Below are 60,948 nucleotides of genomic sequence, written 5' to 3'. Positions count from 1 at the left end.
TGATGGTGGGGTCTGATTTATGAGATGCCCTACCAATTATGAGAATGATGTGGATGCAGCATGGGTGTAGTGCAGCATCATTTTCGCAGTTCTTCCACTGCACAATGGTCACCAGACATCCAGCTGCACAGGGAACAGCAACAGCACTGCACAGCTGGATGGCCAAGAGTGTGGTTGCTTGGGGAAAAACTCAATAGCTGTTTTAGGACTACATTAGTGCTGCGTCCCATTCATACTCATGATGGGACGGGGTCACAAAGGTTAGATCCCAATGAATTACAGAATGTTTTGTAATCCTAGCCATATGTCATCACTGTGAGGTGGGTATACCACATTAAAGGGAATCTGTCAGCACCCAGGCCCTACCTGAGGTGCTGACTGTAGCTGGCAGTCCCCTTGTCAGCATGGTACCTTTTGGTGATTTGTTAGTGCAGTGGATTGTGTACAATCTCAGGTCTCCTACTGTAATGTAAAGTCAAAGAGGAGTTGTGGCTCAGTGTTTGTGTTGCACTATGGCACACCTTACCACTCCTTCCTCCTCACTCATTCTTTATGAATAATCTCTGCTGCCCATTTTAAAAAGAATAGGAAAAAGACAATCTGCAACTTGCCCACAGGATAGGGGACAAGTATGAGATTGTGAGGGGTGTGGGACAGAGGTAATACTGGTATGGGGGCATTTGGAGTACTAGAAGTGATGAGTATGCGGGGGTTTTTTGACACATGATTAAATAAGGGGTTTTGAGGGTTGTAAAGGGGAGTGGTTTAAGGGTTTAAAAGCCGGGGTAATGTAGGAATAAAGGTCTACAGCCTAGGGAAATAAAGATGGTGCCAGGGTCAAGGGTGAGCATTAAGGCAAGTGCACTGGAGTAAAACTCAAACCCACGTAGGGGTCTGTGGCTTCTGAACTGCAATCATTTTGTAGGTAAGGGGGCTGTAGGGGGGTTGTGATTGTGGCAGCCTTGAAGAACCCATGGATTTTAGTGGGAGCTTCATAACCACATGAAAAAGAAATGATGTTACTTCCTTTTCCCACCTCTCATTGTAGTCAGTGGGAGCAGGATATCTGACAGAGTCATGACTCTTGAGAAAGGAACCGGAGCGGTTCCGAAACGCGTTGAGTCTTTTAATAAATTTTATATTTTCTAGTTCTATTTTTTTGTTGGACCTGCGTCCTCACACCCGTGTGTTTGTGGTTGGAGGAATCGTTACTATAGATTATTGATCATTAGCCACACATGATCCCCTGTAAACAGGGGATGAGCTGATGACAAAAATATAAGTGAACGGCTGCCTGGACAAACCAGTAATTGCTTGTGCAGCTGTTTGCATTTGACAACTGTTCTTTTTTGTTGTTGTTGTTAAAGGAAATATAACTTAGGGCTTATTCCCACATCCTGTAAATTACGGGTGCTATGGACAGGGAAGCCCTTTAATGGAGTGTTTCCCCACCCAGCATGATGTATAAATATGTCGGGAGTAGGGAAACTTTTTGAATCTTTGGGGCACTGTAGTGCGGCTCTGTCACTTGTAGTTGTAGGATTTGTCTATAGATAATGCTGCAATTGTTCATCTATCCAGTCAGGTCAGACCAGAGCCTTATGTAGTGACCAGGTCCCTACACCTCTATTGCACCTGCGTGCGGTCACTCCTTCAGGTTAACACAAGTGGGATGAAGTATCCACATCAGTTAGTTTATTTCAGACTAGGTGTCACTAAAAGCACTTGTTCTTCCTATGTTTTGAGTCACATGCTGTTCCTTACCCACACCAGGTGCGGGTGCTTTCCCTCCTTGTCCTGTCCTATCCTCTGAGCCCCACCAAACACAGGCAGGGTTAGTTGGATCCCTGTAGGAAGGATCAGGAGTCTGCTTAGCTCGGATTACAAGGCCTGGGGTTCATACTACCCTGACAGGACCAGTAGCCCGCAACTGTAGGGCAGAAGGCGGTGAGACTACAGTCTATAGGATGAGTGTCCTCTATGTATCTCTTTTACACACCTCTAACTGTTTCAGGCAGAGTACACTTCTACATTGGACAAGGCCCTTTGGGCACCTCCTCTCCTCTACTGCAAAGCTCCCTCTTAAGGGTAGCTTCACACACACCGTATTGTAGTGGATTTTCTGCTGATTTTATCTAAATAACTGAACACAGCATCAAATCTGATGCGGATCTGCTGCAGATCTGGTGTGTGTGAAGGCACCCTAAAGGGGTTATCCAGCGCTAAAAAACTGTGTCTCTAGTCTACCTCACCGGTAAGTACCTGAGTAACTGCAAGATTGTTCTTTTGTATTGCACTGAACTGTATTCCTATCAACGTACTGTTGTATTGCAACAGTAAACCATTCTATTTTTTATTCCAAGTATTGGACTGTGGCCTGTTCTTGCGTAACCACACCCACACACCTGTACACTTGGGTTAATCTCTTTTTCATGCTAGTGAGGCACCAGACTGTCCGGGGTGGGTCCTACACCACTCCAGGCAACCCTGACAAGTGCCCAAGTGACCCTAGACCCACTCCGCTATCACACCTTTGTACTAGCTGACCCGGCATGGAGAACACCAAAACCTCCCCTGCGCCTCAAGGCATTTGAAAGTGGTGTCACAAACTGGATATGCACTGTTGCTGCCTTAACCTTTAGAGGACCGGGCCAATTAAAATTTTTGCGTTTTCGTTTTTTCCTCCTTGTGCTTAACCCTTTCCCGCACAAGGACGTAACTGTATGCCCTTGCACGAGTGGGGACGTTCGGAGCGGGGCTGCGCGGCGACCCCGCTCTGAACCGCCGCAGTCCCGGGTGCCGCATGTAACCCAGGGCCGCGGTTATTAGCGGGCACGGTCCAATCGCCGTGCCCGCTAATTAAGTCTTCAGATGCAGCTGTCAAAGTTGACAGCTGCATCTGAAGACTTTAAAACAGCTCTTCCCTGGTGTCTAGAGGGGAGCGCAAAAAAATCCCAAAGTGCAAAATTGTGCATTTTTGGTCGCATCAAATCCAGAAAAATTGTAATAAAAAGTGATCAAAAAGTCGCATATGCGCAATCAAGGTACCGATAGAAAGAACGAACACATTATGGCGCAAAAAATGACACCTCACACAGCTCCATAGACCAAAGGATAAAAGCGCTATAAGCCTGGGAATGGAGCGATTTTAAGGAACATATATTTGTTAACAATGGTTTGATGTTACACATCGTTGTAATCGTAACGACTTGAGGAACATACATAACATGTCAGTTTTTCCATAGGACACACGGCGTAAAAACGAAGCCCCCCCCCCCAAAGAAAAAGAATAATTTTTTGCTGGTTTCACAGCATATTTTATGCAAAAGTTCAGCCTGTCATTGCAAAGTACAATTAGTGACGCATAAAATAAGGGCTCATGTGGGTCTGTAGGTGTAAAAATGCAAGTGCTAAGGCCTTTTAAGCACAAGGAGGAAAAAACGAAAACGCAAAAACGAAAATTAGCCTGGTCCTGAAAGGGTTAAAAGGCCATAGCACTTGCATTTTTTCACCTAGAGACCCACATGAGCCGTAATTTTTACGTCACTAATTGTATTTTGCAATGACACACTTAATTTTTAATAAAGTACACTGCGAAACCAGAAACAAATTCAATGTGTGGTGAAATTGAAAAAAAAAATGCATTTCTTTTATTTGGAGGGTATTTTTTTTTTGCCCTGGGGTAAAACTGACTTGTTACGCATGTTCCTCAAGTCGTTACGATTACAACGATATATAACATGTATAACTTTTCTTTTATGTGAGGGCTTGTAAAAAATTCAAACCATTGTTAACAAATATACGTTCCTTAAAATTGCTCTACTCCAGGCTTATAACGCTTTTATCCTTTTGTCTATGGGGCTGTGTATCGGTACCTTGATTGCGCATATATGACTTTTTGATCGCTTTTTATTACAATTTTTCTGGATTTGATGCGACCAAAAATGCGCAATTTTGCACTTTGGGATTTCTGGGCGCTTACGCTGTTTACCGTGCGAGATCAGGAATGTGATTAATAGTTCGGGCGATTACGCACGCGGCGATAGCAAACATGTTTATTTATTTTTATTTATAAACTGGGAAAAGGGGGGTAATGGCAGGGGGATGCTCAGTGTCCCTCCAGTGCCCTGTGTCCCTTAGTGTCCCCCTGCCATCATCCTCTCCAGCAGCCACAGCCCAGACGGCTCTGGGAGTCGGGTCAAGACATCACCATGTTATCCAGGAAGTGAAGCCTTGATGCAGTAGTAAGTGCAGGGAAAAAAGCACTTTATAAGAATTTCCCGTAATAAGTGTATACTGGTGATTTGTATAACGTATGGGGAGCAATACAATTTAAAAATTTCACCGGACTTCTCCTTTAAGCTGGAAAAAAATTAAAATTTTTGAAGTTTTTGTGTGGTGCGTTTTTGGAGCACCCCTTGTCAAAACAGGCCAAGTTGTGATTGTGATTTTTTACTCCAGTGCAGTCGGCCATTTTTATGCTGCGCCATCAACTAAGTGCCGCTCGCGAAGGAGTTAAAGGGAACCTGTCACCCCCGTACCGGGGTGACAGGCTCCCGACCCCCCGTTAGAGACCCCTATACTTACCTCATCCCGCCGGGTCCCGCTTCTGGATTCGGTCGGGTCCCGGAGATCTCAGCCGCTGCAGCCCGGCGCGCGCGCTGAGAGATGAGTCCAACACCCATAGAGAATGACAGGAGAGTCCAGCGCTCCGTCATTCTCTATGAGCGTTGGACTCATCTGTCAGCGCGCGCGCCGGGCTGCAGCGGCTGAGATCTCCGGGACCCGACCGAATCCAGAAGCGGGACCCGGCGGGATGAGGTAAGTATAGGGGTCTCTAACGGGGGGTCGGGAGCCTGTCACCCCGGCACGGGGGGTGACAGGTTCCCTTTAACACGTCACTGGCAGAAGTGCAGGCTACCGTGACAGGTGCCCAAGTACCCCTAGAGGCACTCAGCTACCGCACCATGGTACCAGCCTACCCGGCAGGGAGACCGCTAAATCCTCCCCGGTGCCACACAGCACTTATATGTTGGTGAGCATTATTGTGATAGGGCGAGGGGCGACCACTATATACCTTCAGCCACATCATACAGTAGGCCACAGAATGTGTTGCCAAACTAGGGGATTTGTGGCTTGTGGCTATTTGTTAGAGAAGCAGTAGGCCGCTGCTTGTATGGCACACTCTGACTAGATACGGACCTGGTGACTACTACTGATATAGTATACAGTGACTGCTGCGGTTATCACACATGTAGTGACGTCACCTCCGAGTGTGACCGCTACAAGTATGTGGAGAGTAAAGACTACTGCTAGAAGGCACTGTGGCCACTTCACAACACCACGTGACAACCACGGTCAGTCCGTACAGTACACTACAGGTTCTGCGCAGCCCAGCAGGCAGCGCCACAGACACCCTAAGGAAGGACCCCGGGCAGTGACGTCACCCGGAAGTGTCTCCTGCCACATGGTGCTGAGCTCCGGGCCGGGATCTCCAGGCTGTGAGTGATCGCAGCTCTACGGGCGGTACAGGAAGGGGCACAGTGACAGCCGCCGCCCCGGTCAGTATACACACTATGTATGCATGCGGTTTTTCCTGTTTGGGGTTATCAGTGTCCGCGGCCTACAGGCACAGCACGGGTCCTAGCAGTGTGTGATCTGCCAGGCGACAGATAGATTACCATGTGGTCAGGAGAAACACGACAGATCCCCTTACCATCCTCGTGATCTGTTATATTATTATTGCTCTCCTTCAGGCTCAGTTATTGGCTGTAAAGAGTGTATAGGTTGATGAGTGATCTGTATTGCATATGGGGTTATCCCCTATCCACAGCATAACTGGCTGATAGCTACAAGTGACTTCTTGATATGAGTTCCATATGGAATCTGTCCGAAGTCTCAGATTAGGGCTCTATAGCTCGGAGCGATAGTCTGCCATATCAGGCCAGTCCAGCAGATCATTGCTCTGTGTAATAAGGACAGTGATCAGCTGACCTAAAATCATTGTACGCTGACTGCGCATCGCTACGTGTAATAGTAATGCGCGGCTGATGAGCATGTAAAGAAAATAATAAAGTATATATGTTACCTCTCTATGCTCCCCGCTGTCTTCCTGGCTTCTCCCCCCTCCCCGCAGCCACCGAAGCAATGGCAGAGCTGGTCTCTGAAGTGACAGGCTGCTCGGCCAACCACTGGTCAGGACCAGACTGCCGTGGCCTCTGATTGGCTGAGCGGCCTGTCATTTCAGAGACCAGCTCTGCCGTTGCTTCGGTGGCTGCAGGTAGAAGCCAGGAAGACATCGGGAGTGTGGAGAGGTAAGTTATTTTTTCTATTGCCGCTTGTTTATATTACTAACCGGACAGTGTTTTATGGCCCTTGACTTGGAAACTCCACCACCTGTAAATAACCTTAGCTTGTTTTTGGAATAAACAGTCACCTTTCGGAAACTAACTAGCTGAACGTTTGTCTTCCAGAGTGAACAGAATGGAGTACATGAAGGGAGCTCCCACAAGCAGCCAAGGAAACATGTGAGTAGCTGTCGTGGCAGGAATATTAACACCTATTGCCCCGAATATTTCCGGAAAAGTTAGAATATGTGTAACAGGAAATTCTAATTCATTTTGGAGGTGTGTGTTCTAACGGGGGCTCTGACTGTGGGGATCCTCTGCTATCCTGACAATGGTGACCCCAAGTCTCCTTTTAGAAAAGGGATGCAGCTAAGGCCATATTACACAGCACAATAATAAGGGGGAAACGAGCGCCAACCTGTCAGGTCAGGGTTGCTTCCCCCTCATTCCCTGCTCGTCGCCTGTGCTATTACACGCACAGACATGGAGCAGCGGAAGGGGCTGCCCTAATGATCCTTAGATCGTTCATGGCTGCCCATTAAAGTCAAGCAGCAGACTGTCAGCAGAGAGATCAAGGGTCCTGGCAATCAGACCTCCTGTGATCTTACACTTATTTCCTATTTTGTGGATAGGGGATAAGTCTTAAAGAGATGTGCATAAGGCAGAAGATGTCTGAAGCCTTCCCAGTGCACACTTCCTTTGTTTCACATCTCAGAAGTATAAAATGCCAATCAGTATGACCTCTGAAACAATAGGAGACAGGTGTATATCCCAATTATCCCAATAGCTGACACTAGTAAATGTATACTCGGGCACCCACCAGAGCCTCCACCAGATCGGAGTAAAGGTTTTTATGATTTATGACAATTGGGCTTCTTATTAAAAAGCAATATGCATTAGATGATGATTGTTCCATGTGTTTGTGTTTTTTTAAGCCTTTGTTGCCAATGTGGTGTTCCAATCCCCCCAAACCCTGCAAATATGTGTGTGGCCTGTTTACGGACCCAGGTTGACATCAGTGAAGGGATACCGAAGCAAGTGTCGGTGCATTTCTGCAAACAGTGTGAACGGTAAGTATGAAACTAGGATTGTTCATTATCATTATTAGGCCAGCTTATTTACTAGAAGGATACACCCAAGGATACAAGTTTAGAAAGTGGGGTTGAACAAAATTGTGATTATTAAAAAAAGAAATGCTCCCAATAAAGTATCCATAAGCTAGTATTTATTGATAAGTTTCTGTTGACTTGAAGTAATGATCCGTCTTTTTTTTGTTCAGCTATCTCCAACCACCAGCAACATGGATGCAGTGTGCCTTGGAGTCAAGAGAGCTGCTCACGCTGTGTCTGAAGAAACTGAAGGCCTCCTTGAGCAAGGTGGGACTGGAAGGAGCTGAGTATTTTTCTGACATGCCATTTGTCAGCAGTTGTTACTAGATTTTACCATTACGGGTGCGTGCACACTACGAAATATGCCCGTAAAGGCTGCTGGCCCCTGCTCGTGGGCGGGCGCATCTCCGCTTGTGCCATAGACTCCATTCTAGGCACAGACTGATTCCCACGTCCGTCGAAAGAATTGACATGTCAATTCTTTCGGCAGACAGTGGAATCGGCCCAGCCATAAAATGGTGTTTATGGCACGGGCAGAGATGCGTGCTGCCGAGAGCATGGGGCCAGCGACTGAATCCTCAGCGGCCTTTACACGCATATTCCGTAGTGTGCACGCACCCTACAGGAGTGATCAAGACAAAAAAAGTGAAAATGTAGTTTTACTTTACCCAAAGATGGCACATTTATTGTACCTCTGCCTGATCACATTATAGGACTACAATAATCAACCCATCCAATCCATAGTTAGCTTTGCTGACGACTTTTTCAGGTATATGGAGTATACCAGCATAGGTATATGGGGGGAGATTTATCAAACTGGAGTAGAATTGTCTTAGTTTTCCCTAGCAACCAATCAGATTCCACCTTTCATTCCTCACAGATTCTTTGAAAAGAGAAAGGTGAAATCTGATTGGTTGATAGGGGCAACTAAAACAATTCTACTTTACACTAGTTTGATAACCCCCCCCCCCCCCCAGGGAGTATACCAGGTGTAAACCATGTATTCTATTAATATCTTGTTTTGATACAGCACCAAAATATTCTAAGGAGCTTCATAGAGCTCTGTGCCATGCACTCTGCAGAATAATTGACAGGAGAAGAGGCTTCCAGCTGGCCTCTTTTCCTGTCAATCATCCTGCAAAGAAGCCAGTTAGAAGCTTCTTTTCCCTGTGTATTATCCTATGGAACGTAATGACAGGCAGAGAGCTGTGACTTGTCACGGCCCAGATGACTAGCTCCTGGCTCTCTGCATGTCTTGTGTGCTGGAATAAGCAGCTAAATGTTCTACAAAAGACACAGAACACATGGTAAGGGAGTGTTTTAACATGTCTTCTGGGCACTGCTAGTAGTGTTTGGTTCACTTTAAACAGTTTCAGTGCTCCCAGCATAAATATAAATCATGATGTCAGGAGTACCCGCATGGACTGTATATTGCGGACGTGTGAATGCCCTCCTAACGCTGTGAGCACTGGACACTATGCTGCACATTAGGTCCTGGGTTTAGATTGTCTCATGTGTAAAGAGACATCATTGTCAGCAAACTTCTACAGAATAAATACAGATTGTCTTTAGAATGCATAGTAGAAAAATGTGTTTATTGCAGTGCAGTGAGCTGTGAGCAGTCGTCTAGTCGTAGTCAGTCCAGGAAAACACTGATGATAGACTGTAGATGTATCCCTCTTAGATGTGGGGGGGTTTAGAGTTTGTGTAGGGCAGACCTGAAGATTGCAGCCTTCATACCACAAACACATCGTCTGGATGATGAGCTTATACCGACTTAGCAACAGCTTCTATTTTTGCCCAGCCCGGAACTCAATCCAGTTAGCAACCTTTAATGTTTGTGTTGGTTAAGGCCGTGTTTCTGTTGGGCAGATCACGTCTCCCCAGTAAACACACAAACAGATTGGGAACCTATATGGGTGGTTCTAGGACTTGCATCTTGTCCAGATATGCAGGTTGCAAATCCTCTGTATACTTCACTTGCCTCAATGTATTCCACATTTACTGCCTACATATGTAGAGTGTATATTCTTGTGTACTGGATCATGTTAGAGAAATGTATGATCACTACAAATTGTTCTGGAATCATAAGGATTTTTTGGTCTTATTATCTGAACACCAAAAATATTTTCTGTCCCTATAATCATATGTTTTTAATAAAAAGATCCTATTTATGGAAAAGTTTTTCACCCAGAGCCGGAGACGCAAATCTGCTATGTATAAAAATTCAAGATGTTCAGAGACATGTCGCCATTTTCAGAGTAAATTGACTGTATTTTGCTCCTCATTCACACTTTTCCTAGAAAGCCAAGTCCATGCTGCTAAAAAAATTCATCAGCAAGCAGAATGAACATATGGGAATGTTGAGTGCAGATTTTCTGACCTGTCCCCATGAGACATGTCATCCTTGGATATTTGCTGCCAGCCTTCTTATGAATACATGCATTGTCATATGCAGCTGCTTACTGCGTATACCTACCGTTACACACGCACCCAGAAAGTAGTGCTGCACCCCAAGTATTAATACTAAAAGTTGACTCTTATGTTGGTGTCATTGTTTCCTAGGTGCGTCTTATTGATGCCGGCTTCATTTGGACAGAACCTCATTCAAAAAGACTGAAAGTAAAGTTGACAATACAGAAGGAGGTAGGTTGTCTCCTGATACCGCAATGTCTTAGTGACATGAAACCCCTTGTTATGTCTTTTATCGGAGGTGCTGCAGACTCTTGGAAGTAACAGCAGTCATACCAAGTATTTTTCTGACATCTGTTATTCTAGCTATGTATCTGCAAGTCTGCAGCAATTTAAAGTGACTCTGTACCCACAATCTGACCCCCCCCCCCCCCCCCCAAACAGCTTGTACAATCGGTTAGCTGGTTTTAATCTCTCCTGGGATCTTTTCGGCAGGTGATGCAGTTATTGTCATAAAAAAACAACTTTTAAACTTGCAGCCATGTGTCAAATTGGCGTGGCCTACAGTGTCTATGCCCTAGGATTGCAACGCCCCTCCATTCCCCCTCCCCGCCCTCCTCATCATTAGGAGAGCCCCTGGGCAGGATTATTTCTATTCATCACCTGAACAGTGCACAGGTGCCTTATTGATCCAGCTCATGTGCAGTGTTCACACAGGGGATGAATAGAAATTGTTCTATGGGCATTCCTAATGATGAAGAGCATGGGGAGAAGGGACAGAGATGTTGTGCCAGCCTAGGGAATAGACACTCTAGGCCACGTTAATTTTACACAGGGCTGCAAGTTTAAAAGTTGTTTTTTATGACAGTAACTGCATCACCTGCCGAACGGACCCCAGGACAGATCTTGGATTAAAAGCAGCTATTCGAAGGTACAAGCAGTTTGGGAGGGTCAGATTGTGGGTACAGAGTCGCTTTAATAGACCTCTCACACTATTCATTTTTTAACAGGTGATGAATGGCGCAATCCTTCAGCAAGTCTTTGTAGTAGACTATGTGGTACAGTCACAGATGTGTGACGATTGCCATAGAGTTGAAGCTAAGGATTACTGGAAAGCTGTGGTCCAGGTCCGCCAAAAGGTAAGAACCTTTGCTGCTTTTCCTTAAAACATAGGGAAGGATGTATCAGAGCTGGTGCAAAGGAAAAAGTGGAGTGCCCAAGGAGCAACCAAACAGGCTGCTGCTTACATTTTCTATAGTACCGCTTTAAATAGAATCTAATGGGATTCCATCTAGTGGGATCTAATGGCTTGCAGTGGGCAGCTGTTCAGTTTTCCTGTGCACCGTCTTGGATCCATCTAACCTGTAGCCTGTAATATCCTTATGATCAGTTTTCAACTGTACTGTAAATGCAGCTTCAGGGAGAAGTCTTATGTATCTAATCGAAATTTCAGTGACTGAATTTTAGCTTGTCATCTGAATGAGGCCATTTTGTCAACAAGCACATGGATTTCTGCAGTTAAATGGAGCAGAAATTTCTGCAACAAATCTGCTGCATCGCTGCATTCGGAAAATTAATTGAATTGAATTTTTCTGTTGATGTAGCTGTATGAATGGAAAAAAAATACATCCCTTTTTCTTTTTAATGGTGTTCATTGAGTTATGTAAATTTCACAGAATGGGTCACTAGTTGCAGAGAATCAAAATGCTCATATAAATAAATTTATATATATATGGTGGTGAGGCTTCACATACAGTACAGTGCTGTATAAGACTGCTGGGGTGCATATACAGTGCAGTAGTAGTACAGGCAGTGCACCACCATCTCCCATACATTACAGTGCTTGGATGGGGGGGGGGGGACGCTATACAGTAAAGGATGGGTGAGGAGTTGGTGACTACTGTACTATAATTGCTGGTTCTGATGAACATTTCTTATGTTTAATGTCCTGTACAGTATAGTGCTGTTCTGTACAGTAGTAATTATACTGAGCACTTATCAGTGTAATAAATGAGTATAGTAGGTAATTATTGGTGGCTGCTGGAACCAATTAATCACATTTACATTATTTCCTATGGTAGGACACTGCTCGGTTTTCAAACTGCTTGGTTCTCAAACTGCCTTCCGGAACCAATTAAGTTTGAGAACCGAGGTACCACTGTGTGTGTGTGTGTGTGTGTGTGTGTGTGTGTATATATATATATATATATATATATATATATATATATATATATATATATATATATATATATATATATATATATATATATATATATATATATATATATATATATATATATATATAATTTTATGGGTTCCTTTGGTATTTGAAAGTCAGATGGGGTAACATCAGGATAAGGACGATTGAACAGGGCCAAATATAAAAGGGATGGATTGTTCCATTCTAGCTGAGTCTTTACCTATGTTCTTCTGCAGGTTCTTCATAAGAAGACTTTCTACTACTTAGAGCAAACTATTTTGAAACACAGACTTCACCAGAACACCTTGCGTGTGAAAGAAATCCATGGTAAGGATACTTGTATTATCAAATCTTAAACCTCTCAGCTGAAGGGGCGGCTATACTGTGAAGAGGAAATGATGAAAGCCTCTTGTGGCCAGGCTTTCTAGAGCCGCTCTTTGTTATAGCAGTTGATATTTTCCACCATGCCTGTAGATGAAAAAGCATACTTCAGTCACGATAGATGCTCTGTGGGTTTCTGTAAATGTACTTATATAATGGTGGTGGGTCACATTGCCGGATCAGCATGTTGTAGAGTCCTATCGCTCACATTATACATGCTGTTAACCCTTCTGTACCCAGCTACTATGAATAGAGATGAGCTAACCTAGAGCACACTCGAGTCCAAACCAGAGTGTGCAGCATTTGATAACTGGTGGATGCAGCCTTAGAAATTCCTGAGGCTGCATGCAACTTTTTCAGCCAACGGTAATCAAATGCTGCACGTTCGGTTTTGCTCATCTCTAACCACGAATCATGACATTTCAGACGTGCAATTCTCTCTATTGTAATTTTTTGATTGACTACTATTGTAAAAAAAAAAAAAAAAATTTCGGACAGCACAGTAACAAACCATAGTTAATACTGCCATAATACAGTACTCGCTAACTCTCCTTTTATAGATGGGCTGGACTTCTACTATGCATCTAAGCAACATGCACAGAAGATGGTTGAGTTTCTCCAGTGCACAGTGCCCTGCAGGTATGTATTCACTTTAATATATTTGAGTAGTAAAATACATCTATTTTGCTTCATGTTCCTACACTTCACTGGCTGTGTTCCAGCCTAGGTGAATGTACTACTTCAAGCATTGGCACATGTGTATTGTTTGGACAACTGCCACTGCGGTTCTTGAGCCAAAACTAGGAGTGGATTCAAAAGAAATAGGAAATATAGAGGGAGGACTTATACTTCTACCCTGTGCTGGATCCACTTCTGGTTTTGGCTAAGAACTGCAGTGGTAGTTTAAAAAACAACTGCCATGTGTAAAACCAGCCTCAAAGGGCTATTCCCATCTCTGTATGTCCTGTGGCAAGGGAATAACTATTGAGGGTCAGATCGCCAAGACCTGCATTGATTCTTCCACCATGGAATGTATGGAGCACATTGTGCATGCATGGCTGGTGCTCCATTCTCTATGTGGCTTCTAAACATTGCCAAATGCTGAACGTTGGGGGCTTCTTAATGTTGAATGCTGTTCAGTAAACATTTCAGCTTCATTCTGTGATGCCAGCAGATGGACTCACAGTTGGTATGTTTATTCCCTTTCTTGTAGCTGATAAAGGAGTACCTGATGTTTTCTCTGTTTCTCGGTAAAGTGTAGGATTAAGAATTATATTTAAAGTTTGTCACTCCCTGACCATCTATTAAACTGGCAGTAGGTCTGGATAGATATCAATAAAAGCATTTAGAACAAACCTTTTAGTGTCAAAGGAGATGGGGTGTAAGATTCCCTGCGTCCTAGGACCACCACACCTCACTCGGCTGTATGCTTGTCCCTTTGCATAATCGGCCAGTGCAGTGTTTATACGTTCTAGTGAAGCATAGCAGTGCTGGGCCCAGGGAACCCTAGGCCCTGCCTCCTTGACACATCCCACTCTCCATTATGGTGTTTTAAATGTAAATAAAAACCCAAACCAGGCAGCAAGGTATGTTCTGAATGCTGATATTTATCCAGTGGTGCTGCCATCTTGGTAGGCAGTCGGGGGTCTCTGTGAAAACCTAGCCTTCACTGAAAAGCTAAATGCATCTGGGCTCCAAGGTATTTCACAAGGTTTCTGCTGCTTTGTTCTGAGACCGCATAAACTTGCACTATATAATCTAGATCTTTTCATGCAACAGCTCTTATAGAATCAGTCTTTGTCTTACACACTGATGCTTCCTTGCCAGCTTGCCTCCCACCTACTGACAGCTTGAAGCTGCTGTGACACATGACTGCTTTTTTGAAGTCTGCCTCTTTTTAGTTTTTGATCCAAAACCAGAAGTGAGTCTAGCAGGAAGAAGTATCTGTCCTTCCTTTATATTTCCTTTTGAATTCACTTAGCCCTATGCCTTAGCTGAGCTGAGTTTTCAGGTATAAAAGGCCATTAACATGTCAATTCTGTAGTGTGAACAGACCCAAAGGGTGGATTGGGATTTGATAGCTGTTGGCTGACACCTGTTGAAGGTGTATCACATCACTAAAGCTAGTCAGCCTCCATTTTATATTTACGGTTATTGGAGTTAAGCAGAAGACTTTCCATGGTGCAGTATGTGTTTTTTTTAGTCACCTTTTATCTTGCTAGATTTGTGTGTTTTGTCACTAAAGTTAGTGGTAGATCCTTTTTAGCTCGTACAGACTACAGTTTTTTAGGCAGGTTTAGATTATTGTGCACTGTAAGGCTGGGTTCACACTACGTATATTTCAGTTAGTATTCTGGTCCTCATATTGCAACCAAAACCCGGAGTGGATTGAAAACACAGGCTCTGTTCACACAATGTTGAAATTGAGTGGATGGCCGCCATTTAATGGCAAATATTTGCTGTTATTTTAAAACAACGGCTGTTATATTGAAATAATGGCCGTTATTTACTGTTATATGGCGGCCATCCACTCAATTTCAACATTGTGTGGACAGAGCCTTTCTGTGTTTTTAATCCACTCCTGGTTTTGGTTGCAATATGAGGACCACAATACTGACTGAAATATACGTAGTGTGAACCCAGCCTCAGGATACAAACCCACTTGACGTATTTGCTGCGTGAATCAGTCTTAAAAATAAGCAGGCAAAACGCAGGTTGGCTTTATACGATTGTTCTGCGTTAAAATACACAATTGCGTATTTTTGAAACGTGAAGCTTGTTGTTAGCAAAGCATCAGTTGTTAACAACCTGTGCAAAAAACGCATGTAGCTTCACGCTTTTGCAATTGCGTATTTTAACGCAGAACAATTGTATAAAGCCAACCTGCGTTTTGCCTGCTTATTTTTAAGACTGATTCACGCAGCAAATACGTCAAGTGGGTTTGTACCCTTAAAACACATTTTTTTTAACATTCATAAAGAACTGCTTCTTTTTGATCTTGGTTATACGTTAGGCCTTCCTTCTCTGTCTGCCATATATTTGCATTATTTTCTGTATGGTGTGTATTAAACATCAAAGCCCCATTATACGAGGGCCCGGTATAAATTATAGTGATACTTCAGAGATCTGCAGAGTTTGTCTTACATCATGCCACGTAATATATTCTTGAGATGGGACCATGTGTGGAGATTTAAGGCTTTGCACATGTTTTGCTTAGTCTAGTTGAGTCTTCAGATCCATTATTTTTCCCCACCAATGAAAAATGTTTTATGGCAGGTTGTCAGACAGCAGCTGCGCTTCAGAGAATTTATGGATCGTTCGAGATTTGGAAAAACTGACTTGCTAAGATCTTATACTCACCTGATTAATCCTCAGCCTTTGTGGTGGTCCCCACAAGTCTTTGTTTAGTCTGTTGCAACAGTGATGTCCGTGCATGGCAAAACACCACTGTGGCCAGTGCTCGCCTGCAGTAGTCACATTACTATTTCAGCGAGCTAAGAAAAATGCTGGGTGCCTCCAGAGCCGTAGTGGACTTATCAGGTCAGTGTAAGTTTATGTTTATTTTATGTGGTTTCCTACACAATAATATAAAATTTAAATATTATTTAAATAATCCCCCCCCAATCTCAGAAAACACAATTTACATAAACATACAGACCTACATAGAAAATGTAAATGGCTAACACACTGGAAAGATAAATACAGACACTAAATAATGCGTAGAATTCGAAAGTAGTAATTGCTGTGGAATTGTTGCCCAGGGTTAGGAAAACATGGCTGCTTTCTTCCAGAAAGTGCACCTCTCCTGTCCTCAGTTTGGGTGTGGTACTGCAGTTCAGTTCCATTGAAGTAAAGGAAGCTGCTTTATAATACCACACACAACGTAAAGGCTGGGGTGGTGCTGATATTGCAAAAAAGTGTTTGTGCTTTTTCTAATCCTGTATAACCCCTTGAAGAAGGCAGGAATATGTTATATTATTAAAGTGTAGTTTATCAACCTAATTATTACAGCCCCAGATGTGATTGGATTCATTGCCTGTTCATTTTTTCCCCACAACAAATTAAGAAGATAAAAAGTCTGGAGTTGAGTCTTAAGATGGATATACACATAAGCTCTCTTCCATTCCCTCCACACATCCAACATGCACAACCCTTCTCTCCCTGACATCTACCATCAGAGAAGGTTCAGGAGGCCTTTATACACATTAGATGGTTGGCCACTCCTGCCAAAATCGACAATTTTGACTAATACATTTTAATGTGTATGGCTTCACCATTGACCATTTTTAGAGTGTTTAGCTTCACCGTTGACCCTTCACCACTACCTCTGCAGTTTTTGAACACAAAAAAGAAGTGGATTCAAAGTCATGAGAGAAATAAAAGAAGGATTTGTATGTTTTCATTCCTGGCTTTGGCTCAAAAACTGCAGTGACATTTTTCTTAACTGCTGTCTGTGACTCGACGAAAGAAAATCCTTTTCACAACATCTAGCCAAGTACACATGCAAAGAGGTAAGTATAGCATTGTCAAAGTCTTAATGAATGGAAATACATTGATGGGGATTTATCAGTGATTTTTGTGTAGGCTTTGGTTTAAAGTTGTCACAATTTTGAGCAATCCCTTCATTGTGGTGATGCACAGATGCTGTATAATGGAGCTAGAAATGGTTCAGGAGCAGGCTGAATGTACTTTGTAACAACACAGTGTAGCTTGGCCACCAAATGAAACCCGAAAAATATTCTTTGCTTGTAGGTCGAAAGCTTCTCAGCGACTCATTTCTCATGATATCCATTCAAACTCCTACAATTACAAGAGCACCTTTTCTGTGGAAATTGTTCCAGTATGTAAGGTTAGTACATGTGTGTTCTGTGTCGCTCTTCCTTTGTAGCTGTGGTGATTCTTGCGCCCAAACAGTGCAAAATAATGCAATTTTGGTCAACAATTTCTATGCATTTTTTTTAAAGAGGAACAAAATGTGTGTAAGAGAATGGAACATAAAGACAAGACAGACAACACCAACATCCATACACGGAGGCGTAGCAGCACCCCCCCCCCCCCAAGAAGTCCATAAGGAACTATACATCTACTGTCTCGTCAAGCATGAGCCAGTGAATCCACATTTTTTAAACCTTGCTAGGGCAATTACGGCTTTCATAAAGGACCTGATTTAGGGGAACATACTTATTAACAAGTTGCTTCCAGCAGGTCAAAGAGGGAACTTCTGTGCATTTCTATTGCATTGCAATAATTTTTTTTAGCGCAGAATAAAAGAAATCTAATGAATAGTCTGTAGTGCTTATTGTGTGTGACCTCATTGATAATGCCGAGCAAACAAACAGAGAGGGTACAGAGGAATGGAAACTCAAAGTGGTCGGACAAAAATTGCAGGACTGATCGCCAAAAGGGCTGAGCTTTAGGACAGTCCCACACAGCGTGAAGAAAAGTCCCGACGTCTGTCTGACACTTGAAGCAAGTATCAGAGGACATCACCCCCATCTTCCGGAGTTTCACCGGTGTATAGTATGTACTCTGCAAAAAACGGAACTGAATTAGTCGGTCTCTTGCACTGACCACCGTAGGGTAATAAGAGTGTACTACTTCTTTCCACTGCAGATCATTTAACGATGGGATGTCCACCACCCATTTCTCAAAGGCTTTCTGAAATGGGGACTGGTCATTAGGACACAGCATTAAGTGACTTCTGGGTCAGGAGTTTCGTTCGGCTGGTGTGAATTCTAAGGGAACTGTGAGGCTGCCAAATTGGGCCTGAACGGCATGCCTCAACTGCAGATAGTGGAAGAAAGCTGAGCGAGGTATAGCATACAGGTCACACATTGCGAAGGAGGTGTGAAATTCATTACTAGGGGAAAAAATGTGAGATAAATAACAGACCCCATGTTTACCCCATAAAACTGCAACAATTTCTATGCATTTTATATTTTTTCACAGGACAATTTGGTATGCCTGTCTCCAAAGCTAGCTCAGAGCCTGGGGAACATGGGTCAGATCTGCATATGTATTCGGGTCACAAGTTCTATTCACCTCATCGACCCCAATACCCTGCAAAGTAAGTCTGAAAGTGCTTGAAAAGTCACTATTTACAGTTAAAGAGGGAAAATTAATTCCTATGTACCTTTCCATCTCGGTGACATCTTCCAGCTTGCTTATTTCCACCTGCTAGCAGATCTTCCAAATTCATCTTTTACAAATGTCAGCCAGCACCTGGGACCACTTATTCTGATAGAATCCATAACCTACATGAAATGACTGCATTATGATCTGTACTTACTGTACTTTATGATGAGGTTGTGATTTATTTTTTTTATTTTAAATTACCCTTCCCCCTACAGTTGCTGAAGTTGATGGGAACACATATTGGCGGCATCCTTTTCACAGCTTGTTTCATCCTAAGCAGCTGGAGGAGTTCATTGTGATGGATGTAGACATTGTTAGAGACTGGAAACAAGGGGCAGGAGCTGGAGGAAGATCAAACAAGGTATGGTTTTTATTTCCCTCCCTGTGGCTAAGTTTAGCATTTACACATTAAATTGCAAAAAAGTAAGAAACCTACTGGAAACTCAAGCTGCACTTGAGTGTCTTTTTGGAAATTACAGTAAGAAAGTGAGTACAAGTCTTTACTACCTAGACTAAGTTGGTAGTGACCTGTCACTGTATTTATTGCATGGGTAGTCTTCTAACCAGTACTAGGAAATTACAACTCATCTACTGACTTTACACACGGACTAAAATGGCTTTTGGTGTAGCTGGATAAATAAGATCTAAATATTACTCTTACCTATTTGGGACATTTATGTCATACCCACAGGATGTGCCATAAATGTCCCCTAGAAGCCGGTCCCATCCCTGAGACATGCACCTACGTTCAGATGAGCGATTCCCGGGTTCTTTCCTGCTTGTTTGCAGTGACTGGAGGTGGCCTAGAAGTGAAAACTATAATTGGCTTTAATGGGAGTTTTGCACATGGAATAGATCTGTAAGCTATATTGTTTACATAACTCCTGGACTTACATAAAAAGTGTAACTGTCCCAGAGGGGTATACCCCTTTAATATGCACTAATGGTGAATCTCCTTAAATGAGGAGCAACAGTAAAGACATTTTAAAAGACTCGACCAGCGATTTATTTCTATGTTTAAAAGTGCTTAGGCTCAGCTTAAATATGAATACTCACCTGTTGTGATCTGCCACTGTTCCAAAGGTGGCTCAACAATGATAGTGATTGGCTGAGCAAACACTTGCTTGTGTCAAACACATCATTAGGGTGTTGTGAGTAGTAGGGACTACATTGATTTTTGATAAAGGCCCTATCACACAAAGAAATTACCAGCTGTATTTAGCTGATTATGAGCGATAATCGCTTTGTGTGATAAAAGTAAATGATCAGCCAACATACACTATGTCGGCTAATCATTGTTTTTCATTCAACATGTTGAAAGACTGATGACTAGTATAGCAACGATCTGCTGCAATCGCTCTGTGCAATAGAAGCTGCGACAGCAGAGGGATGCTATCTCCTATGGGCACCCCGAAAAATCTAAATATTTTGCAGGTAGCACTCCCGCAGCCCCCCCCCCCCTTACCTGCTCGTTGTCGGCGTGTGTAATAGTGCCGGCAGCAAGCAGGGAACGAGGAGCAAGCAAGCGCTGGCCCCCCTGTAATAGGGGCTTAAGGTGTCCAAACATTGCCAAGCTCAGCAACCCCCCCCCCCCCCCCGCCTGTTATGAGGTTATGTGGATAAGGGATAACTTTTGATGGTGTGAATATCTCTTTGAGGGTGTGTTCATATGAACAAGATCCACAGCAGATTTGAAGTTGCAGATTTGCTTTGAATCTAATCTGGGCCATCAAATCTGCTGCAGATCTGCTGCGGATCCTGTATGTGTTGAGGCACCCTAAAGGAATATTCTAATTTGTTTTAAACATAGCATACAGCTAGTGCTGTAAAATAACTTTGCCCTACTCTGCTTTTCCAATCCATTGTCAGAACTCTGCTCTGCCCAGTGCTTCTGTTAGTTTGATGACGCTCCAATGAGCCCAGAAAAGCAAGTACAACATAGTTATTTTACACTCCTACCTGCCTGCTGGTTATTTTTTAAGAAATCTGAATACCCGTTTCAGCTCCCATTCCCATCTAGACAGTCCCTTTTTCAAATACAACCACAGTACACGTCTCCTCTCAGGGAGCGTGTTCAATTACACCCCACAATATCATAGAATTCACAGAAGGGGGTGCACAAATTATATAAAACCTAACGTTTATTTAATATATTTAAAAATATACCCCACATAAATAGACCAATTCACAACATGCAACAAAAATTGATAAATATACAAGCACTGTTCTCAAAAGTATACACCCAGAACCATAGCCTATTGTCTTAATGTGCTTTAACAGCCATGGTCATAGGTTACTATTCACACCAGGGTGTGAATAGTAACCTATGACCATGGCTGTTAAAGCACATTAAGACAATAGGCTATGGTTCTGGGTGTATACTTTTGAGAACAGTGCTTGTATATTTATCAATTTTTGTTGCATGTTGTGAATTGGTCTATTTATGTGGGGTATATTTTTAAATATATTAAATAAACGTTAGGTTTTATATAATTTGTGCACCCCCTTCTGTGAATTCCCTTTTTCAAATACCCTATTCTGATTTATGGGTGCCATTAAAGGGGTCCTCCTTCTAGGGGCAACACAACAAGAGTTTTTTTCTGTTCTGTTAGACACAAAAACGCTGCATTACTGTTGATTTTTTTCCCCCCAGTTGACTAGCACTGGGTTCTTCACCGAGCCAGCATAATCTTCCAGTAATGGGGCATTATATCTTTTTTTTTTTTTTTTTTTTTTTTAAGGCCCTGCACCTTAGCCATTGGTGCCATGTCTTGCACTGGCAGAGATCACAGTGAGGGCCTAGACTGTCATCAGTTTGTGCCTGATTAATGTTACCTAAATCAGAGCTCATTTTGAAAAATTGCAAATATACTATAAGCACTGAAACAGTGGGGACGTGCACTAAAATATGACAGAATGCATGTGTGAGAAGAAGCACATAGAAGTTATGTAAATATGTAGAATTTTTCGTATATAGCAATAAAATTTGTGTATCTTTGAGTGGGCACTATGTTATATGATGTTTCTCTCTCACAGCACACCCTTGCTGAGGTTTGGGTTCAGAAAACTTCTGAGATGAACACAAACCAGCAGTACCACTGCCGCACTCATCTGGGCAATCTGCTAAATCCTGGAGACCTAGTGCAGGGGTATGTATTATAATGCACAAGCTAGTGCGCTGTGACTATGCATTGGATAATGTTCATCAGATGACCCAGAGAATAAAAGATCCATAGCACACTTGTTAATGCAAAGTAAACTTTATTTTATTTACAGCCAGGTGATTATTAACAACAGCGCCTATCAGGTGCAAAGTATTGCTTACATGTGAAGTTTGATATGTGACAAAGCAGGATGTTTTGACCCACCTGGGGTCTGTCTCAATGTCGCAAGGGAAGGTAGGAAATGGGCGCTCCTGGCATGGTCTGTAATCACTGAAATTCACGTTGCACTAACAAGGGTGCTACGGATCTTTTGTTCTCTATGTTTGATGGACTCACATTCTTCTGAATGACACCTGACATTATACCAGTGGTGCACCCCTGAATATTACACTAGATCAGATGACCGAGGACTAGATGGTCACTGAGTAGGAATATTTAGTAGAAAGAAGGAAAATGTTTGGTGCTTATAAAACTGGCATGTATGCTTGTAGATGTCAATATTGTTGTGCTCTTTGTGCAAATTTTACAGTAAACACCCATACCGACATCTATAGACATACAAAACATAACCAAATGAAGAAGTTGTTTCAATTGTGTAACGTCTCTCCTGTATAGTACTACCGGTCCAACAGTTAGATCCATAGCCGTGTGGGACTACAAGTACATTGACAGCTTGCTGCACTAAATGTAAAGGGAACCTGTCAGTAGCCTTTTCAAAGTGAAGTTGTTGGCAGTTATTATGCATTGTATACATGCTTGTCAGTCACTGATGGACGGGGTACTGACACATGGGGCCTAGCTGCTAGATCGGTGCTCTTCTGAGCAATTACACGGGCCGACTATCGCGTAGCCCTTGCCTTTTAGTGTAAAATAATAAAGTATTTACTTACCATACTACATTCCTCGGTGTTATCGGGCCTTCACTGGTCGCTGAAGCATAGGCCCGAGTACACCAGGGAACGTGGTAAGGTAAGTAAATTCTTTATTATTTTATACTACAATCATCAGCCATCAGATACGTGTAATAGTGATGCGTGCCCGACGTCCCATGATTATAGGTCCTGATCTGATTGATTGTTGACGTCTTTATTACACAGAATGATAGCCGAATTTCTCCCCGATTTTGCCGATTATCACTCCGTGCAATAGGGCCCTAAGTTTCACATACACCACAGGAAGACTGTAAGATGATTTCCTATCCTCAATCTTCCTCTTATTCTTGTTCTTTTTGACTTCACATACTGTGTTACAAGCTTTCTACTGACTGAAGAGGTTTCTGAACATTAACTGAGAGCCTGCAGACAGATACACTTCAGCTAAAGTGGCTTTATAGGATTAGGAGAAGAAGCCCGCTTTCCTCCTGAAACTGCATCCCCTGTCCATTGGTTTTGTCTGTCGTAGCTCAATTTCATTTAAAAAAATGGGGCTGATCTGCAATAACACTTGCACCCTGTGTACAGGGCTGGCACTGTTTTGTAAGAAAACAGCTGTGATATTTTGTACAACCCTTTTAAAAGGAACATCCATTACCCTGTTTAAACCCTCTCTAGTACCTTATATCTATATGATCGCTGTGCGGCATTTTGAAAATAACTAGCCTTAATCTCCACTCCTAGTGCTAGGTAAGTAGGCTTAGGGGTGGAACTGCAGCACCATGTAAGTCACACTGCCTCTTCCCTCCTCCCAGCCTCTCGTGCTTAACTGTTAGGGTATGTTCACACTGAGTAAATCAGGCAGAATTCACTTCTTTGAGTGAAGACCGGCGGCAGCAGCAGAGGAGCGCACACTTTCCCATATGCAAGCTATGGCAGACTGAGACAGGCGGGATTCTGTGGCAAAACTTTTTCGCCTGATTTACTCAGTGTGAACATACCCTTACACAGGAAGGTGATGTGGCTGATCGTTGTAGTTTATTTCAACCTAAAAATAATGGGCCACTGGGCCTGTGATAGTGATGCAGGGCAGACTGTTGATGACTGTGAAAAAGAAAAAAAATTATACACACCTGTTCAATCTCCCCGGTGTCACCCTTGCTTCTGCAATTACATGGGCCGACTATCACGTAGCCCTTGCCTTTTAGTGTAAAATAATATAGTATTTACTTACCATACTACATTCCTCAGGCCTTCTGCCCACTCCCTGCAAGCATCGGTGAAACTTGCTGCACGATTATCGAGCTGTGTTATAGGCTCAGTAAGGGGGGGGGGGGGGTCAGTTTCACCAGTTAAATCAGGGTCGGTTTCAGTACTACTTTCTATGAGGACTTAAAGCATTGTTTCCCAGTTTTCTCAGGACATACTAGGAATTGTAGTTTTTCGGTGGCTGGAGAGACGCCCTTTAGCGATCACTGTATTAAGGTAGCCATACACCTTCAATAACTGACAACTCAATGATCGTGTGGCTGTCAGTTAAATCGCCTGCCCGCCGGCTCTTCTCTCTCTACACATTAATGGTGAAGCACACCTGTTTATGGAGAGGGGAGAGGGAAAGCCACAGCAAGCGCTGGTACAGCATAGGAAAGGAATGGAGTGTATAAAGAATAATGGCACTGGTGAGAAAATTACTGCTCTTTACACTGTGTAGAATACTGCAGGACAGAATGCTTCTTTAAAGTGGTTGTCAGAGCAGGAGGGTTTTTGCCTATGTTACTGGGGCTGGGGTTAAAAAAATAACAGAGGAATACTTCCATAATCTGCTCCTCTGCTGCCTGCCCATTTAGTCTCCGCCATGGTCATTTCTTCCTCCTTCTTGTTATAAGCCGTGGGGACAGAATCTGCCAACCCAGTCAGTCTCTGTGCAGAGCGATTGGTTCCTGTCCACATAGCACATCACAGGAACTTCAGAGAAGAGGGCAGCGGCAGGGACCCGGGGAGCAGACTGTTTTATTATGACTGTTCTATTCCTTGGAGCTCTAGCAACATATGCAAAAACCTTCTCTGTCTGGACAACCCATTTAGCATCACGTCATCTGGATACATTTTATGTCCTTCTCTTGTCCAGTTCTTACCCCACATTTTAAGACAGTTCAGTGTTCTCTTAGCATGGCAGGGAAACCCCAAATAACAAAACTCATCATTGCCTCAGTAATCCTCCTGTGCTGTGTGAATATAACAAATATAGGTATACAGAGGAAAGACTAGTGAAGCTGGGATGTGACTGTTACTGTATTAGTTATGGCCTATTGGTATAGTGCAGGGAATGGTAGAGGCCTCCAGAATCTTCTAATTGCTCATTGAGCTGTATACTTGTATGTTCCCCGATCTGCTATGTTAAATCATTGTTTACCTACAGTAAGCTCCATGGGGCATATCCTGGATTTTATTTTAGAACAGTGTGCATGCCCTGTAGTGCTGCCTGTCACTGCCGTTCCTGAGCAGTTTGTTATTTGGAGTGCTTGGAGACTGGGTTCCCTTTGGAGAGTGTGGGGGTGTACCGCTAAATTACACAGCCCTTCCAGGCATCCCAGCACTGCTTCTCCCTAATGATCCGCTTTGTTCCGCTGCTTGTGAATATTGCTGAGCTGAAGAAAAAAAAAAAACATTCTAAAGCATGGATATTGGATAGTGTTTTTAAAGCAACCATTTTGTATGGCTTTTTTTTTTTGTCTTTCAGGTTTGATTTAGCAAACTGTAACCTGAATGATGAATTTATTAACAAGATGAACCCTCATCACGTTCCTGACGTGGTAAGTCTAGCCAGTTCCTCTAGATGGCACTGTTGTGTTATAAACAGCAGCTGATCTGGGAGCTGGTCAGCTGCGGTATAAATTATATATCGTCTTCTAGCAGGATCATGGCTATTATAGATTTATTTTGATCTGCCTTGTCATCTCCAATGTCTCTGCTGGCTTACAGGACACTGTTAAATGTAAAAAGCTAGTAAGAGTATATTACAATGTAAAGAAGTACAGATGAAGCCAGCACAGTATGAACCATGCACTACTCTGCTGCGCTAATACACTTACTATATGCTACACAAATATAGAAGTGTGCATCATCTATACAGATGCTGCATTATACCTGTAGAGGGTATTCTGTTCAGAGCTTTTTGGGTAACTTGCTGTTCCCCCTGCTCTATTGAGTTTATGCAATACACAGTGATGATGGAGCCAGAACAGAATAAGTAAGTCTGCATAGTTTAAAGGGATCTTCATACTGGTGACGGGTGCCTGATGGCTAGGTTTCCCTTTACTGAGACTACCACCAGTCACAAGAACAGGGTGTCACAGATCCTTTATTTGAATGGAACAGTGTTCAAACGTGTGTGCTGCTGTTCAGTTCTAGTCAGAGAAAGTTTAGCACTTCTGTCCAGCCATTGCTCCATTCAGACAGCAAAAACATAGGACCATTGTTCTATGATTGGTGGGGATCGCATGAGATACTCATCTCCTGTCGGAAATAGGAAATATCTGCATGTTATGTTTCTGGGGGGTAAGTAATACTTTTCGGGTGCATTGGAAATTCTTATAACATGTTAGTACAAGGGGTACTGTAAATACAGATGTTTCTTAAATGTCTGATAGCTGGGCGTTCTGCATCTAGGACTTTACTAGAGGCAGAAACTATGGTAGTGTTGAACTACTAGTTCCAGCAGGTTCTGTTCATTCAGTGTTCTAGCTGTGTGTGCAAGTGATCAGCGATTGGTTGGTCTCCTCATACAGGTTCCAGTAAAAACCAGGATACCAGCATTGTAGGGGCCCAACTCCTACCAATTGAAGGCAAGTCTTAGGAAATGTCTGTGAACAATGCAGAATATATCCTAAAATGTGTATACAAAGTAGTGATGTCACGATACCAGAATTTTGAGTTCGATACCAATACTCGATTTTTTAGTTCGATGTTCGATACCTCGAAAAAAAATACAACACCCCCCCCCCCCCTTATAAGATCAGCACCCTCCTCTCCTGACATCCTCTGTGCTGCTGTGACCTCTCATAAGATCAGCACACTCCTTCCTCTCCTGACATCCTCTGTGCTGCTGTGACCTCCCCTATAGATCAGCACCCTCCTTTCCGGACATCCTCTGTGCTGCTGGGACGCTGTGACCTCCCCTATAAGATGAGACCCCTCCTCTCCTGACATCCTCTGTGCTGCTGTGACCTCTCATAAGATCAGCACACTCCTTCCTCTCCTGACATCCTCTGTGCTGCTGTGACCTCCCCTATAGATCAGCACCCTCCTCTCCTGACATCCTCTGTGCTGCTGGGACGCTGTGACCTCCCCTATAAGATCAGACCCCTCCTCTCCTGACATCCTCTGTGCTGCTGTGACCTCCCCTATCGATCAGTACACTCCTCTCCTGACATCCTCTGTGCTGCTGTGTCCTCCCCTATAAGATCAGCACCCTCATCTCCTGACATCCTCTGTGCTGCTGTGACCTCTCCTATAAGATCAGCCCCCTCCTCTCCTGACATCCTCTGTGCAGCAAGGGACCAAACATTGTAGTTATTGGGGACAGCATGGGGGGGGGCAGTAGTGGATTATAATGTGGGGGGGGGGGGGGGGGGTTGGGGTCCAGGTTGGGTGAACAGCCCAGGGCCCAGGGTACATTTAATCCGCCACTGGGTACAGACTACAACCCCCACACTGCAGGGAGCTGGTGAAGGCTGCCAGGTCTGGACAGACAAGAGAGGGTTACTCTGCCTGGCAGGTCAGTTCCTGTCAGAGGGCAGGGGTGTAAGGGCAGGGATGTGGGGGGCACACCAGAGGGCAGGGATGTGGGGGCACACTAGACGGCAGGGATGTGGGGGGCACACCAGAGGGCAGGGATGTGGGGGCACACCAGAGGGCAGGGATGTGGGGGCACACCAGAGGGCAGGGATGTGGGGGGCACACCAGAGGGCAGGGATGTGGGGGGCACACCAGAGGGCAGGGATGTGGGGGGCACACCAGAGGGCAGGGATGTGGGGGGCACACCAGAGGGCAGGGATGTGGGGGGCACACCAGAGGGCAGGGATGTGGGGGGCACACCAGAGGGCAGGGATGTGGGGGGCACACCAGAGGGCAGGGATGTGGGGGGCACACCAGAGGGCAGGGATGTGGGGGGCACACCAGAGGGCAGGGATGTTTGCAATGTCTGCACACATCCCCTGCTCTCACTTACTGCGGTACCACTCAAAGCATGAGGCTTGTCAAAGCAGAGGGGAGGGGGGATTTGTAAAGGGAGTTTAAGGTGGAACAGACAACCTAAACCTCGGCCAGCAGGAAGATTAACCTTTGCTGCTGGCCAAGATTCAGGCTGTCTGTTCCACCTTAAATAAGCTCCCTTTACAAATCCCCCCTCCCCTCAGCTCCGGAAAGTTCCCAGCTGTCAGGCCTCCGTTCCTCCGTGCATATTCATGTGTGCACACTCAGGCCGGTCAGGAAGTGCAGCCACCGAGAGTGTGCATACATGAATATGCATAGGAACAGCGCCGCAGATGGACAGAGAGCGAGCCGGCATCAGAGCCTCACACTGAGAAGCGCAGCCCTAGACACCGCTCCTCACACCGGCTGCATTCCAGGAGGGACAGGAGGCTGAAGTGTGACAGGCTGCAGGTCATTAGCAGCGGGGGTCTGTTACACACAGTAGCCGACCCCCACTGCTTCTGGAGAGGCTCAGGATGGGTCAGATGCGGCTTCTGCACAGTTATATAGCCGGCACTAGCGATCGCTTTGTGCCGGCTATAACTTATCCCTGCAGTGAGCGGAGGAGGGGGCGGGCGGAGGAGGAGGAAGTGACGCCAGGGGGCAGGGGGCTGTACTCAAAGAACATGGCCGGCGCTCTGCTAGCCGCCGGCTGTGTTCTCTGCTCTATACTTTATGTTAAGCTGCGTTATTAGGCAGCTTAATATAAAGTATCGATACCAGGAAATCCTAGTACCGAATCGTTTTTTTGCCCGAAATATCGATAGTAGTATCGATATTTCGGTGCATCGTGCATCCCTAATACAAAGTTAGTCCACTTATGACCACCATTTTACAGTTACACAATTAACGAGCGTACCTATTCTAAAAGAGAAGGATCAATAAAGTACCTAATGGAGAGGTTTTCAGGCATTCACTGAAACATCACAATAGCTTTGTGCTTAAAGTGACACTGTCACCCCCTGACAGTCTCTGACATCTCTACACAGGTGTAAATTTAGCGTTTTTCATACCTTATTTCATATCATACGTCATGGTGCTTGTTCAAGTAAAAAGTGTCCTTTTATCAACTGCAGATTGTATAAAGTGGACGTGGCCTCGCGGCATTAGCGCCACTTAGCCCCGCCCAAAACTGCACCGTTGGCCACACCTCCTTGACGTCCATTGGTTGGCCGGCGTAAAGGAGGTGGGGTCTAGGCCTTTCGGCCAGCCTGTTCCAATGGCCTGTTCCAATGGCCAATAACCCGCCCACTTAACACAATCTGCAGTTGATAAAAGATCACTTTTTACTTGAACAAGCACCATGACGTATGATATAAAATAAGGTGTGAAAACCGCTAAATTTACCCTTTACACCTGTGTAGAGACGTCAGAATGCAAAAAGGTGACAGTGTCACTTTAACAGGCTAAGGGTAAGCTTAATTGTGATGTGATGAAAAGGAAGGGTCTTAGATCCCTTTGACGTATTTTATCATCTTTGTCTTTCATTCAGGTTCTAATCAAGAAGAGTTATGATCGTACCAGACGTCAGCGGCGGAGAAACTGGAAGCTGAAAGAGCTAGACAGAGAAAAGGAGGGCATGGACACAGATGATGAAAGGTCTGCGGGGCTAATAACCTTCCATTTAAGCTGCATAGTTTTTACGTCGATGGGTCTATTTTGTGTACATATGGAAGATGAATGTTACAGAATAGCACTCAACTCTTTCAATTACATTTATGTCATAAAAAGACTTGTAGACTCATGGTAGGCCTTATATTCTGGAGGAAGGGTATATTTGTAGTAATAGTTAAGTTAGAAAACACTATTGAATACACACATGAAGTATTAAGTTTCTGTGTGGGTATGTATGTATATATCTTTTTTTAATTTACTGTGTTTAAGGGGAATCTGTCAGATGGGCACACATTGTATAACAAATCTCACAGAGGCATGTAGGGGTTAAGACCATATTCACAAGCAAGATTTGCTTTGCAATTTGTGTTTCTTTTATATATGGAAATGAGTCAACAAGGTGGCACTGTCCACCCCAAGTGCACCTTGTGTGCCGTGGAGAATGGATATGTTTGGCCCTGTGGGCACCTTACTCCTTTTTTGCATATATGAAAGAATGCATGTTGTTTAACTCGGAAGAAGACGCTCACAAAATCCAAAGGCATGCCTGTGAAGGTCCTTTTACCCCTTCCTGGTGGTGTGATTGATTACACTATTTGAAACCATCTGACAAAAATTGTTAGGCTATGGCCATATGCAGTGAGAATGCTGTAGATATTTTTTTGCAGTACCAGTAAAGTGGATAAGATTTTGTCATTTATAATGTTTGTTGTGATGCCAGTATAGAAAACTTCTCATATTACGACTATGTTTACATACTCTACAAACAGGCGCTCCGTGGACACAGCCATCATTTAACGCGATCTACGGCTGGAATTAATGATCATGATTGTTAATTCCAGACACAGGTAGCGTTAAACGATGGCCGTTCGCGTGGAACACATGTTGTTTGTACAGCATGTGAACATAGCTTCATTGTGGCTATCATTCCTTGCTTTCTTCAGGATACACTTGTCAAAATTCTGCCGCCAACATGTCTGTTCAGGGGAGCACCAAGGGTGGAATTCATCTGGCAGCGCATTATGATTGTATATAGTCAATGGTGCTGCCGGATTAATTCCATCCTGCGCGTGTGCCTGAACAGACATGCCGGTGGCAGGATTTTAACAGTGTATCCTGCTGCCAGAAAAAAAAGTGATAGTTACAGTTGTAGTTACAAAGCTGTGTAGCATGCAACTAAAATATAAAAGTAGTACAACATTTAGATATACATTAAGCATTGGGCTGTTTTGGTTTCCTGGAGCACAGTCTTAAGCTCCTGTGCAGCTCGTGGCACGTATCGGACTTGGCTGCAACAGCAGCTTTATTGTTTTCCTTATAATTGTAGTTATATGTTCAATTATGCTTTTTTTTTACCAGACAATATCAAGATTTCCTTGAAGATCTAGAAGAAGATGAAGTTCTAAGGAAAAATGTTAACATTTACAGAAGTAAGGATGCAGAGCTATTTTTTTGTGTATTTTTTCCCCCCAGTGTCCATTGCTGCACAATGATTTTGTGAAATGCGATTAGAAAATGAGTAGCCTTGTGTATATTTACATTGTAATAATAATCATTGCTCCTGAGTGACCAAGTTTTTGGTTAGCTAGGCTCTGTTCACACTGCCGGTTTGTTATTTAAACCAACACCATTGGAACCTATTGACTTGAATGAGGTATGCTGGGTTGATTGTCTGAAATGTACAGTAAACCTATCGTCCGGTTATAAAAGTGCCGCTTTAGCCACTAGGACCATTTGTACATCAACAGTAACGAGCAAACCACCCAAAATTGCATTCAAAAGTGGTACTCTAGGGGGGTGGTCTTTTTAAGGAAAATAGCCACTATGTATTAAAAGCAGCAATCCGTCTTTTCTGAATGAGGGAGTAGAAGATTGAAGGAAGTGGACTTTTGGAGGGGGCGTCATAAGAACAGTAGTTTCAAAGGGGGGGGGAGAACTTTTTCTTTACACATTTGTAAAGGTGTCAAATATTTGAATCCATTGAACACTGGGTACTGAAAACCCCACTGCTTTCTAGAATGAGTGGGAGAAACACTCAGCTAAGCACTTCTGGTCCAGTCTCTATAATGAGAAGTAAGCCAGGGACTGAAGCATTCAGCTGTGTGCTTCTCCCAGCTCCTTCTAGCAATCACAGTTTTCTACATGTCTCTCTGGCATGTCATTTTTCTTCTTTATTGGTAACATTCCAAAACCCATAACATTTTTATTAAGCAGGATGAGTTGACAGATTTAGGACTGATTTAGGCCTCTGTCTGCTTTGGCAGTCTATTCGTGACCTGCATTCACAGGTCAACAATAGGGGTACCATGGGAGTCTCTCTGTCTAGATTCCGCTGTCTGTATTGATGAGAGCATCCCAGGGGTTAAACTGGAAACTTGAAGCCTGGCTGCCTGTGGTAGTTGCACAGACAGCCCCTTTGTCTGTGTGATCCTGATGTCGTACGATTTCGGCATTCTGTGCGAACTACATCCAGCAAGTAACATAGCGATGCTCCAGTAAATAAAGATGCATGTATATTACAGTGAACTGATATGTACCATTTTACATATCTATCCTATTACTACACAACCCAGATGTGAAATGCATATCCGTTATGAATGGCTTGCACTTACTTGATATGCTTGCACTTTCTCTTTGAGAACTAGAGAAAGACCTAAAGGTACTTAACAATCTGCATTATGTGCTTTCCCTGGCACTTTTTGGTCTGCTCCAGTTTCGAGCTCATGCTGACTTTTCTCCTTTCAGATGCTAACGTTCCAGTGGAGAGTGACACTGATGAGGAGGGAGCTCCCAGAATCAGCCTGGCAGAAATGTTAGAAGATCTTCACATTTCTCACGATGCCACCGGTGGGGAAGGGGCAGAAATGCTGACAGAATAGACTTGCTTCAAAGCATCCCGCTGGTGCGTTTCATAGAAGAGGATTTAAAATGTGTCCAATTTAATTTTGAACTCTGTAAAACGTGCGCTCATACATATTCTCTCTGAACTTGGATTACTGTACACTAAGCTCTCGTGTGTTTTCCCTTCAGTCTGCCAAATATTAAAATAACAAATGTTTAAGCTTTTTGGATTTTTATTTTATATTTTTTCGGTGCTGACATCCTATAAAGAGCTGATGAGTACAACACATACTCCAGGTGTTTGCTGGACAGATTACAGCTAAAAACAAAAACATCGTATGAAATCTGCAGGTTCTTAGAATACATTTTGCCATTTTTAGCGGCTGTGTTATAATGGAAGGATTTCATTACACTAAAAAAGGTGGATTCTATTTCAGTTTCTTTTCAGACTGTAATGTTACTATTAATGGATAGATACTGAACATCATCTAAGAAGTGGTCTTTTATTCTGTTTTATTCTTCTGTTGATTGGTTTTGTAACATATGATCACCAGGCTATGGCACAACAAAGTAGAGTAACGGAGTATGGCTGTCTTCACACTGTGTTTATATCACACATTTAGCATGTAAGTTGTAGAAGTTCCTGTGGAAGTTAAAATTGCTTATAGACTTCCGTTGCCAGACAGAGTGTCCATTTTGCCTTTGTTTTGCTCGGTATAGATCAGTATATTGCATAAAAATGATTAAACCACAGTTTTATACCTCTGGAATTAAACACATACTATACACACCTATGGCTGTCTAAGTATGGCATCTAGCACAAACGTGTGTAACCAGAGATGACATTGTCCACTTATAAATAAAATAGAAAAAACAAGGCCAAGTGCCTAGTGTGATATCCTCAGGAGATGTATTACATGCGTAGGTGAAATGCTACTCACCAGATTGCCCCTTGGGCTTTGTGCATATTGCTCCTTCCAAAGCAGGGTACAGTAGACATCCAGGTGGGAGCCACAGTCAGATGCAGGATGTAATCCAGGTGTGGATAAGCACAGAGAAGGACTGCCAAGCTGACTTTACTACTAAAAACCAGTTATGCCCAACAGGGACCTGTGTGTAGCATGGGTAAAGTGTTTAGGCAAAACCATGCGGTACTCTAGGGTCAGCGCTGTCCAAAATGCTGTTCAGAGACATCCAGTAGTGAAAAAATAAGCACAGAATTTAATGTGTTTCAGGAGAATACCCTTCCCTTTATTCCCTTTTAGATACAAAAAGTGCATAATATACAGAGAGAGTACAGGTTTAAATCAAGAGAAAACCCACCAAAAAAAGGGAATCCGTGGAGAGGGGGCCGGGTCATGATGTCATTGTAAACATTGTCGAAACACAGGTGCAATACAATGATGCATAGAGAAAAGAACATTACTATACTGGTAGTAACTGTGGAGTAATCCTACATGATATACTATTGCATCTTTACATATTCATATTAAACGTGTGCTCACACAGTGAGAAAGGATGCATACTATCAAATGCTGTCTCATACTGGTCCATCTAGCAATCACTCTGCAAAGAGATAGTGTGTATCCTCTCTCACTGTGTGGACACATGATTAATATCAATATGTAAAGATACAATAGTATATCATTTAGGATTAATCCACAGTCACTACTTGTATTGTAATGTTCTTTTCTGTATGCATCATGGTATTGCACCTGTGTTTTTAAAAAATGCTTACAATGACATCATGACCCCATGTCTCTGAGCACCTTTTTGGACAGTGCTGACCCTAGAGTACCACATGTCTGAAGCTTGCCTTTGTGCTCCTCCTGAACCTCCTCCAGAGTGCTGGTACTGCAGACATCCATCCAATTCTCAGTTTGCATAAAAACACATGAGATGGCTGTCAGCAGTACCAAAGCTCTAGAGAGAGCTCAGTACAGAGCTAAATGGAAGCCCCAGTTATAAATATGTCACTATATGCACAGTTACATCATCAGCGCTCCTCTTGTAGTGGATAACATATGCCGCTATGGAATGGGATATGTATGTTGTATCAGTTAGGAATCCCTCTGATAATTACATTGGAAAAAGATTAAGAACAGTCTGCAAAATTACAAGTACCACCAGTCCTCTGGAAAGTCTGGGTCACAGGTAAATCGTATCTACAGATTAGAAGAAATTGCATATTGGGTAAGATATCAAGTTTAGGAACATCTGGTCCTCTTGGATATGATTTAGGTGACACTTTTTGCTTTAGACCAGATACTGTTAGATGCATACCTCTTTATATCCTCTCTTTACTTTGAAGATGAATAAGTGAAGGTGAATAAGTGAGTAAAGATGAGGAAGGATACGGATTAAGCTGTGACCTGACTGAAACGGCAGACACAGCTGCTCACATCTATGTGGTAGTCTCTAGGCACATAGCACTGTACTGAGGTCTTAGTTTTGTAAGTATCAAGGATGATGTTTGTTGCCATAGTAAAGATAAACCATGGACATTTCCTACCTTTTCCAGTTTTTGTGTAATTATTTTTGGGTGTTTTTATTATCATTAATAATCACTTCCTTACTGCCATTAAGATATGGCAGGATCTTGTATATCAAAACTGACCAGGGGCAGCTGAGTCTCTCCAGCCATGTGTGTAGTTAGAGCCTTTTTTTCTTTGAAGGAGCTTTTTGCATAATTACTGCTTAGTTCTGAGAGCCACGTGTGAGAATGCAGCTGGACCATCCTTCTCTCTCACTGCCTCATCTCTCTCCTGTTTCTTCTTCCATGCTATCAGCTGCAGTTTTAAGCCCCTGCATACTGAAGAGTGCTAGGAATTGTTAGGCTGAGGCACCACAGCAATCACAGTTAACTCATTCCAAATACATTTAATGTACTTATTGCTATATGAAAAGTAATATTTTTAAATTTACTTTAGAACGTCAAAAATCATAATTCTTCCCATCCAGCCCCCATATTGGGCTACAGTACAGTCTTATGCAATATCATACAGTCAAATTTTATACAACATCAAAATTAACATTTTTTCACTTTCAATAAAAGGCGCTCTTCCTAAAATCCTAGTATCTTTCAAATGTGATATTACATAAAAATGCGATCCATTCAACTCTATGGGACTAACAAAAGCAGCCAAGTACAGCTAAACCCTACCCCTTAACCCCACATTGATTAGCTGTTAGGCCCTTTAGTGGCAGATCTCTGCTCATGTATGCACAAAGATACAAACCTCTGGGCCCAAGTTTAATGTGACAGAAAGTTTTCCTGTAGAGAAGGCAATTTATATGTCTGATCTTTAAACACCACCCTCCCATAGGGCTGGGTTCACACAATATTTTGGTGAATATATTAGTCAAAACCAAGAGTGCGTCAAAAACATGTAAATCTTGGTGTTGGTCTACTCCCAGTTTTGGTTAAAAATACTGTCTGAATACAATGTGTGAAGCCTGTGTAAGCATTAGGTTTATAGTGTAGTGGAATTGTCAGGACACATCTATATCTAGGAGCAATTCGTACTGTAACTGGTTCTTTTCTGCTCTCCATGATACTAGCTTTATAGTGTGTTGTGTCACATACATCTCTCCATGCGCTAACACACTTTCTCTAAAGCAATTTCCTTTAGTTATTGAGAAGATCTATTCACTCCTCAGCTGGTTATATGGAAGGTGCTGGTTCAGCTTGAAACAACTGACAGTTTAACCTGCTTTGCAAATGACAGATGTGATTAAAGGTTATGGATCCATCAGTCGATGATGAACTTGGGGTTTCATGACCCACATCACTGATTTCTAGCCCTTAAATCTCTCCCTGACAGTCAATGTGCTCAGAAGCATGACAATTCAATATCTGTCCTCTAATCTGGCCACTAGATGGCAGTAATGGCCAGTCTTTGCCAACTTCCAAATAAATTGTATTCTTTTGGCTCTCTTTTTAATCATAAAGCGTGCTCTGTTCTGCCACTATCAACTTAGAGCAGTCCCAAATGCTTCCCTTGGTGTATTATAATGAATGTCATGATTGCTTATTTACTTAGTTGCATCCTATTTCTTCGGCACCCGACTTCTGTGTCTCACACCAGGAGGAGAATTGCTCAGGGATAAAAGTGAAGCTAATTAGAACATAAACTCCAGGGCCGTCAAGTAAGGTAAACTATGAAAAATTACACCTGGCTCCTGCACAAATCATGTCATCTTATCTGGCAATGGAGATGACGGCGTTATGGGAAATGGGTGATATTTGGCAGTGGATGGTTAATAAGAGGAGCCTTCCACATCCAGCATGTAAGTTTAACTGTCAGTAAATGTTTCCTCTGGTCCCATTGGGTTCTGTCAGCTGCATGTGAGCCGTTGGGTTATATGTTGTTTGTGTCAGCAACCTGTAATTACTTACTGTAAATGGGGAAGGGCTGCTCTATGCAGCTAAATTGCAATTCACAATCTATTACACTATCCAGATGAGGTCTTGACTTGCGATGACAACTGGGTGTGTTAAGGTTGGGTGATTCCTGTAGATGGCGCCAACACCACATTTAAGATGTTCTTAGTACTGTGCTCATCCCTGTCCATGTAATTTCACATGATTTATCTGTTTTCTGCCTGATTCCTAATTCTTCTGAAATAAGTGGGATAATATTCTGCAGTCCAGATTTTAGTTTATGTAGGATAATATAAGGTCAGTGATAGTTTCAGTATAGATTTTAAAGGAAATCTCTTGGTATACAGTGGGGTCTGGTGAATATGGGACACATGAGATAAAGGTCAGTCAAATCTGCTGATTTTGGTGGGACCAACCATCTAAATGTATGGGGATCTTCTGACTCTCCTGGCAGCAGTTTGATCCCAGCTGTGAGACCCTTTTGTTTACTGAATTATAAATAATATATTTAGTAAGCTTTAGTGAATTTAGAATTTTTAGGTTTCATGTACTAAACTAAGGGTATGTATGCACATAGGTGTAAACCTTCTGTACTCTTAAAGTGTAACTGTCATTTAACCATTACTTTGCAGAAATCAATAGTACAAGATATTTTAAGAAACTATATAATAGTATTTATTAAGCAAAATAGTTTCCTTCTGTATTCAAAAAGCTGTTTTGCAACATCCCCCCTCACTTTAGAAGAAGCAGGTTATCTGTGTCCATTATGGTCTATGGAGGGGGGGAGTGAGCAGGGAGAGGAGAGAAGGCAGCCTGCACATCACAACATCTTGCATTCTTGCATCACCAAGTTCCCAGACCAGCAATGAGCAGTCTGACCCATGAATCCAGCATGTGCCAGTCTCAAAACTGAACAGGCTCCTTGTTTGCTCTTTCCCAGTCATCCCTCTCGACCCCTCCCCGCTCCATAGGTTATAATGGACACAGCAAACCTGTCTTCACTTTGCTCCTCTGTAATGCAGATGACTTTGCCTCATAATGCACAGATAAGAAGTGAGGGGGGAGGCTGCAAAACCGCTTTTAGTACAGAAAGATGCTTTTTTGTTACAGTTTCTTAAAATTTCTTGTACTATTGATTTCTGCAAAAATGTTTTAAATGACAGTTAAAGTACTGATCACTGATATAGTATGATAGTAAGTATCTGTAAGGCCCACATTTGTGGTGTCCATTTGCTGTATACATAAAAATATCCTTTGATGCATATCATCAGGTTACACACAAAACCTCTGTGCCATTTTTTAGGGCAGGATTAAATAAAAAAAAAATACTACTTAGTTTTTAAATTTTTTAACATGGGAGTGAAATTTTGATCAAATGATGTCGCCCATCCACCAAACTCAGGAGCACACTGCAATGCACAAAACATACAGCAGCCCCTGCAAACATTAAGAGATGCAAACCCTGAATGTATTATTATTTATTACAACAAATTATGTTATCTATTCACCAAGGTCATATTTATAATGGGACCCTAATATGTCCCTGTCATTTGTAAAAACTTTTCATGTTACAAAGACATGTCAATAGTTACGATCGGTCATGATCTGGGTGTTCAGCCTTTCACCAATCTCTAAAATGATCGGGGAGAAGCACAAGCACTTAACTCCTTGGCTTACTGCCGGAAACAAGCTCTATTGTACGTCTATGGAACCTGTCCTGCCTTGTGATGGAGATCACAGCAAGTCGGGGAGAGAAGTGCTGATGCAACGACCAGTGGGGGTCTGAAGATGTCTCTAGGGCTGACCATTCAAGATGAGGGAACTTGCAGAAAGTTCAGGTTCAAATAAATGTGAACAATCGGCAAGTTCACACATCTCTACTGACCATGAACATTGACAGTAATTATAGTATAAGGGCCTTTATAATCTGCCTAACTCTATGGAGGAGGAAATGACTACTTACGTGTGGCTATGTATACATTTACTTCAAGGTGTTAGCTAAACATGTCTATAGGCTATAATAAATGTTCTTTATTATGACGGGCAGGTATGCGTTAAGCATAGTTTTTTTTCTCTTTTTCCCTTAACTGTATTGTGCTTTACAATGTTGAGACACGGTGCAAAAAATATGCTTCATGCGTTATACATTCTTTTACAGATGGAGTCCATAGGTGACTCACGGCATACAGTTACATAAATTGGGCTCCATGTTTGGTCCATACACTAAAGTGGGAACAGAGCCTAAAGTCGTTGAAATTTGTGAAGTAATGAACTGTGAAAACTAAAGATAAATGTCATAGGAGCCCAGAGAGTTAGATGGACACTGTCCATACTTGACATCCATCTCCATTAGTATGGCAGCCCATTACTCCATAGAAGATGCTTAATCTTTGCTTATATCCATCTCCCTGTCAAGCAAAGGAGCAAGGAGAATATTGACTATTGATATTGCTCATGGCCACAATTTAGTATTTGTGTGTAATTGACTGCAATGACATGCTGTTATGGTCTATGTTTGAGTGGTAGGCAACCATCCATCCATCCAGTACTTTATAATAAATGGGTGACATGTAAGGGAGTCAAGATAACGTATATCATCTATCCCACATGGACACACTAACTTTGGCTTCCTGAATGTAAGGATTCACTTGATGGTTGAGATCGTCACCATATTTAAAGCTCATGCTGCCCTAAGCATTCAGACTGAATACACCCCATTAAACGCCATTAGATCATGCAGATCAGTCAAAATATACATCAATAACATAACACGCGTTACATGTGCATTTCCACAACACAACGAGCGGCTGCAAATCTGCAAGTAGTGCCACATATTTACGCTTGAGTATGTTTTGGTATTTCAATTCCTCTCCATTCACTGCAATGGAACTAAGCTGCAGACTAAACTCCACACCCAAACTGATTACTAGGGTGGTGCTGTTTCTGGAAGAAAGCAGCCATGTTTTTTAAGCCTGGACAACCCCTTGAATCCTTTGTCAAGGTAAAGATTATAAAAATGTCATAGGCTGGGTTCACACTACATATATTTCAGTCAGTATTGTGGTCCTCATATTGCAACCAAAACCAGGAGTGGATTAAAAACACAGAAAGGATCTGTTCACACAATGCTGAAATTGAGTGGATGGCCGCCATATAACAGTAAATAACTGCCATTATTTCAATATAACAGCCGTTGTTTTAAAATAACAGCAAATATTTGCAATTAAATGGCGGCCATCCACTCAATTTCCACATTGTGTGAACATTTATTGGGAGACGTCACTACTCATTTGCAAACTACAGCTAAAAACTGGTTATTGTAGCCTGTCAATAGACCCCAATGTTATATGATAAAATGTAAAGAATGTAGGTGAACCAGAGAGGTATAAATGCAGTCTATAAAGGGCATGCTGACTTTTTTTTTAATGTTTGCTTTGTGGTATGTTTAGAGTGTCCCTGTCATTCGAAAACACTTTTGAGATTTCACATAGATGTTGAGACCCCCACCGATCAGTTAGATGATTTCTGCTCCTTGGAGTTCTCCAGTGCTGACTATAGAGATTGGCACAGGAAATGGAATCTACAGTCAAGCGTGTAGAGAGCATTACCTGTCTGTGGAAGAGATAAGGGTGTATCTGTATACATCTGTATACTGCTCTATGGCTGGTACAGTTGTTAGACAGTTCTGCATGGTGACCACAGTGCTATGAGCTATTCAGTGAGAAGCTATTTCAGTGTTTGCTATACAGTACTGTGTGAGCACTGCAGCATGGAATATCTATAAAGTGTGCAGGTAAAGGAGAATGCACTTCATGCTTTGGTTATATGCCTCATCATACAATGAATACTTTTAGAAATATAATATACCATATTGTTCCATATATTATATTTCACCTGCAGCATATACTATACAGTACACTAAGGTATTTTTTAAATAATACAAATGCTGGTGTGAAGCAGACCAAATGTTACAGATAGACTACAGTGGTCTAGTAAAGCATGTTGCCATACTGCAGTATCTGTCAAAATACCTTTTCGATGTTGTACTTCCCTCAGCACACAGCCAAAACGTAATGTGAATGTCCCATAAAAGTGAGTAGAGTCTATTGTGGAAGAATTCAAGAATGTATTTTAAACAGATGTATGTATGTAAACAGATCTGGGCACTGTTATTGGTTAGGACTATGGTGGGGCTTAAGGGAAAACTCCGGTGGATTTTTTTCTTCCAGATCAACCGGTGTTAAAAAATTTGATTTGTAAACGACTTTTATTTAAAAAAAACACTCAAGTCCTCCAGTACTTATTAGCTGGTGTATTTCCTACAGGACCTGGTGTATTCTTTCCAGTCTAACACAATGCTCTCTGCTGTCACCCCTGTCCAGAGCAGGAGAGTTTTTTATGGGGATTTGTTACTGCTCTGGACAGTTCCTGTGATGGACAGAGGTGGCAGCAGAGAGCATCATATCAGACTGGAAAGAAAACACCACTTCCTGCAGGACATACAGCAGCTGATAAGTAACTCGGGGGGGGGCAAAGCAAGTTGCCTTATCTGTCAAAATTTATGCTTGCTCGCAGATCCAAATATACACATGCTGGAAGCAGGTGTAGATTTGGTAGGCCGGGACGCAGGTTTGGTGGCCTGGCCAGCCGGATTCACTAAGAGGCGTGTGCCTAGTGAATTAGGCTGGGAAAAGGGGGCGGGCCAAATTTAAGAACAGTGTACGAGTACGCCAGTCCTCATAAATCCCCCCCCCCCCCCCCCCCCCCCCCCCCCCAATGTTTAACTCCGGGCCAATTTTCAGTTTTGCGTGTTCGTTTTTTTTCTCCTCGTCTTCTAAGAGCCATAACTCGTTTATTTTTCCAGCTACAGGGCCATGTAAGGGCTTGTTTTTTTCAGGTACAGGTGTTCTTTGCGATGGTGTCTTTCATCTACCATAACATGTATGACGGAACCACCAAAGTGTTATTTATGGGGTGAAATTGGGAAAAAAAACAAATTTTGAGGGGTTCCGTGGTTACATAATGTACTTTACAGTAAAACTAATGTGATGTATTTATTCTATAGGTCAGTCTGAATACAGCGATATGCAGGTTACATAGCTATTCTAATGTTTTACTATTTTTATTAATAGTAAAACTTTTTTTTTTTGCAAATAGGTGTGATTACAATGGCCTTATTGTGACTCTTATAGCCCTTTTATTTTTTTAATGTACGGGGCATTATGGAAAGTCATTTTTGGTGCCATGATCTCTAGTTTTTTTAGTACCATATTTGTGTAGATAAGATGTATTTTTTTACATTTTTTTATTAATTTTTTAAATTTTTAAATAAAAATCATAAATCTTGGTGGCTTTTTACCGCTTTTTGTTTACAACATTCACCGTGCAGTAACAATATTGTTTTATTTTAATAGATTGGACAATTATGCACTCCCTGATATACTGTATAATATGTTTATATTTTTTTTTTATTTTTATGTGTTTTATTTATAAAATGGGAAAGGGGTAATTTCATTTTTTATTGGGGCTAAGGTGTGTTTTTTAAAATTTTAAATCTTTTTAATTTAACATTTTTTATGTCCCCTTAGGGGACTTTAACATTTTTACATTGGATTTAATACACATAGCATAGCATAGCATTGATCAGTGTAATCTGCAATCCATGCATAGAGCCTGCCTGTGGCAGACTCTATGCATCGATCGCCCATCTGACCGCCGGGCAGAAGGTAAGGGACTTCCGGCAGTCAGATAGAATGATCAGACTGCGGGGGTCCCGATTGGTCAGTGACAGGAGCTGCAGCGGCCCGTCATTAACAGTGAGGATCTGGCTGCATATAGTAGCCGCTCCCCACTTACTATGAAGTGTGCTCAGCTCCTGAGCTCACTTCATAGCACGCCCGGACTCAATGGCGTACAGGTACGTCATGGGTTCTTAAGTGACAGGATTCCATGACATACCAGTACGTCATGGGTCTTTAAGAGGTTACAGTAATTGGAAGTAATTTACTAATCTATATAACTTTCTGACACCAGTTGATCATTTGAAAATTTTTTGCTTGAGTACCCCTTTAATTGACAAAAAGTCCCTTAAGTCTAAAACTACAGCAGGTTATGTATCCATGATTGAGACTCCAACATGGCCGCTAGCCAGCATCATAAGACAGCAGTCCACTGTAAAGTATTATGCTCAATACAATAGCTAGCTCTGCAATTCTCTTCTGTAATGTGTTTATGATAGTAGAATGAGAAGTTAGTAATATTTTCCAGTTTTTCAGTTGGTATGACTACAGTTTTATTATAAGAATACAATTCATGTAGAGATGTTCACCAGTCAAAAAAAATTCCTGGCATTGTGCTTAATCTGAAAATATCACTATAAGTCCATTACCATAACAAGTATGTTCTTTGTGAACCCCACACCCTAAGCTTGCAAAATAGCACAACTCACCTGCTGTCAGTGTAAAGCAAACAGTTCCACCCCTATAAATTTCTAGGCATTTTCTCTTGTTCGTTAATTACACCTCGGTGACACATTTACTTTCAATCGTTGTGCCAGCCTAATGCACACACAATCTAGGCCAAGGCCGTTTGGCACAGAGCTTCAAGTTTAAAAGTTGTTTTTTAGGACAATAACTGCATCACCTGCCGAACGAACCCCAGGACAGATCTTGGATTAAAAGCAGCTATCTCGACGGAAGATGAGGGGCGGCATGTGCGGCATGACGTAGCGCTGCTGAGAGCCGTCCCCCCCCCCTCCCCCGCGGTGAGGTGAACGGAGGCTGGATGTACCTGGCCCCGGCCCTGGGGATGCTGAGCGCGGCTGGAGGTCGCCCGAGATGAGGACTGGTGTGGTGGGCGGATGGCGGAGACGGAGGTGGTGAAGATGGAGTGCCGGCGGCCTGATCACGTGATGCTCCAGAGTGACGCGCTGCCGTGTGATCCTCAAGGAGTAGGGGGAGAGCCAGGAGCAGCCGATGGCCGAACCGGTCTGGAACATCAGCGTCCCCTTGCAGAAAGTGAGAAGAAGGAAAGTATGGGGGAATGCAGCTGTCAGTAAGTGGGACCCGGGGGAGGAAAAATGCTGTGTACCCCTACACTGGAATATCGGCCCGGCGTTAAAATACCCAAGATGACGATATCGGCTGTCGGCTGCCTGAGTCTGCCGCTTATCTCCATGATAAAAGACAGCTGGGCAGGGGGATAGTGAGGGAGCAGGAGTGGAATAGCTGAGACTCTGCTCAAGTTCAGCTAAAGGTAATGGCTGGCCGGTCTGGATTTTGTGACAGATGCTATGGCTTTTTGTCTAAAATATGTCTTCCCTTTTGTCATCCTCTGCCCAGCCCGAGATCTTTTCCTCTTCTGCTGAGTTGTGGGAAGTATCCCGCTACTGGCCGTTTATGCTTCGTCCCTTCGTCCCTTATGGCTTGAGATGCTCCCTATGCCCTGGGGCTGATGTCTGTCTTTTCCTGTTTCAGCTGAGGGTGGACTGCTAAAACACTTGGTCAGTTACTAAAGGGGGGAAGATAAAGAAAACCGGTCAGCTGGTAACATAAGAACTGCTTGGTGGACCGATGAACTCATAAATGAATTGTGAGGTAAAATTTATAGCAATAAATACATTTGGCCTATTCCATCATGGCCTAAGACGACCCCTCTGTATGTGAGAGATACAGGGGGGGGGGGGACGATTGTGCAAAAAATGTTCAGAAGGTGGGAAATGTCTAATACTCAAAACAGGACAGTCTGGTTTCGGACAAGGAGAAATATGTTTAGAATGTTGAAAATATTTTGGACTATGCTTGTAAGACCAAGGAATGATTTGGCATAAACTTAAATGTCTGAAAATAACAAAAGTCCTTTTCCTATAACAGATTGGTTATCAAGCCTTAAGAAGTCTGGATCCCTCTAGAAGCAGAAGGAAAAAGAAAGATCTCATACCAAGACTTATTATTAGTAATGTTACAACCAACTGTTTTACACATAAGAATTTATAGGAACGACTGATTATTATTCTTTATTTCATTTTTCTCTGTAAATGTGCTAAACAGAATCAGGTCCATGCAAACATTCTGATTATGCTGTACTCTGTGTTTTACTCTCCTTGCTCACTATGAGATCATACATTAGGACTCATTATTGGTATCATTATAATCAGCTATCCTGAGAACTTATAGGAATGGTTTAATATTATTTATACTGCTCTCTTCTCTGTAAAATATGCTAAATTGAATTAGTTCATTAATTTCCTGATTGAGGGTTGGACCTCACTTTTTAGAGGGGCGGGAGAGCTATATTTTGAGCCCTGTTTATATCAGGGGGGTAAAAGAGGTTGTATAATTAGCTAAGAGATTGAGTAATATAGGCCAAAATGGGCCCTAAAGCAATGGGGAAAAACACTGTTAAGTCTCCAAAAGAAAAGGTAGATCCAAATAAGATAGAAAATTTTTAAAAAACTACCCCGGTTACAAAAAGAGCTGGAACCAAGGATAGGCTATCACTCTGTTCGGGTGGGGGTTCTCCTGGTTCCAGATTTGCTGTTCTGGGGGAATCCTCAACAGGGGACGGCCCGGAAGAAAGAGAATCACAGACAGATCTAGGGGATGTTCTACATGAAGTCCAAAATTGTGTTAAGGCTATTGGTGATTTAGCTTCACAAATATCTCATGTATCGGTAGATATAGGCTGTATCAGGGATGATTTAAACAAGGTTAAAGACAGAGTGCATTGTATAGAAAAAGACATGCCGATTTTAATAAAGCCTCTAAGCAGATACAAAAGGATATAGAAAATTTGAAAAAAGAAAACCTAGAGATAAGAACTAAAGTGCAAGATGTAGAGGATCGAGCTAGGAGATGTAATATTAGAATTGTGGGTCTCCCAGAAGGCTCTGAGGGCAGCAGTGCCTCTGACTTCTGTTTAAAATGGCTGAGGGAGATAATAGGGGAAACTGAGCTCTCCCCCATGTTTGGAGTGGAGAGGGCGCATCGTGTTCCATCAAAATCACCTCCCCCTGGCTCCCCACCCCGCACCTTGATAGCCAAAATATTATGCTCAGGAGACAGAGATCTAATATTAAGGAAAACAAGAGACATGAAACAATTAATGTATAACAGCAGTAAAATTGCCATATTTCCTGATTTCTCTAGAGCCACTCAAAACCAGGGCCTCCTTCATAGGCATAAAAAGACGACTACATACAGCCGAGATTAGATTCTCACTCCTCTTTCCAGCTAGACTTAGGGTTTTGTATAATAATTCGGTAATGTTTTTTGGTAACCCACAGTCAGCCTCTGAGTGGTTGGAGCGGGAGGGATTCTAGAGTGGAGGGGGGGGGGGGGAATGGGGTGGGGGGGGATGGCTGGAGAATGCCTAGAGTAGAGACCTTTGTAATAATCAAGGGTCAGGTTGGGGATGGGAAAGAGGGAGGGGAATTTTGGGGAGAGGGGTGGGCTCCAGGCCAGGCGTGGGGTGGTTTTTGTTTTGTTTTTTTTCTCCCTTTATTAAAATATGGTTAGGGTAGTGACTTGGAACATTCGGGGGATGGGCGATCGTCTAAAAAGAATTGGTGTGTTTGACTATATAAGTTCGTATTTGCCAGCGATTGTCTGTCTGATAGAAACCCATCTTACTAGACAAACTGCCGAGTTAGCTTGCAAGCGCTGGTCTTCAAAGGTATATCACTCCTTCTGCTCCTCTTACTCAGCTGGAATCACGGTTCTTGTACATAAAAAAGTTGATTTAGTGGTAAAAAAATGTTTTGGTGGACTCCAGAGGGAGGTATATTTTTATTTGGGGTAATTTAGAAGATGTAAGTGCGGTCTTGGCCTTTGTATATATTCCGCCTCCTTTCTCTTTGGAGGTCTTGCTGGAGTTATTGAATTTTGTAAGAGGTAAGGAGTACGTGAACATTTATGTCTCTGGCAACTTTAACTGTACTATGGAACAGTGTGATAGAAGAACCTCCCAAGGCAGCGCAGTAAGGGTGGGTTCTCCACTTAAGCAGTTCTGTGAGGAAACTGGATGGCACGACGCATGGAGGATAATGCATACTATACAGAATGAGTTCTCCTGCTTCAGTGCCTCTTATAAAGCAGCCTCCAGAATTGACTTGTTGCTCTGCAATAGGAGGGCTCTGAGGGACCTGGTAAGGGTCAAATATGCTCCAAAGGTGGTGTCGGATCATACCCCCCTGATTTTGGAAACTTCCGGGAGGGAACAATTAGGGGGGAAGGTAAGGTCTTTCCGGCTCAATCCCCACTGGCTGAAATTACTAAATAATGAGGAAGTGGTGAGGAAGGAGATTGAGCAGTTTTTGGAAAATAATATAGACTCAGCAAAGATACAGATAGTATTGGATACACCCAAAGCATATCTCAGAGGGATATACATTAAAGGACAACTCCCGCGGGACCCCAAAAAAAAAAAAAAACACAGACACACACAGACACCATACTCACCATCTCTCCGGTGACGATCGCCACTCGATTCGCCCGCCGTCCGCCTCACCGTCGCCGCCTTCCGCCATCCAGCGATGTCTCCAACTTCCGGGTCCAGGGGATGGAAAAGGCTGCCAGCGCGCTTGCGCACCGGCAGCCTTTTCATTGGCTGGAGCGCATCACATGGCTTCCAGCAAGCTCAGCCAATCAGGGCTGAGCAAGCTGGAAGCCATGTGATGCGCTCCAGCCAATGAAAAGGCTGCTGGTGCGCATGTGCACCAGCAGCCTTTTCATCCCCATTCACTTTGCATGAAGACGCCGAGGAGGAAGAAGACCCGGACCGCCCCTCGGCTCTGACGTCGTCGTCACCAGATGCCGCCCCGGAGAAGAGGACCGTGACGATCGTAATAGGTAATGTATACATTCCTTAACTTCCGGGGTGGGGGGTCGGGGGTCCGAAAGTGGGGGAAGGGGGCCAGGCCGGGTATTTAACCACATTACAAAGTTATATAACTTTGTAATGTGTGTTAAATGAGCAAAAAAAAATTTTTGTGGGAGTTGTCCTTTAAGGAAATTAGTAAAAAAAAGAAGCAGTTTAAAGTTAAAGAGGTAGAACTGATTCAAAAGATAGAAACATCTCGTACAGACTACTCAGTGAATCAGGAGGAGACCGTACTGAATAAATTAAAAGTAGCATGATTCAATTGTTGTAAAGCTCACCCCGGGCAGCGGTAGTGGTTAATGGGATTCCCTCCTCACCTTTTAAAATTTATAGAGGGACCAGACAGGGCTGTCCCCTCTCTCCAATGCTTTTTTTTTTATATATTGAGCCAATAGCAGAATGGCTAAGACATTGTTGTCCATATCAGGGTTTGGGGGTCAGGGGAGATAGGGAAAAAATATTACTTTATGCCGATGACCTGCTCATCTTTGTCTCTGACCCTGGTACCAGTTTAAAAACAGTCATTGAGGGCCTTCAAAAAATCGGAGCCCCTACAGGGTTAGAGATAAATTGGACCAAGTCTTCGGTATTGGTACTTGATGGGGGCACCATGAGTTTAGCAGGGGGGTTAAATATAATCCCTAAAGGAGAGGGAATGGAATATCTGGGAGTGGTACTTACAGATTCACCGGCACAATATATAAAATATAATATGAAACCAGCATTAAATAAAATCAAAGCTAAGATTAAAGTATGGATAAAGATGCCGTTGAGTATGTCAGCCAGACTAGCCTTAATTAAAATGGTGATCCTCCCCCAGATCAACTACTTTTTGTCTGCCGCTCCGATCTGGATTAGTGAGAAGTGGTTTAGATGGATTGAGCAGGTTTTGAATGGGTTGATCTGCGGAAGAAAGAGGGTAAGACTTAAATATTCCCATTTTTGCCCGAATCCTAAAAATGGGGGGTTCGGATTACCGGACATTAAATTATACTTTTTGGCCGCACAGTTGGGCTATCTCTAGGCGCATAAGAAGGCAGTATGGTGGGAAGAAGAATGTTTTATGGGGAGGAGAAGAGATATTTGGGTACAGTTGGAAGCTGGAGGATTTTGAAGGCGACGACTAAAGATTGGTTTGGGAAGTTATTTGGTAAAGTTTGGTCAAAAGAGTATGTAAGGTAGGGAGTAGTTTAGAGTTCACTGAGATTTGGAATAATAAAAATTTTGAGGAATTCACTAAAATTGAATCACAAGTTTATTGGAAAAGAAGAGGGTGTGTGAAAGTTAGCGATTTATTTATAGGAGGGGAGCTTAAAAGTATAGACACATTAGAAGGACAGGTAGCGATACACTGGCAGCACAAATTTAGATATTGGCAACTTAGGAAGGCGTATGATGCCTCACATAGCAGAGAATTGTTTAATGTCACTTATAACGAGGGTATACAAAATATCTTGGATATTAGAGGCATGAGACATCTGATGTCTAAGATATATAAAATATTGTTAGTACAGAAGTATGACTTAATCACAAAAGGTCACAGAAGTAATAGAAGAGCTGAAGAAAAAGGGATTACTGGAGGACAATCTGACATTCACCCAAGCCATACTGGGTGAGGAAAAGGAGCAGAAATGATCGGTAAATATTGCATATATAATTTTAGCACATAACCCTCATTGTCCAATATATATAGTAACCAACGCAGTTTTTTTTTGTAGCTTAGTGGTGTTTTCCGTTGTTCAGCTATGTACCAGTTTTTCACTTCGCTTTCTATTCTATATTTGATAGTAGAATTTCTAGATATGATAGTATTTCTGCTAAATATAGATGTCTTTCTGTTGCTAGTTACCTATTGGGCGGTCAGTGACTTCAGATTACCTGATACACAAGTTTGCATTTGCTCCTTCAAGCCTTTTGTGCTATTTATATATGTGACTTAATATGTTTACTCTGCAAAAGGCTTAGTAATTCCAGGCAATAATCTAAAAAGCATCACACCTTAGACAGGTAAGGTAGATCAATACTGGATCTAGTGTAAGGCTAAATTCACACGAACGGATCCGCTGTGTATCCCTGCCCTGTAAAGTCTATTGGCACAGATACTCGCAGACATCCCGCTGCCAGTATGTCAGGAGGCCGCCCCATTAACCCCGGTCGGCCGTAGCTCATACATTACCTGCTCCGCGATCCGGCTTGCTTCAGGGTTCCCGGGTGCATGTCCCGCTCAGCCAATCAGTGTGCTGCCCCAACGATTGACTGAGCGGGACATGAACCCCTGAAGCAAGCCGGATCGCCGAGCAGGTATGTATGTATGAATGTATGAGCTCTGGCAGAACAGGGGTTAACGGGGCGCCCTCCTGACATACTGGCAGCGGGATGTCTATCCTGCTGCCAGTATGTCTGCCATAGACTTTACAGGGCAGGGATACGCAGAGGATCTCGCTGCGAATTTGCAGCGAGAAATCCGCTGCGGATCCGTCCGTGTGAATTTAGCCTAAGGGGATATTCACATGTTCTGTGATTAGGGTCCATGCAGAGAAGATGTGCTACGGATCAGAATCATGGAACTCCCAGCATCATGATTCATTATGTCATTATGTCAGTATGTCATTCCAGTCAGTGTAGCGACTGAATTCACTGCAAGTTATCCGCGTGATAGCTATTAGCTTGTAGCTTAGCAGTCCAGGGTTTACATTTATCCAAAAGCATGACGTTTTATGTTCTCCCCCGATTACATGTTTTTGGTACTCAGTTCCCTTGTGAACTGAATTATATGGGGGATTACCTGCCAAATGAGGCAAATATCACCTTGTGTAACAGAGCCAGCAATCAATTAACAAGAAAATGCTCACTCAGCGGACGATCGCTTAATTTAAATTATTCAAAAAACAATCCGTTGTCGGGCGCACATATCTTCATGTAATAGAACAGGGGTGTCAATCTCAAATACACAGTGGGCCAAAATAAAAAAATTAAACAAAGTCGCAGGCCAACCTTGACAATTATTGAAAAGTGCATGTGGTGGCCCTGGCACTGTCAAAGCAGCGTGCGGTGTTCCTGGCACTGTCAGTGGTGTGCATCTCCCAGCGCTGTGCACTATGATAAATGACATGATAAATTGCTATTACATGATTAAACCCCAACCCAATATTGCCCTATGTAGTAGTCAACCCAGCCAAAATTGCCCCACATATTAGTCAGCCATCCCAACAGTGCCCAAATAGTAGCCAGTCCCCCAAGTGTCCCATATAGTAGCCAGCCCTTCGGTCCTCAATAAACCTATATAGTAGGCAGCCCTCCCCAGTAGTCCCATATAGTAGCCAGCCCTCCCCAGTAGTCTCATATAGTAGCCATCCCTCTTCAATAGTCTCATATAGTAGCCAGCCCTCCACAATAGTCTTATATAATAGCCAGCCCTCCCCAGTAGTCTTATATAGTAGCCAGTCCTCCCCAGTAGTCTCATATAGTAGCCAGCCCTCCCCAGTAGTCCCATATAGTAGCCAGCCCTCCCCAGTAGTCTCATATAGTAGCCATCCCTCTTCAATAGTCTCATATAGTAGCCAGCCCTCCACAATAGTCTTATATAATAGCCAGCCCTCCCCAGTAGTCTCATATAGTAGCCAGCCCTCCCCAGTAGTCTCATATAATAGCCAGCCCTCCCTTGTAGTCTCTTATATAGTAGCCAGCCCTCCCCCAGTCTCATATAGTAGCCAGCCCTCCCCAGTAGTCTCATATAGTAGCCAGTCCTCCCCAGTAGTCTCATATAGTAGCCAGCCCTCCCCCATAGTCTCATATAGTAGCCAGCCCTCCCCAATAGTCTCATATAGTAGCCAGCCCTCCCCATAGTCTTATATAGTAGCCAGCCCTCCCCCATATTCTCATATAATAGCCAGCCCTCCCCAGTAGTCTCATATAATAGCCAGCCCTCCCCTGTAGTCTCTTATATAGTAGCCAGCCCTCCCCCAGTCTCATATAGTAGCCAGTCCTCCCCAATAGTCTCATATAGTAGCCAGCCCTCCCCAGTAATCTCATATAGTAGCCAGCCCTCCCCAATAGTCTCATATAGTAGCCAGCCCTCCCCCATAGTCTCATATAGTAGCCAGCCCTTTCCCAATAGTCTCATATAGTAGCCAGCCCTCCCCATAGTCTCATATAGTAGCCAGCCCTCCCCCATAGTCTCATATAGTAGCCAGCCCTCCCCAATAGTCTCATATAGTTACCAGCCCTCCCCCATAGTCTCATATAGTAGCCAGCCCTCCCCCGTAGTCTCATATAGTAGCCAGCCCTCCCCAATAGTCTGATATAGTTACCAGCCCTCCCCACTACTCTCATATAGTAAATAGCCCACCTCCATAGTCTCTTATATAGTAGCCAGCCTTCCCCTGTAGTCTCATATAGTAGCCAGCCCTCCCCCATAGTCTCATATAGTAGCCATACAATGTTGACGGGCCAGATGCAATTCAATCTGTGAATTGCCTGGCGGGCCAGAGTTTGACATGACTGTAATAGAAGATAGGTGGCCACCGGCTGATTAAAAGAAAAGGCAGCACGAACATCGAGCTGTGTAATAGGCTCTGTAAGCATCTGAATAATGGGTCGGGCCGTGTAATACAACCATAACACACAGTACCAGTCAAAAGTTTAGACGCACCTTTTAATTCCATCAGTTTTCCTGTAATGCTTTTTTATTTAGTGTTATTGTAGGTTCATTATAAAAACATGAAACCGATGAGGGAACACAAAAAGAATTAAGTAGTAAATAGAGATGAGCGAATTTACAGTAGAAACAAAATGCTTCTTTCCTATCTGCATTCTGCTCATCAGGCTGTGGGCTTTGAGGTCTGCCCCGCTCCATGCCGCTCCTCCCTGGGTGCTGAGAAAAGCTGGATCCAGTCCTGGGAAACTTTTCCATGTTTCCCAGGACTAGATCCATCTTTTCCTAGCACCCGGGGAGGAGCGGTGCGGAGTGGAGCAAACTTCAAAGTCCTGCAGGCTGATGAGCAGAATGGAGAAAGGAACACAACGTTTTGTTCCTACTGTAAATTCGCTCATCTCTAAAAGTAAATAAAACATTGTTAAAGGGAAACTATCAGCAGGTAAGATGAATTCAACCTGCTCATATCTCCCTATAGCGCACAAGTTGCTGAGGAGTAAGGTAAGTTTTCATGCAGTTTGTAGTTAAACCCATAGGCTAGTAAGGCAGTTTGATGCACTGGCTATGGGCCCCAGTGCACCGATTTGCTCCACTGATATTCATTCAAAGGGACAGGCTGGCCAGGGGCAGATAGGTGCACTGGGCAAGCCCCCAGTACACCAGACCACCTTATTAGCCAATGGATTTCACTACAAACTCCACAGAAACCACATTAAGGATGAAGGTAAAAAGCTTACCTTCATCCTCACCGCCCTCTGTGCTCTAAGGAGATATCAGCAGGTTAGATTCATCTGCTTAAAGCAATCACACATTTTTTATATTTTAGGTTCTTTAAAGTTGTCACCTGGAATGTTCCACTCACTTCCAAATATTTGCAGCTCTAAATTACCCAAAACATAGGCCTGCGTCAAACTGTTATGTAATTTCTGTAATTGTTAAGTAATTATTCTGGGGAAAACAAAGGGTTGAACCAATAAAAATCATGCATCTCTGGAGATTAGTTGGCAGATTTCAGCAATAACTGTCTATGGTCAGCATTGCAGATTCTCTCTTACCCTTCCAGTTTGGAAAGAGAAGGAAAGTGTCGTGTCTGTAGGAGAACAGTGAGCCCTGACCTGAAGGGAGCCCACTGTCCCTGCCTACTTGGATGATCTTGTAGTGTTCTTCACTAGAGTCTCCACCAGAGTGGAGCAAACATCAAGCATGCTTCGGGTTGTGCAGCATTTAATTCCTTGTAGTTGCTCAAGTTGGATGCAGCCCTAAGGAGTCTTAGAAAACATGGATACAGCCTATGGTTGCACACCACTCAAATTTGGTTCACCTCAAGTATTCTCCAAACTTCCTTCTGAGCTGGTCATCAGGTAAGGTAACAGTATTTTAATGTTAACGTTTGTATAGCACTTGTGTTTATCCCATGTTTGCACGGGTTTCCTCCTAGTATTTTATTTTTTTTCTGCATTTCAAAAGCCTGCTAATAATTTACAGCCGGTACACATATAGTACTTTGCCAATATTTTTTCAGGCATGGACCCAAAACACAAAATGCTAATCTTTCCATTAGTCAAAAATGTGTTTAAAATGGATTTACCATGCAGCATTAAAGAGAACCAATCAGCCCAATTGGGCTGATTTAGTTCACTGCAGCACTCTATAACGCTCCTCTGCAGCTTTTGGCATGCATCGGCCAGGGCTGCAGAAGCAGCTTTATACCAGAGAAATTGAAGTTTAATTCCCGACATGTGGCAGATAGTCATCTGTGTGGTTCCCCGCCCATGTCTAGTCGCTGCACTGCTGTCTAGACCACTAAACCGGTGTATGAACTCTTAGAAACCATGCAGTGCTCCATTGGAAAAAAATATTTAAAGTAGCTCTCCCCCCTTAAAAAAAAAAGAAGTTTGCTCCTCACTGCCACCTAGTGGAGGTACATCCCTTTAAATCAATGTTCGATAATCCCTGGTCATTTTTTAAAGCTCTTCATGAGTCAAACATTAATTTATATGTGATGCAGATTTTCCTGGTATATATAAACGAAATATAAACAATAATTGTGGCGTGAACAGGGCTATAGCTTGTCATCCATGATAGACCACAGTCTATACTCCAACTATCTCATGAGTTACTTCAATCTTACTTTTATAAGTGTTTCGTACGCTCCTGCTTTATTTTATGCAAATGCTGCTGCACATTAAAACATGTATCAGTAATATGCACTCATGAAAATGCCAACGGGATCAATCAAACAGTATAAATTCATGTGCAGCAGTCTTTCCTACAGGCTCAGAGAGGGTAGTGACTGATATAGGTAGCATGACAGTTTTATAGCTTGAGCTGTCAAACTTTACAAGCCTCTTCTAAATTCACAGCCATGTCTGTACACAGTCTTCCATCTCTAAGAAAGTTTTCTCATAGAAGGGAAAGCAAATTAAGAGAAGCGGTGAAAATTAAAATGTCTGTATGAATTAGCACCTCACACTTTGGATGGGTCCTTCAGTGATTTTCACCAGGGAAAACTGTCCAGAAGTATAATGCAGCAACTGACAGACATAGATAATTATGACTTTTAGGCCATAACACAACTGCGCTTTTATTGTGCAGAAAGAGTGTATATTTCGTAAGTCATCGGCTCGGGAACAGTCAGGGCAGATTTATCAGTATTTATGCCTGGATAAAGCTGGCACACTGGCACTTTTCTCATTGAATGTAATTGAATATTTTTTTTATTAATGTTCTGGGTTGTGCTTTCACTGACTACATAACTTTACAGCCACAGTCTCTATGTAAAGAGTAAGAAATAGAATTTTATAGAATAATTTTCCTAACTTTAGGTTTCTTTGTTTGACTTACTAGACGTGCATATTTAAGAGTCTGCTTAGATCCTTACCTAAATGACATCTAATTATTAAACCATGTTTCACCACAAGTTATAGATTCTGTTCCCCTCTGCAGAGAATGCTTCCATGTTAGAACTCTGCTAGCAGCCAAGCCTGCATGATACTGTAAATTATTTAGAATCTCCAGGTATGAGAATCGTGAAGATTGATAGGTCAGTTGGGGGCCAATCTTTTTTTGGTCTTTAAAAGAAAGGAATACAATTTTTGAGATACCTCTTAACTTATACACCATGACTTTTCGATCCTTCAATATCGAATCTTCCTATTATTGTGAAGCAGACTGCACTTTTTTGTTTTTCATGATGTAGTTTTTGTGACATTTCCCCCCCTAAAATAGTATGTAAAACCTGCTAGATCATTGTGTAACATTGTATATGCAAATGACATGTGGCTGATGATACAGATAATCTGTTGTAAATCTGTAGAGTGCATGTAGGTTCCTGTCTGTTCTGTTCCAGTCTGAACAATAAGACAAAGATGCATAGATATAAGTGCTTATTAAGTAATGTATTCTCAGACTAATGGAAAAACAAAACTTATTCCAGCAGTCCAATAAAATCCGGTATTTATTGTTAAGAATTCATAAAAAATTGTTACATAAAAAAACACAAGTTTGTTTTATTTTCAGACGAATGTTTGTGCATAAACTCTTAAAGGAGTATTTAAGGCTATAAAATGAGTTGGCAAACATAAAATAAGGCTTACCGTATTTTCCGGCGACTGGGCGTATAAGATGACCCCTGACTAAGAAGATTGTCAGGGGTTCCCCTTTTACACTGGAAAATGTTAACCCCTGCCTTACCTGGGGCCTGTTCCTGGCATCTGTGCGTCTCCAGGACCATTCCCGGCGCAGGCGGTGTGATGTACACTGGCTGCGCCCAGGGATCCCCCGAAGCACTCCCGAGCAGCCGAGTGTCTCATTGGCTCCCGGGAGAGCTTCGGGAGAATGACAGAGGCTTCGATCACTTCCGGAACCTCCGTAATTCTCCTGAAGCTCTCTCGGCAGCCGAACGTCTCTGATGTCACACTGCCTTCACCGGGAACGGGCCAGGAGACGCACGGACGGCGGAAACAGGCCCCAGGGGAGTTAACTGTTTTTTTTTTTTATATATATATTGGTCGCCCCATACGGCGGGGATGGGGCAATTTCTGAGCCCCCCCCACCATATGGGCTGACCATACCCGGCGTATAAGACGACCCCCGACTTGTAAGAAGATTTTTTGGGGTTAAAAAGTAGTCTTATACGCCGGAAAATACAGTACTTACATTCCTTGCTTAACAGTCTATGTCGTTCTCATAGAGCCTACTCCCACTACGCAGCATGGTATTTCTGCAGTGTGGGGCTAAGCAAGGGGGAATTGGTGGTGTTCCCTGACGGGTCAGCTGGTACGGTAGTGTGTTAGTTGAGTTGGTCTACGGTCACTTGGGCACTTATCACGGTAGCCTGGAGTGTGGTTGGACCCACCCCGGACAATTGGCGCCTTTCCAGCACAGAAAGAGATTAACCCAAGGGTACAGGTGTGTGTAGGTGCAGGTGCGCAAGGTGTAGGCCAGAGTCCAGTGCATTGGCAAAAATTAAAAACTTTTACTTTGGTCAAAGTAGTGCAACAGTACACGTAATAACACAATCTAGTACAGTATAACAGTTACAATCTTGCAGAATACTTAGGTGCTGATAGTTGAGTTAGAACACTGGTGCTTTTTCGGTAGAAAGGTGCTCTGCAGTGGAGAGACAGAGGAAAGAAGTTGCCAGAGGGACCTTGCCCAAAGTAGTAGTGTGCTCTGCCGGAACAGTTTGAGTGAACAGAAGAAGTGAAAGAGACTACTCGTACTCATGGATTACTTGTAAGTCCTCAACCGCCTTATGCCCCGTAGTTGTGGGCTACCCATCCTGGGTGGGTAGTACGAGCCCCAGTGCTGTATTACCTGGGTGATGCAGACTCCTACGTAGACATTCCATAGCTTTGTCCCACTGGGGTCAGTTTCTATCAAGTCTGGGACAAAGGTTAGGCCAGGGTAAGCGATGGCCTAGGGCACCATGTCCTGTTGAATTACAGGGGGCACAATTTTCACCTCTTCTAAAAATCCCCCCACCCGACCTGACCTGTGGCAGCATCCCTACCTCGCTCTGCCCCGAAGCTGCTGAAGGCTCCAGCCCCCTGGCGGCAGGCACCTGCTCTCCTCCTCTCTTTTGCTTTGGCTCCGGAGCTGAAGTTAAGCTTCTGACCAATGTCACATGACGTTCGGAGCCAAGCAGGAGAGGGGAGAAGTGCAGGGACAACTGTAGTGATTAGTTCGTATGAACCCGAACGCTCGGCATCAGATTCCCACTGTCTGCTCGCTCCGTGGAGAGGGTGGATACAGCGGGGGGACTGCCTGGAAAACTGGGATACAGCCTATGGCTATGCTATGGCTGTATCCCAGTTTTCCTTTCCACGGAGCGGGCAGCCAGCGGGAATCACTACCGAGAGTTCGGGTTCGTACGGTTTGGACCATCCCTAGTAGTGATAGATGTCCCAACCCCCTCCCCCCTCCAGACAGATGAGGAGTATGATCCTCCGCTGAGAGACAGTGTCATCCTCCACTGCTACTGCTGTGTGGGTAAGTATATTAATGTATCTGTGTGTGTGTGCTAATGGGGTGTGGGAGTGTGTGTTACTGAAATGTGTGTGCTAATGAAGTGTGTGTGTTAGTGCTCAGGTGTGGCAGAGGTAGAACTACAACTCCCAGCATGATTCTGTGTGGCTGTGGTAGAACTACAACTCCCAGCATGATCCTGTGTGGCTGTGGTAATACTACAGCTCCCAGCATGCTCCTGTGTGGCTGTGGTAGAACTACAAGTCCCAGCATGATCCTGTGTGGCTGTGGTAGAACTACAAGTACCAGCATGATGCTGTGTGGCTGTGGTAGAACTACAGCTCCCAGCATGATCCTGCGTGGCTCTGGTAGAACTACAACTTCCAGCATGATCCCGCGTGGCTATGGTAAAACTACAACTCCCAGCATGATCCTCTGTATCTGTGGTAGAACTAAAGCTTCCAGCATGCTCCTGTGTGTCTGTGGTAGAACTACAACCCCACCATCCTAAACCACCCCCAATGCTCCTCCCCCAGACCAGAGACAGATGAGGCGAGCAGTATGATCCTCCACCTCCTCCTCATGGGCAGAGACAGTGTCATCCTCCAGCAGCAACAGCTCCCCGGGGACCAGCAGCAGCATATAGTCCGGCCCTCCACTGCTCTGAGGGACAGTCAACTGACCCCCTGCGTGAAAAGTTTGTGGACCGCTGCTATTCACTATGTTGGGGCAACCAGAAGGCTATACTGTTTGTGGGGGCTATACACTGTGGGTTTGTGTGGAGACTATACACTGTGGAGGCTGCCAGGAGGCTGTACTGTATATGGGGGCTATGCACTGTGGGGGCTACACTATGTGGGAGTGTGTGGAGACTGTACACTATGTGGGGGCAGCCAGGAGACTGTATGTGGGTGCTATACACTGGGGGGGGCACCATTTGCTTTCTCTGCCTAGGGCACTAAAACACCTTGTCCCGGCCCTGGTTCCTATAGCTTTCAGGTAACTGCCCTGCACGTTTTAGAGAGGTTCCTGGCATAGGCAAGGTATTCCCTGTTTGGAGAAGAAAGACTTTAATTGCTGTCCTGTGTCTCTGACAGGGGACCTAGCCAAAGCCAGGCCCTGACTCAACTTTAGCAGAAACTCCTCTATCTGCTTTCTCTTACACTGAGAACTTGGCTAAGACTGAACACTTCCTCCCACTAAGAACTAACTCCTTCTACAAGGGATACCTAAACCCTCCTGTGAGTGGTAGGGGCTGTGTGTGTGTGTGTGTGTGTGTGTGTGTGTGTGTGTGTGTGGAGAAAGAGATAATAAGATGAGATAGGATTAGAAAGACAAGCACCTGCACTTGTGACTGGACAATACACAACATGTGACATACAATATAGTTAACCCTTTTGACCTTCAGCTGGCTCTTCACATACACAATACACATAGCAATACAACATAGTCCTTTTATCTGCTGTCTTCTCCAAAGGTGTCCTGTTCTGTTGATACTTAAGTTTATCATTTGATATGATACCTGAAGTTTCTTCATGATCTCCACCTACCTGGATCTCAGCATGTGTATCAGCCTCAAACCTAGCCTGTGTAATGAGGTTTCAGTTCCTCATGTTTGCACATGTTTTGCAGTTTAATTATTCCCTTATCAGTTATCGCCATTTGGTATAATCCAGACACGGTGTTTATGTGTATGCCTAAGGTACAAAGATTGGATTAGATGTACTGGTTTAAGTAGTTCCCGGTATAACATTGTCACATTCAGAAACTATAAAAGTAAAAGATCACCAACAGAAAATGCCTTGTGGCCTATAAATACAATACTTGATTTGTGGACTGGATAATAACTGCACATTTTGATGGTATATACTAGCAATGAATAAGAAAGTATGTGCTCATATGCTGTGTAATTGACCTGGGGTGCCCTAGTGAGCTGCAGATATTGTACTGTACTGTATGATATATGATAACCCAGCGAATCAATGCCGCTCTGTTCACTTAGGGGACAAGAGACCTCTGCTCATGTGATTGTTTAGGGATAAAACCTTAAGGGTTAAAGACTTTGCCCTCCTGCACTCTTTCTCCTAGTCCTTCCTCTTACCCATTTTAAGGTTTAAAGATAAAAAAACCTCTGATATGTAAAAAATAGTCAAAGTACACATATGTTTTCAGAGGCAATAGATATGAAACATGAGAAGAGATAAGAAGGAATTCTTTCTACTGGACATTTTGAAGTTAGCCACCACACCTGTAAACAACGCTGACACTTCCTCTCGTACAAAGCAGGACCTGGCACTGATGATATTATGTATTACAGATGTATTTTCTAGAAAAGCTTGCATTTATCTGATAAGTGTTCCTGTCTGGTAGTTTGTAATTGAAATTGATCCTACGTGTAAAAAATTTGTGTTGTCAGACAGACTGAATTGTGGTGTTCACTGTGTGTAACTAGGGGACGTCATTAGTCATCAGCCTAATAATAAATGGCCTCCCAGTGAGAGGCTGAAATTTATAGCCAAAACTTTCTTGTCCTATGGTCAAAGTCATTTTTTTCTCTCCTGAGCATGCTGTTGTCAATTCAAAACTTGACACTATTATTATTGAATGCATTATACTTCTTTATGTATTGTTTGATTTTTGACATACATGTTTGTTTTGGTTGCTTTGGTTGCAGCAAAACAAAGGAGTTCAACCAAAATTAAAAGAATGTTAAAAATGCAACAACAATGCACAATGTAAACCTAAGCTTATGGGGATAACTATAATTCTTTCAGCGGGACAAAATATATACACCAACTACCGATGAGCAAGTACTGTACATAGTCTACATGGTCTACTAGAAAACATCCAGAAGAAAATGTTGGCTTTAAGCTGTTAACTTTTAAAATCCACCTCGAAACTCCTGGTTAAAGATGAGTGAACCTGGAGCATGCTCGAGTTCACACGAACCCGATTGTTCGGTATTTGATTAGCTGGGGCTGCTGAAGTTGGATAAAGCTCTAAGGTTGTGTGAAAAAACATGGATACAGCCAATGACTATATCCATGTTTTCCACATAGCCTTAGGGCTTTATCCAAGTTCAGCAGCCACCACTAATCAAATGCAGAACGATCGGGTTCAGATGGACTCGAGCATGCTCCAGGTTCGCTCCTCTCTACTCCTGGTATTTTGCAGCACACATTCCTGACAAATGTTGGATGGGCCACTAGAAAGTGCGCTGATCTACAACTAGTAA

General features: G+C 43.1%; 1 protein-coding gene and 1 long non-coding RNA gene across 2 annotated transcripts; one reads left to right on the top strand and one right to left on the bottom strand.

Moving 5' to 3' along the window:
• The first annotated feature begins 5,422 nt into the window (after positions 1-5,422).
• On the top strand, positions 5,423-32,548 carry NMD3 (NMD3 ribosome export adaptor). Its single transcript, XM_069975258.1, has 16 exons — positions 5,423-5,561; positions 6,474-6,527; positions 7,283-7,417; positions 7,627-7,723; positions 10,022-10,102; positions 10,879-11,007; positions 12,305-12,395; positions 13,010-13,088; positions 17,202-17,298; positions 18,399-18,516; positions 18,800-18,945; positions 21,621-21,733; positions 25,361-25,433; positions 29,366-29,472; positions 30,847-30,917; positions 32,233-32,548. The coding sequence occupies exons 2-16, from the start codon at positions 6,484-6,486 to the stop codon at positions 32,364-32,366; spliced, it is 1,515 nt and encodes a 504-aa protein (XP_069831359.1). The 5' UTR covers positions 5,423-5,561; positions 6,474-6,483; the 3' UTR covers positions 32,367-32,548.
• On the bottom strand, positions 12,438-19,043 carry LOC138795745 (uncharacterized). Its single transcript, XR_011363667.1, has 3 exons — positions 18,786-19,043; positions 18,583-18,703; positions 12,438-12,536 (listed from the first exon to the last, which is right to left on the bottom strand). It is a non-coding gene; the product is annotated as an uncharacterized lncRNA (long non-coding RNA).
• Positions 32,549-60,948: the final 28,400 nt, after the last annotated feature.

The sequence above is a fragment of the Dendropsophus ebraccatus genome, chromosome 6 (genome assembly GCF_027789765.1).
Source record: "Dendropsophus ebraccatus isolate aDenEbr1 chromosome 6, aDenEbr1.pat, whole genome shotgun sequence".
In the NCBI taxonomy this organism is placed as follows: Eukaryota; Metazoa; Chordata; class Amphibia; order Anura; family Hylidae; genus Dendropsophus; species Dendropsophus ebraccatus.
The sequence above is the reverse complement of the archived record's forward strand: the minus strand, read 5'-3'. Positions and strand labels throughout refer to the sequence as shown.

What these genes read in the sequence shown, in the direction of transcription:
- NMD3 (XM_069975258.1), top strand. Translation starts at nt 6,484, where the DNA reads ATGGAGTACATGAAGGGAGCTCCCACAAGCAGCCAAGGAAACAT. An exon ending in ACAAGCAGCCAAGGAAACAT is followed by an intron (nt 6,528 to 7,282) that starts GTGAGTAGCTGT and finishes TGTTTTTTTAAG; the next exon opens with CCTTTGTTGCCAATGTGGTG. An exon ending in GCGTGTGAAAGAAATCCATG is followed by an intron (nt 12,396 to 13,009) that starts GTAAGGATACTT and finishes CTCCTTTTATAG; the next exon opens with ATGGGCTGGACTTCTACTAT.